Source organism: Sprattus sprattus, assembly GCF_963457725.1.
Source record: "Sprattus sprattus genome assembly, chromosome: 16".
NCBI classification, from domain to species: domain Eukaryota; kingdom Metazoa; phylum Chordata; class Actinopteri; order Clupeiformes; family Clupeidae; genus Sprattus; species Sprattus sprattus.
In genome coordinates, this window is record NC_137914.1 from 13,718,946 (window position 1) to 13,774,985 (window position 56,040).

At 47.7% G+C, this 56,040-nt stretch overlaps 1 protein-coding gene across 1 annotated transcript; it reads right to left on the reverse strand.

The window, feature by feature from the left end:
* Window positions 1–3,716: 3,716 nt before the first annotated feature.
* On the reverse strand, window positions 3,717–46,167 carry plxnb3 (plexin B3). The gene is made up of 36 exons (XM_080853493.1): window positions 46,044–46,167; window positions 35,152–36,394; window positions 29,852–30,031; window positions 27,435–27,563; window positions 26,849–26,949; window positions 25,998–26,130; window positions 24,850–25,009; window positions 24,124–24,232; window positions 23,358–23,466; window positions 21,957–22,082; window positions 21,359–21,472; window positions 20,850–20,940; window positions 20,465–20,631; window positions 19,531–19,682; window positions 18,613–18,715; window positions 17,659–17,795; window positions 16,768–16,944; window positions 16,462–16,621; window positions 16,007–16,231; window positions 14,392–14,550; window positions 13,762–13,910; window positions 12,742–12,842; window positions 12,041–12,258; window positions 10,381–10,559; window positions 10,130–10,196; window positions 9,774–9,920; window positions 9,004–9,163; window positions 8,637–8,740; window positions 8,263–8,350; window positions 7,830–7,996; window positions 7,376–7,536; window positions 6,367–6,514; window positions 5,761–5,825; window positions 5,397–5,472; window positions 4,873–4,947; window positions 3,717–4,226 (listed from the first exon to the last, which is right to left on the reverse strand). The coding sequence occupies exons 2-36, from the start codon at window positions 36,376–36,378 to the stop codon at window positions 4,122–4,124; spliced, it is 5,769 nt and encodes a 1,922-aa protein (XP_080709619.1). The 5' UTR covers window positions 36,379–36,394; window positions 46,044–46,167; the 3' UTR covers window positions 3,717–4,121.
* Between the last annotated feature and the right edge of the window lie 9,873 nt (window positions 46,168–56,040).

The window sequence follows — 56,040 nt, forward strand, 5'->3', positions numbered from 1 at the left end:
TTCGGACAGCACAGAGAGGAGGATGTCATGGTTCACTGGGTGTTTCTGAATTCTGAATCCTTCCAAGCCGGGTTCTTCAGAGGCTAGGCAAGACTCCTTCCTTCAGAATAATGGAACAGCGAGTGTACAGGTGTACATCACTGAAATGGCCCTGCCTTCAAATTCTGTGCTACTTAAAAAAAAAAAAAAAAAGACTCTGGTACATGCTCTTTGGAATGTGGGTGCTTTAATAACAGAGTATACTGCATCCTTGAAAATTCTCGGAACAGAGGACTCTGTTCATGGTAGAATTCAAAGGATCCTTGACATTGGAATCCTTCAGCAGGATTCGGCGATGTAGAGTCCTTGAAACATAGCCGTCAAGGATCACTCTTGACTTTGAGAAACACCCACTGTGTCAAAGGCTGCTGACAAGACTTGTCAAATTAGAACTGATGACTGAGCCGAGACTTAAACTACTAACAATGCTTCAGTGACAGATAAAAGAGCAGTTTCAGTAGAATGACCACTCTTAAAACCAGACTGCTTAGGTTCTTGCAAATTATTCTGACAACGGAAATCAGAAATTTGCTTGCAGACTACCTTTTGAAGAATCTTTGACAAAAAAAGAAGGAAGACAGGTCTATAATCAGATGGGTTCAGTGAAGTTTTATCAAGCAAAGGAGGAACCTGAGCCTGTTTGAATAATGCCGAAAAGTTTCCTGAACTGAGTAAAGCATTGACTACATGCATGACAGCAGGTAAGATTTTTGGCAAGAGAGACAGGAGAAGAGTGATTGGAATGGGGTCCAGAGGACATGCCGTAGGACAACTATGTCAAAGCAGCAATAGAATGCAACATTCAGTCAGTAAGGGAATTCTGTGAAGAACCAGTGAAGATTAAAGTGTCACTGTTGTTAGGACACAGGACGGATAAGTGGGCTACTTAATATGATTAGGACATGAACAATAAATGGGACAAATGAATGAACGAAACAACATTAATGAAGCAAATAAAGCACTGTTAAAATTATATCTTTATTTTCCCCATACAAATTTCCATTTCATTTGCTCATTTTGGCTCCCAAATGTCTCTTAAACTGAGAGTAAATCTATCTGAGAAGGAAAAAAAAAAGACAGTTTCTCTGGACAATATTTACAGGCACATATACATAATTGTTAGCAAACTATACACAATGAAAATACAAAAGAGTAAAACAAGACTATGGTCTCACTTTTCCTTTAGTTCCGCTTACTTTATGAAATCCCCTTTCAGACTTTTCCCTTGTCAAATATGGAGATTTGGCAAGAATATTTAGGTTACTTCATTTGTAAATGTTACAGAATAAAAACTTGGCCATTAGGGCAGATATAATGAATATTAAACTTCAAAGACTTGCGCAGGTTGCAGAAGAAAGATCAAGGAAACAAGATGCCTTAAAAGAAGGTATTCATTTCTGAGCACATAGTATTATTCAGACATATTTGTCAGTAAACAGGTTTGCCAAAAGCTTCACCATCATGCACTAGTTTTTTACATACATCACACACATACAAATGTGCACATCCACACACACACACACACACACTCAGCAAAACTTGCGAAACACAAGCATCATGCGCTCAGAAACAGCAGCTATTGAAGCCAATGAGTCAATCAAATCACAGGCATGCATTATCTATGCTACGTTACAGTAATTAAGACTACACCAGAGGAGCTAGACACCGATTGAAAATCAAACAGCCAGACAAACAGAAGGACACGTGAGCAAAGCGTTTCCCACAGGTCTGAGGCAGTTCCTAATGCAATAAACTGCACTGTAAAGTCAGGATACAACGCTCCTGAATTTAACAACGGTTGTGCCAAAATACAGAGGCGAACACAAGTTGGACAACGATACACACAAGGATTTGCGGAGCCCTCAGCAGTTTTCACTCTATGCCATCTGTTCCTGTGAATTCCTGTAAAAACGTGAGCCATGGCCGGCCTTATGTGTTCCTGCTGGCCTAATTACACAGAGTTTACACCAAAACAGGCCAGTTGGGCCTTCAGATCACTCAAGTCACATACACAATCAAGAAGTGGTATAGATATATGTATATATGTATATAATGGGGTAGGATTACCGAAAATGTAAACACAAAGTGCTTAAGGTAAAAAAACAACAAAAACTACACAAAGTTTTACAATCCAATGATGAATACTAAAATAATCTCTATACACTAGCATCATCACCACCACCTACAACAACAAGAACTGAGTCAATATGAACGTGATCCTGAAAAAGCATTTGGAGTCTCTGAGAGCTCCATTTTGTGAATACAGAACATTAGAGCAATACTGAGATGAGTAGGATAAGAGGCTGTGATCAAGAGACAGATGCCTTGACCAGATTCCTCATCAACACCTTCTGATCAAGATGTCGAGGGACCCTTGGCAAAGCAATGTGTCATATAGCTTGCGTCTTCCACTTCACAAATGCACAGTCAAAAAGTAAAAAAAAAAATGGCAGGCGCCTGTCTCATTTCTTTTTTTGTGTGTTTGTTTTCCCCTACTCATTTGGCAAATGTCCAGCTCTCATACTTTACTTGGTAGTCGTTAAAAATGTTAAAAAGAAGGCACATTTTGGTTATGTATAAATAAGAACTATTTACAAGAAAATAAGTTAGTTTGTGTTCAGTGTCTGTTCCGTTTCATGTCCAATCACATTGCTGGCTTTCATGAAAAAAAAAAAAAAAAAAAAAAAAGAACAAATCACCACTGTGACAAACATCAGTTGATGATATACATCACCACTGCTCCACTAGAATCCCACCGCCTGTGACACCTGGATATGACCACTTCAGTTAACACCCACAGCCCAAATATTGTCGCTTGGGCCTTCTTATTTATTCATTTTAACAATTATTGCTATTCCTCTGTGCTTTGCGATTTCAAATGTTTTTCTAAGGCCAATGTGCTCCGTTAGTCCTTTTGATTGAGATATAAAGAACACTACATTGGAGATTTAAGGGCAGATGTGTACAGTATTATTCTAGGCTCAGTCAGAGTAATAGCAAGGTCCTTCCTTCAGTAGTCTATGTTCTATGGCCCCACAAGTGCTGTCCCCTTTCGACAATGAAATGCTATAAATCAATGCATTCTCACGCATGCATGCTCACACCACATAAAACATATGCGCACGCACACGCACACACACACACACACACACACACACACACACACACAAACAATTCCTGTTTGTATTTTAAAAAGTGTGTGATCAATATGAGGAAACATGTTTTGCTTTGGCACTTGCACTCAGTAACCATGGCGATGGCTGGTTAACGGTTTTGATACTACCCCCCGCCCCCTCTAAGTCTGATTATCTCCTGATGTAAGTGAATTACACTTTCATTTTAAGTAAACTGGAAAACAGTGCTGGTTCCACTAAATTCAGTACAATTTCAAGGGATAGAGCTACCTCTCACACATCAGATGATATGAGAATAGTTGTTAAGAATTCAAAATTTAAAAGTAACATACTGGTTCTTTCAGTGGTATGTATACTTTACATATAGTGGTTACCACATTGGGACCTCACACAATATCAGTAGCAGTGGTACAGACTGACTGAGCTGGGCACATACAAGCATTTGAGCTTATGGAGAAGCACTCAACCACAAATAAATACACCTCCCTCCCACCCCTAATATTAATTTATCCAATATATTAATTTACGGAAGAATTAGCCAAGCTCACCTTACACATACACACTCTCCTGATAATAAAAAACACACTTCAAATGAACCAACACAAGGACAAGAAAGAGTAACACAGATCTCTGTGGCATTGTAAATGTCCTTCCAGTACAGTCCCCGTATCTTGTCCTTTTCATGTTGTTATTTCCAGTAACGCACGTCTTTCCCTTTTACTTCCCACTGTTCCAAACAGATGCCAGAGATGGGGTGTATCAAATGTCAGGGCAGGAAGTAAAGACAGCTTAGAGTTCTCATTTTGGTTCAACTGCTGGCTTTCACCCGTTGATTGAAGTTTTGCACGACAGGCAGTTCATTGGTCAGATTCATCCTCCTGGTCAACACTAACTCAGACACAGAGTGTAAGTTCAGGAGTCAAGGTTCATAGGTCATGGGGGGAGGGGTCACAGGTCAGTGACTTTGTTCTCCACGAGGGCGGCGACTTGTTGGAGTCGGTAGGCCAACTGCATCTTCTGTCCCGCCGCATCCTCCTCCAGCGACATGATGATCTGCAGAAACCACAGGGGAAGCGTTTTTAATTTGTGCTGATGTTTCAGTGACCATGGTGATTTTTCGTCAGCCAATGTTTTTTTTAAGTCAAGGCAGGTGTCTTCTTTTAAGTCAAGTCCGGTGTATTAGGAATTATGATTGTGCAGTACTTTTCAATGGCTTTTTTCTATTGTCTGTAGTTTCTCTTTGAAGACTTTGTATGGTATTTCAACATCAAAAGACAGATGTGGGGGGAAAAACAACACATTGCAGCGATGTAACCTACTGAAGAATTTGATATGCATCACATCCCGACAGAGATGAATTTCAGAACTGAGACAAGACCGCCAGTGGCTCTCTTATCCACCTTTTCTTACTTTCATTCTAACTGCCTTGGTCAGCACCTTGGTTAATTAAGGTTTTCTTTTCATAGCCACGCTAAACATAAAACATCAGTAGACAGCCCCTCCAGAACACATCCCGCTCCTGGGAGCTTTTTCATGGAATATTCATGAGGTGCTTCCCACATTGTGAAAGATGAGAACGGAGAGACCAACGCATAAATCTAAATATGGCTCCCTGTGCCTTCGCGAGAGTGTTGGCTGAAGAGCTGTGCGAGGGGTCCAGGAAGAGTTAGGGAGGAGCCACGGAAGGGCAGACACTTACCTGGTCGTAGTACTTGTTGATGTACTTGTAGAGTTCATGCAGGGCCACCACACTGTTCATCTCAGACGCAAAGCTCTGAGAACAAAGTGAACGGGGTGAGTAACAAAGCGGGTGAGTAACAAAGCTAAAAATACATTTCAAAACACACTCAACAGCATGTGACCCATTCGAGTGAATGCGGAAGTGTCCTGACAAAAGCTCAAACAGGCTCAGGAGTCCGGAAGATATTAATAAACTCCTTCTCATGATGATGCAGATCGCCTTTCAGGGGCAAACCCCAGTGTCAGAAAGCTGTTATAGTACAAGCAACAGTGCTCATTGGTGTATTCACTTGGGCTTAATATGGGAAGTCATTAAAGTATGTAAGATTTGCAATATAGCATGAAAAATATAATGAAACTTAACATTACTAAATGTCTGACTTAAATGTCTTTAAAATCAGGTTGACCAGCATTGCTTTGAAAGATTACAATCTCATATATTGTTAAATAAAGATGTATATAGGATATAGGATAATTACTTACTCCCGATAACTCAGTGAGTGTCGAGTTCATCTCCTGGTAGCAGCCTGAACCGGAGCTGTGAATGTCACTGTAATACCTGCAAAATGAACAGTAACATAACCACATTAACCTCCAGATGTACAGACAATCCTAAGGACCATTTTTTCATTTACAACTGCATTTGAACACTTAACCATTTTAATTTCAATTCATAGTTTTAATTTGAAGTTGTACTTCAAACAACACAGACTAACTAGAATGTACAAACACAGCTGGGTATGGTTAGACACAGACATGAGAGCAATGCAAACTATTCAGTATTATTTTTTTTGGTAAACAGTATCTAAACCTGTGGCTAAGCAGAAATCATGGCTCTTTCTCTCACCTCTCCACCAGCTGCTTGTACCTGGGAATCTCCCTGGCATACAGAAGCTTATTAACAGGAGAGTCCTGGAGGAGAAGAGGGAACAATGATCAAGCAGTCAACAGCTGTGCAAAATATCATGGTTGCACTGAATAAGATCAAAACGAAACTGGAGAAATCAGTGAACTAGCACTGGTTAGCGGAGAAGTAGTACCCATAACCTTTTGACAAGGGTCATAAAAGGGTCAAACATTTATGGTGCAGTTAGTCAGGCAAGACAAATGTATTCAATTTAGTGTTATATAAATGTTGCCATTGACATTGGCATTACAACTCAGTGTTCCATGTAAAGTATGGTTAATAACTCCTCAAGGCAGAGCTAACAGACTTTCTACACTTTAAAGAGAAGAGGCTAATTCCCAAGTGGTATTCGATGATTAAAAAAGTGCTTAGCAAGCACTTGTTTAGAAACTCCATCTCAAACTTGAACTCAGTATCATGCAGGCATACATTATAAATTACAGCAATGCTGGTGTTGCTTAAAAACTGAGCCCTTGAACTTGCTACATGTCAATTCCAATTCCTTCAGCGAAAAAGAATGTCGGAGTGGATTGGAGGTGCACCTACCCGCCCCACTTTGTGCTCCGAGGTGGTGCAGGAGTCGATGAAGGTCTGTGCGATGACTGAGAGCACGGCGTCCACGCTGTCCGTGACCTGCACGTCGAACACAAACTGCGGGTTCTTCAGGATGTTCACCCAGAACCTCAGGGGAAGGCTGCAGAGGCGGACACAGAAAGACATTTACATTTACACTTAGTCATTTAGCAGACGCTTTTGTCCAAAGCGACGTACAACGGAGAGAACAGTCAAGCTAAGAGCAATAAAACCTGGTGTAACAATAAATACTACTTTTTTTTTAAGGAATTAAAACGACATAGAAAGAAAACGAAGTGCGGGACTGTCACTGCTTAAGTGCAAGTTAAGCTAAGGTGCCATTTAGGAAGGGAGGTGCTCTCAGACAAGACAGACAAGAAAGAAACTCTACTACGGTCACTACATTAAAGGACCAGCACTCAGAGTCGTCCCCTCTGCACTTGTTAATGACTTTATGGATCCCTGATGGCACATTCAAAAACGGTTTACTTCAATGAACTCTAAATCTTTGCATTCATTACAGCTCGCTCAAACCACAGCCAATCTAGCAAGTGGCCACTTATTATGAGTATGTATGATAGCTGCAGAGTTTATGAGGGTGAAGGGAAAGGCACCACATACAGGAGAATGGAACGGACCAGGTTTGCTAGAACACTCGCTACACTGCTTGAGATGTAGTTACAAGAGATGTATTTTCCACCATGCAAGGCCAGACATTCCACACAATCTCAGGGGCTGGCCTACTGTGATGAATCACACCGGTAAATCATGTTTGAATACAACATAGTATCTTGTATGATTTACAACACTGCTGCAACTCAAAAATGTATCCTAGACAAGGACATTCAAGGGCGTGTTTTCCATCCTGTTTGGAGGGGGCATGTTTATGCTGCGCCCCACATTAGTGCTGCTGCTTAAACAGATAGGACACAGACAGCAACCAGCAGCAGTATATTTGGCTCCATTTGAAGCCTGAGGTCACCTGTTGGTTTTCCAGATATGAACCGTCTCTGGGTCATCAATGCCATGCTTCTCTGCCATGTCGTCCAGGAAGTCGAAGAAGTACCGGACGGCAATGGGCGGCGGCCGCTTGGTGCTGAGGATGGCCACAAACACGTCGTCCACGAACTTCTGCAGAGTGCCCTGAGGGGTGGAAGAATACATTTGTTGCACTGCAGTTATATCCAAGTTCAGAGTATCCACTAGGTGTCTAGTTTCTATGAACAGGGGTGCTTTGGCCCTCTTTATTTTTCATACTGTGTGTGTGTGTGTGTGTGTGTGTGTGTGTGTTTGTGTGTGTGTGTGTGTGTTTTCCTTCATTGTGAGTAGGTGGCCCTCTCTCTCTACCTAATGCTGTGTGTGCATGTGTGTGTGTGTGTGTGTGTGTGTGTGTGTGTTTATGTGTATGTGTGTGTGTGAATGTGTGTGTGTGCTACCTTCATGGAGAGCAGGCGTGTGAGGTAGATCTCAGGGATGGCCTTGGCCCTCTCTCTCTCCCTCATGCTGCTCTTGCGGTGTTTGGGGATCTCTGGGTCCTCGCTGGACTTGACCAGGTGCCACAGCCTCTGGCCCTCCTCCTCCTCCCCCTCCAGCATGGGGGTCTCTGAGGGGCACACAGGGAAAGGAACTCACATCAATGTCAGCTCTTACAGTGGGAGTTCAATATGTGTTTGTATATATATTTTTTATATATATTTAATATGTTTATGGTAATATAACGTCCAAAAAAATTATAGTACAAAATAAGAGTTGATACCATTAACATTAAGAGCTCTATGCAAAACTGAACTAGCTGTTTAACCTTGTGAGTTGCTTTGTGGGTTATAATTAGTTGTTATTTTCTTTTTGGGAAAACTTGTGAAGACTTACTCTCCCCAGTCTGGTAGACCTGATTGATGCCCATGACAACGGAGCTCTGAGAGCGAGGTATGAGTGCTACTGTGGCCAAATCTGGGACCTGGAGAAGACAGGAGAGAGGGGAGGACAGCGGAGGAGAGGAAAAGGAGGAGCACAGGGTGTGAGAGAGAAGAAGGAGATAAAAGAAGAGAGGACAGGAAGGGATGACAGAGGTAGCAAGAGTGAAGAGTAAAGGTAGAACAGACGAAGAAGAGAGGGAGAGCAGATGGTCAGACAGAGGAGAGAAAGGAGAGAGCACAGATGAAGAGGGCAACTTTTAAAGTGAATGTGGAAAAATAATAACATCAATATTACATTTGAACTCTGGGACTGAGAGCCACTGGTACCTTGTAGTGCTGCAGGCTGTTGATTTTCTTCCAGCGACCCTGGATAATGCCGGTCACATCATCATCTGATAGGGTCAGGTGGCCTGCCTGGCCTGCCCTCCATTCTGGGAAAGCAAGGGGACCAATAATCAATCAATCCCCCTTTAAATGGCCGTGCCTGTTCACCAGGGCTGCATTTTAGATGTGCTTACAGCTGTTTAACTCTCTGCCCTTTTTTGATTAGCTTTTTCATCGCAAGGTCATGCATGTCACTCTGAACATTAAACCATTTCATTGTTTGTTTGTGTGTGTGTGTGTGTGTGTGTGTGTGTGTGTGTGTGTGTGTGTGTGTGTGTGTGTGTGTGTGTGTGTATGCACTGTGCCATACCCAGATCCAGAGAGTCGGCTGAGGGTCTCTGTGAATAGGGCATCCCTTTGTAGAGCTGGTCCAGGATCTTGTCCTTCACCTGGGTGATGGTGTCAATGTCCAACACCTTCACCGGGCAGGCCTGCACCTCCACACCACTCTTCACCATCACCGTCAGGGTCTGTCAAAAAAAGACTAAACCAGTCATTCTCTCTCTTTTAATCACTGGCCGGTGCTCTGTGTCAAAGCTATGGATTGCATTTAAGAGGGACTGATTAGAGGATGAAGTAGATCCTAAAAGTGTTTGTAAATGTGACGCATAGTATACAGATGGTTATTAAAAATGTGTTTAGAATATGGACACTGGTCTCACAGCACAGTATGCTTCTGGTGTAATAGCTCTGGTTACGTGTGGTCAGAGCATAGGCATGTTGGGTTGGAGTTGTTAGATTCGGACAGCTGGTCTCGGCTGCCTGTCCACTGCTGTAATGCAGGGACTACTAAAGTGAGGAGAGCAGCAGAACGAATGGGGCCCTCTGGTGTGGCTGTGTGACGAATGGTGAGGGGAAATATTGGAGGATAAACAGATCATCCAGATACACACACAGATGGTGAACAAGAGAAAAAGAGAAAGAGAGCAAGAGAGAGAGAGAGAGAGAGAGAGAGAGAGGGAATGAGGAAGAGAATGTAGGGAGGGGTTGATGTGACAAAGAGACACAGAGAGAAAGAGACAAAATAAAAGAGAGAGGAAGGGAGATGGCACTAAACAGAGAGAGAGAGGAAACACATACCATGGATGTGTAATCGATGTCTTCCCTCAGGAGATGGCTGTCATTTAGCGTGCGTTTAGCCTTGCCTGTCACAGCGTCCACTGGCCCTTTGTCCACCTGGTACTTAATGGCCCTGTAGAGCATGTATAGAGGCTCGCCTGCCACCTCCTGTGGACAAACACACACACACACACACACACACACACACACACAAATGAATCAATGAACAGAAAAGAGCCATCCAATTTGACATACATCAGAACTCAATGCTTCCTGGACAATTTGTTTGGAGTGCATAATAAATTATCATATCAAACGTCCCCAGCCTGATCACAGATGACTCTCTTGAGCCAGAAGCATGAAGATGATTCACTGACCTTGAGGAAGGAGTAGAGACATATGGACATCCAGTTGGTCAGCATCTTCTCCACCACCGTCTCAGTCCTGATGTAGGAGACATGACACATTCAACCCTCGGAACCTGAGTTACACACTCAACCCTGAGTTACACATTTAACCCTGAGTTACACCTGACATTATGCTGGCCTAATCTATTAATTAGGCTATACATGTCATAAATAGATTATGAGAGACTGAGACCGCCGGCCCCCTTGTCAAGGTGACCCACCTGCGCAGCATGAGCTTGGGGTTCTTGTCCACGTACTGATGCACCAGGTCGCTCAGCAGCGTCTTCATGATGTCGGTGAAGTACTCCAGCTTGTCGTGAAGTGCCATGGTGAGCAGCGAGGCCACGTAGCCGCGGTCGCGCTGTGAGAAGCTCTGCTGGGCCTCCAACGTGTGGATGAACTACAGGAGGAGGCAGAGGAGGAGGAGGAGGAGGAGGAGGAAGAGGAAGAGGAGGAGGGGTAGGGGAGAGACAACACCATTAGCCTAGAGGCCAGAGCCACAGGGGAGGCTCGACATGACAGTTATTGTGCTTGTGAAGGGAGGCCGTGCCTAAACAACAACACAGGGGTGAGGAGAACAGAAACAACAACAGCAGCGGGATCTGTCTATAGGTCGGGAAACAGAGCCAGCAGGATGGAGTGACAAGGCAAAGGGCCATCATTACACACAGCAACAGATGAACAATATTGGATTGATGGCAAACATAGGACCATTACTGCTGTGGAAATGACACAGTGGTGTCATTTTGACTTTGAGTATATATATGGTAGCAGAATAAATGTCAATGGTGTGAAGAACAGAACAAGGATATCACCAGTCATAATCAGAAGAGCATTAGCAACTGAGACTGAGACAAAGACTTTATGTCTGAACACAGATCCACCTGGAAAACCTGACCCGTTCTGTGCTAGAATGTGTTGCTAAGGCAGTGCATTGCTGGGTTTCCATCACAGGGATGAACTTTGATCAGAAGTCAACTACACCCTCCCAGCCTGTGCAAGAGAGAAGGAGGATGCGTCGTGATTAGCAGTGAAGTATTCATATTTCATTATGACTCCTGGGTGAAATGAACGTAGCATCATATGCTCAGTAAGTGCTGCACATCATTTTGTTAAGGAACTATCTGGGTGTTGCTAAAGGTGTTGCAAAAATCCTTCAAAAGACCACGTCCGTCTGCTGTTAAAGAAGTGACAGTTGTGAAGCGCATGGGTGACATCAGTCTCCTCCAAACTGAGCGGAAGGCTGAGAAAACGGAGATGAAAAACTGTGGATGAATAATTAAGGGCGATGAAATATTAAAGCAGGCTTCTGTCTCTTTTTGTTTAGTCATCACAGGGCTCAAGAGTAGCACAGTATGCGTGCGCTTTACTGAATATACGTAACACAGCGCCTCTGCAGGATGCTCATCTATATTTCAGAGGAGGTGCATGGTTTTATAAACATGTGGTCCGCTCATAGCATCTTTGCATTTCAACAGCATCTTATCAAAGAGATGCTCTCCCATATATTCTTACTCACAGCATTTGCATGGGATGAGGGCATGTCGCACACACACACACACACACACACACACACACACTTCTCATTACGATCTTCTGCCCTGTCTGTGGGCGGGGAGGTAGGATATTTCCTGACTTGCTGTCCAAAGTGTCACCCAACACACCCACACACCCACCCACCAGCTGATCAGATGCCGTGTTAATGAGCCTCGTGAGGGGTGGAGGGTGAGGCCCTCCAGTCACATTCACAGCCACATCACAAGATTGAGCTCTGATGCCAGAGGCAAATGGTTCAAACACATTTCCTGTTCCTGATACACCTCCATAGAGCATTCAGATGCAGTGTCTGGCTGAACCTGGAGAGGGCAGCATTGAGCTCACCCGGATGAGGAAGAGCCTGTTGTTGAGCAGGTTGTTGAGCTGGCCCAGGCCCTGCTCCACCGTCTGCCGTCGCGAGTCGGGTAGGTCCAGGTTCTGGCTCAGTGGTGCCCCCTTCTGGCCAGGAAAGAAGATGCGCTCCGCGTACGTGCGGTAGTCCAGCAGGGGGATCCCCGGCCCCCCCACATCACTGCTCAGGTCCATCATCTCTGTCATCAGGTCTGGGGGAGGACGGAGAAGAGAGCAGAGGAGAGGAGAGGAAAATAGGGGAGAAGAGAAGAGAGGAGAGGAGAAGGAGGAAGAGAGCAGAGGAAAAGAGAGGAGGAGAGAAGTAGAGAGAAGATAGGATGAGAATTATGTCGCAGAGGAATGTAAAATGGAAAAGACAGGAATAAAACAGAGAGAGAAAGAGAGAGAGAGAAAAAGACAGAGTAACAGGGTCAGGAATAATGCCAGGCAAGCCATTATGCAAGATGTATTTGGATGCGATTTAGGCAGTCTAGTTACTGGATAATTATCCGTGTTTTTGGCTGCTGTTGCTACAGTTTCGTGCCTACTGGCAACAACATGCCTTGAAAAATGCAACATGTCGGAGAATTATTTTCCGCCACATTTTGGTCTACTACACAGACAGAAAAAGCCCGTGCAAGAGAGCGAGCACAAGCTGCTTGGTGGAGCCGCCGGCTCTCGGAGCTGGCTGGTACCTGTGAACTCTTTCCGGCACTGATCGCCAACATTGATCTCCAGCGTCTCCAACTGGACCAGAACCTTCTTGTAGTCTCGCAGGGCCTGCTTACTCTTCCTCCTGGAGATGCCAAAAACGATGTTATGTGCGAGAAGACAAGGGCAACTGTTGAACCCCCCCCCCCCCATTCATCTTCATGCTTTCTTCTGCCAAAACGTTTTTATTTTTTTCTCCCTTTCCTCTCTGTCTCTCGCTGATGAATGGTGAATATTCTCAGCATGTGGCTCTCTTTTGTTCCTTCCAGGCTATGGATTACTCTTCTGTAATAGGATCAAATTACCAGGCTTGACTGGAGCTTTCGCCCACAGTCATTTACAATTTCATACTACGGGGAAGAGCGACAGTTGGGTGCATTGAACGGAGCATGTGTGCCCACACCTGCCCGTATTATCCCACACGACACAGGCAACGAGCACTGGAGCCCCGACATGCCGTCTTCTCTAAGGCCTATTCACAGCCACTCATCCTGTGTGGAATGTGTCAGATTGGGAGAACGCATCTCATGTGGACGTGAGAGCGATGCATAGTAACAACGGTATCTGTGGCTTATCCATACCAGCATGGTGCCAAGGCCGATGCAGGGGTTTAAGCCTGTGAGTGAACTGTTGATTAGATACGTACGCAGAATGTATCATCAGGCAGCGCTTCAGAGTCGTGACTAAAAGAACACAGTGTCCCTCTACATGTGGATGTCTGATCTGTGGCCATATCAGCGAGGCAAGGCATGCTATATTTGTGGCAGTTATCAGATTTTGATTGACATTTGGTCAATCGATAGAGCTGTGTATCCAAACTGAATTATATGATCAGCTCATTTATCAAAGTCTCCCTGCGATCTCAGCAAACAACCTTAGTTCTCGTCCTTTACCATAGTACTGTGTGTGTGTGTGTGTGTGTGTGTGTGTGTGTGTGTGTATACGTCCACAGTGATGCTTGTATTCTTGTGTGTGTGTGTGGGGTGGGTGGGGTACTCTCTAACCTGTACATGAGGATGATGACCAGCACCACCAGCACCACCACTGCAGCGCTGGCCGCCAGCCCCACCTGAGCTGCCAGGGGTACGGGGGACGGGTCGTCTGTGTCATACTGCACTGGGCCCAGGTCAAACTCCAGCTTCCCCATCTTCACCTGACACAGGGAACACAGCCACAATCACGCTACGGTTAGCTAGCCCTGACACACATTCTCTATTACAAAGACGCACCAGTTAGAACTCTCACACACACTTACACCAGTCAGAACACAATCTCCCTCACAAACACACCCTGATTATGCGCATACACACACCACATGACACCTCATCCGATTCATTAGAACATATGTAATTGCCCAGCTATTGCAAGTTATAAACTGGTAATACCAGTCGAGTCATTTCAGACAGGTTTGGATCATATAAGAATGTTTGTGTGTGCCTGAACATATGTGCATGTGTGTGTGTGTGTGTAAAGGAATGCATGCATGTTTGTCTCTGTTGAAACAACACTGGACAAATTCACAGGCAGAACCCGGAAGATGTGCAGATGTGTGAATATTGGAATGTTGTGCTTTGTCAGAACATCCATGACGTTTATGAGTGAGGTGTGTGTGCGCGCGTGTGTGTGTCACTCACTTGCAGTCTGGGCAACTCTGACTCGTCTGTGCCAAGTGGCTGTTCCTCCGGAGGTTCGCAGTACAGGTGTGTGCTGTCCAGCGTCTTCACATCACACTTTTGGTTCCCCAGCTGAGCCACCACCTCCTCACGGGTCATGGCCAGCATCAAGCCTTCACCCTGAACAACCACACACACATCATCAACATCAGACCTTCACCCTGAACAACCACACACACACATCATCAACATCAGACCTTCACCCTGAACAACCACACACATCATCAACATCAGACCTTCACCCTGAACAACCAGACACACATCATCAACATCAGACCTTTACCTTTTACACTGAACAACTAGGACACACATCATCATCATCAGGCCTTTAGCCGAACGGCTAGACACACAGCATCATCATCATCAGGCCTTCACCATGAACACTTTTACCCTGAACATCCAGACAGACAACGTAACCATCATCAAGACTATCAAAACTTCAAACTTTCGCGAATCAAACTTTCGCGAATCAACTTTCGAGAATCAAGCAGGTAGACTCTAGCTGTGAGGTTGCAGTATCGAGCGTACTGAAAATAGGGCCAAGTGATAACGAGGTGTGACTTTTTCCACTACCATGTTTTTGGGATGCAAATATATCACTCTTTTGAACACATAATGTTTTGGGAAGGGAAACGTTTTATTTTGCTGGGTCTAGCAAACCTGCCGGACTACTTTCGGTTTGACCAAAACTGGACGAGAACTCTGCTCAAAGGACGCTGCGGTCGGTTAGTCAGCGTGATTGCATGACACTGGTGATGGGGGATGCCATATAGATTCATGTCAAAAATCCCGAACTATCCCTTTAAACAAAACCCACACTCAGGCTGATGACTCGCTGATGACTCATGGAAAACTCACTCCTCAAAAGTCATCACAAGTTAGAGACACTGGAGTCGTCACAAGCTAGAGACAGTAGTCCCACTGCTAAACGTCAAGTATCAATACCAAACAGCATCTGCATAACCAGCAGCTCATTCATATACAGCACCTCAATAGCACAACATTAAAACCTCATATACTCAACACCAAACCACCCATCCCAATTCATCACCAACTATGAAGCATAGATCCACCTTTAAGTGCATCTGTGTTCGGAACAGCAACAGTATATGGAAAATTACAAATGAGTTACTCCCCTTGAGTCACTGCAAGGTGCAACAGTCCCTTTGCGTTATTATTCCGCATCAAAGAGCATCAGCACTGTTATCAGTATCAACATAACCTTATCAACAGCGGAGCGTCCATAAAACATCAACGTCAGCATCACACCACCACAGACCACATTTCCCCTGCACACAATCAGCAGCATATCACCACTGACATCAGCATCAGCAGAAAAAGCAACCCAAACAAACCACAGTCTCCCCTTATTGAACTCCACCAGTCATACCAAATACCAACAGAGAACCAATGAAACCAAAACATCAATAGACTATACCTCACAACAGGGAAACAGAAGTTCACAGTCACAATTCCAATGATAATGTGTGCCTGTATATAACAATGGCTGTACTGAAATAGATTATTCAATTCAACACAGCAAAGACAGGAGGGGTCATTTAAAAAGGTCTCTGACCTCCACGGCGATCACCCCTCCTGGTTTGAAGCGGTAGGGGGTGTCTGCTAGGTCGGAAAGCGTTGGGTCAGGGTGGAATGTGAATTTCTTCCCCGTGATGCTTTCAAAGTCCAGCTTCAAGTCGTCCAGCTCGAACCACACGCTGACCACCTTCCAGTCTCGAGGAACCTCTGGGGTCAGGCAAGTCATCCGGTCTGACATCACGTCAACACAGCGCTCCTGTTTCTGCAGTAAAAACAATCCACAAGAAAGCATCAAGGCCTTGATCTACGCAGCCTTTAAAATAATCTCCTAGAAAAAAGTAGCGGTTCTGCATCAGCTACAAGCGAACAAATGCATTAGTATCTTAGTGCGAGAAATGTTAAGACCTCAGCACGGTAATGACTTGTTTTTACTTCACTGTAATCCAGCAGGATTAGGTACAGTAAATCTGCAGCTTCTGTAAAGTGGTGTACCTTTATCCAGCTACTGTTGAAGGCCACATGGGGACTTCTTAGAGACAAGTATCGTCTCCTTCGCACCAGGAAGTTGCCCACCGGCTCCATCAACATGGACATCATTGGCTGCTGGATAATGTCAAAGTTCTCCCCTCTCACTGTGATCCTCCGTCCGCCCCTAGAAAGCATCGACACAAGAACGTTTTTTTTTTTTTTTTTTTTTTGAAACGCCAGGCGTAATTGGAAAGCTCTCGCTCTCTCACAGTGTAATTAGACATCTTCCTCACTGGGGGGTAGGATACTTTTAAAACATGCGCGGCTCACCCATAGAAGCTCTCGGCAGGGGCGGCATCCGTAATTATGGGGTCCTTTAAATAGCGGAACACCGCGTTTCCCACAGTCCTCTCCGCCTTTCCGAAGAGGACCCGGACCGTGAGCTCAGTGGTGTGGTTAGCGCGGGTGGTGCGGCAGACCAGCTGGGTGTCGTTCATTTCCTCCATTCTGGAGCAAGAGGGGAGAAAAGAGAGGAACAAAATACAAGAGAAATTATTAGAGTACGTTTTTTAATAATGAGTCACTCGCTATAGATTTATAGGCCCTCTGTATTTTGCACTTCCTCTAGGGTATTTGCTGTTGTCTTTGTTAATGGGTGTGCTTGAGTGGGTGCGTATCTATGTAAACACTTCCCTGTTCTGCTTGTGGGTGTGTGTTTAGCCAGGTGATCTGTTTGTGTGAGCCATTGTGCTTTTGTGCGGTTCTGTGTGATTGTTTTGTGTGTTTGTGTGCGTTGTATGTTTGTGTGTGAGTATTATGCGATATTTATTAAGCCCTAGTCCCCTCTCCGAGATAAGGATCTGCAGTACGGCTCAGGAGGCAGCCTGCTGTCCTCGTCTCTGTTTGACCTGTAAACTGCAGCAGGCACATGACACACTCTGGAATTCAGTCAGCAGGAAAGAGCCCTGTGGGGTGGGGGGGGTGGTGGCAGGGAAGGGGGCTACATAACAAGCCTCAAGCAATCATTACATCAAGACCGGTCAGCTGACCTCCTGCTTGTGTACCTTCTCCGGCTCAGTTGATAGAGCATGGAATCATGGGAGTAGGGATGACACCAACTGACTAAAATGTCTTATATGTTTACAATGATGAATGTGACTGCACTGAGGGAGGACTCTGGTGTACATGTGTACTGTATGTACGGAGTAAATATATGCTTACATGTAGCAGGGCTGCTGTCCTACAAAGGCCTTGAGGTCGCTCTTCTGGCCGGTGAGCAGGTGGGAGCCCTTTACGGTTAGACGGGTTCCACCCGACACAGGGCCCTTATCGGGCTCAATGCCTAGCAGCTGCGGGTCCTGTGACACACACACACACACACACACACACACACACGCACCCAGACACACAGGCACAAACACACATGCACACACAGAAAGAAACACACAGACACAAACACACAGACATAGACATAGACACACACAAGCAAACACACGCACACACACAAGCAAACACAGAAAGGAGAACAAACACACAGCCATTTAGACACAGACACACAGAGGAGTTCAAACACACAGACACAACAAAGAGGTAATGATGTAAGGTTTCTCTGTAGGTAAGTCAGACTTCAGAAGCCTTCAGAACACACGCTCACAACGAAAAATACTCTCCTGACATTACATAAACAACTGTGTACGAATACTGAAGATTGAAAACAAACCCCCCAATGTAACAGAGTGAAAAGAAACATTCACGTGGAACCAGGAAGGCAAAACATTTTTTAGAAGTTTTAGGTATGAAATATTTACGTCTTAAAGCCTTTGATGTTTTTTTTTTGCTTGATTTTGTATTCCTTTAACCTTAGGGCATGTTTTTCAATCATATTTTGTGGTGTGTGGTGTGGTGAACAAGCTCCAACAGTTAAGGACTGAAAGGGAGGGTGAGAGCTGCATGCTGTGTGTGTGCGTCTGGTGGTGTGTGTAAACATACTGTATGTACTCACGGTGGTTTGGGTGTGTTTTTGCGTGAACGTCTTTTAAATAGAAATGAATGTTGGATGGATATGTAGCTGTGTGTGTATCTGTGTGTGTGTGTGTGTGTGTGTGTGTGTGTGTGTGTGTGTGTGTGTCGGAGGGGCATGCAGTGTGTTTTTCGTAAATAACGGGGCCCTCTTACTTGATAAGTGAATGACTGCTGTGACTGTCCTGGTGGAGAATCTCCCACAGTGATCATGACGGGCCCTTTAATCTGTCCGCTGGGTTGCAGCTCACACACAATCCTGTGGAACAAACACAAAAACACACACACACACACACACACACGTCAGTGCCAAGCCATAGACAATTACAGCTTATTTAAAGTGCGAGCGAGAGAGAAAGAGAGAGAGAGAGAGAAAAACACACAACTCTATCTCAGGATGCTGGGTTCACTCATCAGAAATAACTCGGTAAACAGGATGTGTGATTCAGAGGCTGTGCAGTGGCACATTGTCTGAGCTGATTTCCAGGGCAGCCTTTAAAACAAGCAACACAGGCAGCGCCACCATGGCCTGCGAATACCACGTGCAAAGAACCCAGCACCAAAATGGCCTACACAAACAACCGCTTCCAGTGCAGGAAATACCAGCCCAGTCATCCACTCTCCATTAATAGTTAGAAAATGCAGCTATACTGGGTGCATGAAACAAACTGTCCAAGTGAGTTTGCAGTCCGGCTAAGGGATTTACATAGAAATGAACCATTGTATCACTATGCACGGATCAGTGGGTTCATTTATATGATCTTGAACACCCATGAAATAATGCATGCCAGTTTTTTATTGAATGCAAATTAATTCAGGGGGCACGGTCTTTCAAGGCATTTTTGATTCACACCGGTAGGATTGACATGTAAAAAAGGACTAAATGCTTCCAATAGAGTAAATTATGGCGTACCACTATGTAACCTCTATACCCCTAGATAATTGTGCATTATGAAAGAGCCAACCACAGCGAGACCACAGCCAGGCCTGAGTGTGGTGTGTGTGTGTGTGTGTGTGTGTGTGTGTGTGTGTGTGTGTGTGTGTGTGTGTCTGTGGTGTGTGTTCTGCCCTCACCTGGTGGATATGAGGTAGCCCTCAGGCAAAGGCTCACACCTCACCCCGGCCACAGTCACCCCATGCTGGATGTCCTCGAAGCGCTGGCCCAAATTGGACCCCCATATGCTCACGTGGATGCCCCCCTCTAGAGGCCCTGTGGTGGGCTGGATCTGAAGATATGACAGCACATGACAGCACACAACACACACACACACACACACACACACACACACACATACATACACAAACACACACACTTGGGTTTAGGCCATTATCAGGCTGCTTTATCTCCCAGCCTTGACTGCCTTAATGAGTGCAGCATGAGGAGCAGATGCTGAGAGGCGTTCCCGTGGGGGTGCAGAGGCGGCAGAGGGAGGGAGGGAGGGAAAGAGAGAGAGAGAGGGGGAGCGCTGCATTAACACCCTTACATTTACATCTTAGTCATTTAGCCCAGGGTTCCATCAAGAGTAGCAGAAAGATGTAAAGCGCAGTGGAAAATATAAAAGACCGTCTTAGAAAACAAGACTTCCAAACCATGTAGCAATTAATGTAAAGTTGTGAGGGCGTGCAGATTATTTGAGGTAAACCTAACAGGCTACATGTCATTCCCTGAACACTCCACTGACTCCTGTCCTTCAGGTGACAGTTATAAGGTCATAAAGAATTGATTGGTTGATCGATTACAACTACAAGAGATTGTTGGAGACACATCCATATATGCAGTATAGCAACACAGGTTTTTCTTTCTATGCATTACACTTTCAGCGCATATTCTGTTAAGCCTTTCAGCAGGTCTATGGGGCCAGGCAAGACAAAGAGAAAACCGGTCACATTCCAGTAACCAACTTCATTACACACTGACAGCCTATCATTATATATTTTTTCTATTTCATGACAGAAGCATTTTTTGTGTGTGTGTGTGTGTGCGCAAGTGTGTGTGTGCGCGTGTTACCTTGGTGATGAGGGGCGGTGGGCAGCTGTCCTCGTGACTGGCAGTGCAGGCGTCACTGTACACACACCCCGGGCTCTCTCCTCCACACCACACACACCTGTATGCGGGGGCCACCGCCCGACACTGACTGCAGTCCGACTGGCCCACCGAACAGTTGTACAGTTGCACTGATGCGTGTAAAGCAGTCAATTACAAAAAGAAAAAACACACATGCATAAATGCACGCAGGCACACAAACACAAACCAAAAAATTATTATTAGTACAATTTAACAATAAAAACACAGTCTTTCCGGGCTGATGTGTGCCAGTGAAGGAACAGCTCCAATCAATCAGATGACCCACAATCTAATTAAATCCCACTAATTTGGTCTATGCCTCACTTACGCTGTATGTTGGGTGCCGAGTCAATGCGCCGAGTCCCTCTCAGCAAGTACACTGGAGCAGAATACTCCAACTGCTTCGCTGAGTATTGATACTAACAGACACATTCACACACACACACACACACACACACACACAAACACACACACACACAGGGAATGAATCATCACCCATCGCACAGCTTCAAAGCTTCATATTTTCACACATTTTGGCTCCTTTCCAAGAGTCTCCAACTTGGCCACTGTATTTTTGGTAAAGTACGTTTTTGCTAAAAGCCCTCTGGATACTAGTACTTATATGGTACAAAATATGTAATACTTGAAGAAACTCCATGTGTGAATGCTATGATTTTCTTTATAACATACATGTAAACGTTGATAGTTAATAGCAGCTGATAAGCCCTGGCTGGTGTGTATTAACATGTGCTGATATGTGTGTATTGTTGTGTGCTGTCGGGGGAGGATGCTACAGGTTGAGTGTGTTGCCGTGTGTCGTCGTGTCTTGCTGTTTACCTGTTGAGCTGAGCACTTAAAGGTGTGCGTCTGCCCTTCCCCTCGGATGAGCGTGGCGGGCAGCAACAGCGACCTGCCCTCGATCTCCACAACGCACACGTAATCCTCCTCGTCCTGTCGAGAGGAGAGCCAAGAGGAGAGCGTGCTCAGAGATCAGCTGGCTACCAGGGGCCAGCGGGGCCGTTTGTCACCCGAGGGGAACGGAGGCGTTTAGGCCAGAGGCCTGGCGAGGTGTTAATGGGCCTCTCTAAATGCACATCCATGAAATGGCTCGTTTTATGATGAGGTCGGACATGAGGGTGAGATTGGGCCTCTTGGAGCCGTGGAGGAAAAGGGATGGGCTAGATCAGTATCAGTATGGTGGAAATGAAAATAGGCTGTTTCTATTTGTGTGTGTGTGTGTGTGTGTGTGTGTGTGTGTGTGTGTGTGTGTGACATAGAGAGATGGGGAGAGAGCAGGAGAGCATGGGGGTCTGCGTGTGTTTGAGTGTGGATAGAGAGCTGTGGTTGTGTGTATTGTGATGTATAATGCTGTGTATTGCAGCACAGTGGCATGGCATCACAAAATATGGTGAGTTACACCAGTGAACTGTGTTACCTCAAACATGTCCAGGTTCTTCCCCAGCAGGTAGAGTTCCTTATCAAAGCCCACAGGCACCAGAGGAGAGCCTTGCAGAGCCCACACACGCGGACACGAGTCCACACCCCGCGGAGACGAATCCTCCTGCAGGCGCACACACACACACACACACACACACACACACACACACACACACACACACACACACACACATCAATGCAGTTGTGAAAAAATACAGATGAAAGGATATACACGCACAAAAACATCTAAGCAAACATTCACACAGGCAGATACACAATCATGACATATAATATTAAGAGATGTCAACATATTCATATATATATATTCATATAGACAAAATATATACACAGACAGACTAACCAAAACGCATATTTGAATAAAACCCCAATACATATTAACCCCTCTCCCCTCCTCCTCCTCAACACACACACACACACACACACACACACACACACACACGTGTGCATGCACATTCATTAAAACACTTCAACTGATCCCTAAGTACACAGGTCCCGTGAAATTAAAATAAGCGCTTTTGCATGTTCTAATCGTGGCGCTGCATGGGGTACTTTCACAGACATGGATTAAGCATTAACCTCTGGACTGGAGGGTCTCTCAGCAGAGACTCTTCCACCAAAAACACATTTTAGCCAAGAGGACCTTAATCCTGTCTGACAAATAACCCTGGAAATGACTGGAGCGAGTTTAAAAAATAAATAGAAGACATGCTTTCAATTCAGCTCCTACAAAGACATGGACTATGGCTCAAAAGACTCAGAGTAAAATGAAATGGATAAAAATAGACAAAAAATGCTCAGTTGACCAAATTGATTGGGAGAACGGTTGCCTGCCCGTTACGTGTGTGTGTGTGTGTGTGTGTGTGTGTGTGCTCTTGCATGTGCATGAATGTGTGTATGCGTGTACATGAGTGGATCAGCACATGTGTGTTTGCTTGTCTGAGGTTAGAGAGCTCTCGGTCACCCTCGACACCCTCTCTCACACACTCAAAACTGCACAATGTATAATGGGCTGGTGTGGGCAGCTCCTGTCCTGTGTGTGTGCATGTGTGTGTGTGCATGTGTGCATTTTGGTGTGTGTGTGTGTGTGTGTGTTTGCTACGAGCCCGGGATATGGCTCGGGATAGGCAGCTCCTTCTGTGTTTGTGTATTTGTATGTCTGTCTACCAGTCAGACCCCTAACCTAAAAGCTGACTACGATGAGTTTGTGTGGGCAGCTCCTGTTGAGTGTGTGCGTGGGCACATGCACGTGTGTGTGTGTGTGTGTGTGCGTGCATTTATGTGTGTTCCTTACCCCTGACTTGTACATGATGGGCTGTTGTGGGTAGCTCCTATTCAGCGTGTGTGTGTGTGTGTGTGTGTGTGTGTGCGCGTTCCTTACCCCCGAGTTATATATGATGGGTTGACGTGGGCAGCTCCTCTGGTGAGTGCACACTTCATCCAGGGCACACCAGTGACATGGCCACCTGCTCCCCACACATGCCATACACCTGCAGAACACACACCATATAAACTATGTTAACACACACACACGCACTGCAGAAGGGAACAATTATCACACGCATCAAATATACCTGCAGAGAACACTGCATAAAGAATTAGGATAATGATACCCCATACACATATACACACACCATGCACCTGCTACCCACCCACACACACAGTACACCTGCAAAATCAACAACACACTCAAACTCACATCCCAAATACTCAGTTGATTCGTATAACAGCATTCACGCATGTACACACAAACTTGCAGTAGAGCGATCACTTTAGTGATGCTAAAAGCCCGTTAAAACAGGAATCCAGGTCAGGACAGGTCATGAATAGCGTTGATATAGTAGCAAATATTGATGTGTGTTCCATTAACTAGAGATGAGGTCCTGAGGTGCATTTAAAGCTACAGATATTTGGCCTAATCCCCTCAATATGCAGTTTTGTGCAGAAGTTGGAGTGTTAAATTTGACTTGTAAATGTTGCGGATGGAAATGGTGTGTCAAGCATTTTAATTAGGTTTAACACTCCAATACACACACAGTCACACACACACACCACACTAGCACAGAGAGACACACACACACCACACAAACACACATAAACACAGAGATGCACACAAACAGACAGACACACACTCAGAGTTTGCTTACGGGGATGTTGCATTGAGGCGGCCAACAGCTCTACAGTCGTAGAAGGTGAGGTTTGTGTGTGAGATGGTCACATCGCCAAACATCAGTGACACTCTGAGAGCCATGTGATCTGCACACAGGAGAACGCAAACTCTGTTTTTATGTGCACACACACTAACCCCCCCTCACCAAACAGCTTGACTCACTCACAGGTTCGCTGACCTTTTAAACTGGATTTGAAAAACTTCCTCCAATAGGTAGCTTATGACCGGCTGACATTTTCAATCCAGTCAGTGTAATCCTGGACTGTTTAAAAGCCTATTGTCTATCAGATGCTGTACTGACAGCAGATACAATGGCATTATACCATTGTGCGCCCGCAGTAATAAGATTGTTATGAGATAAAGCTTTGGAAAAATTAATCTACCAATATTTGAAACGTAGGCAGAGTATAATCAAAATAAGGAAATGCAAGGCACAGAACAAGATCAACATTCAGCAACTAATCTGATCATCAAACCTGATGTATGAGAAACCTCAGAGTAGACAGAATGTTTGAAATGTTTACAAAGCATCTAGACCAGGGCTGCAGCAGCATACAGGAAAGAGTATCCTGTTGAAGTGAGTATGTGTGTGTGTGTGTTAATGGCTGCTTTCGGATGAATCTAAAATGTATCTGGTAACGCTGCCCTGCGTGGGAGGTGGATGAGGGGGAAGGGAGGAGAGGAGAGGGGGTTGGGGACCCACCACTGCCTGGAGGACTTGGGGGGAGGAGCTCCGGTTTGGGTGACTGACAGGTGATCCTGTTGTCTGTGACAACCGCGGGCTGGGATGGCAGGCCCCCAAAAGAGCAGGTGAGAGACTCATCTCCTGACAGCGTGGGGAGCTGTGCTACTGTGAAAGACACCTGATGGAGAGATAGAGAGAGGGGGGGACAATGAGAAAGTGTAAGCAATAAAAAGAAGGAAGAAAAAAAAGAAAGAAATAGAAAAGGGGGAGAGAGATATTTAAAGAGAGTGAGCGGGAGCAAAGGAGTGAAAACGTGCCAAAGACACAAAGTACAGACAGATAATTAGAGAGTTATATAAATAGACAGGGAGAGAAAGGGAGACCAGAACAAAATGAGGAGTAGAAACAGTGAGCCTGAACAAAAAAAAAAAAAACAGATGGAGAAACAATTATTTACAAATGCGAGCGCAGCCATTTATTCATGAGGGCACGGCCTGGCAGTGGAGAGACGGGTAATTTGGCCCAAATGAGTTTTGATGTTTACACCAAGCTGAGCAGCTTTCAGAGCCGCCTGAGCCCCCCATAACAAAGGACGCCGTCACCGGGATGATTTCCGGCTGAATTGATTTTTCCATTTGCATTTGATCGCGGGTCACTTCAGAAGGGAGCCCACGCACCGGGAACACATGCTGGGCCGTGGACTGGAAGGGGTTATGAGGAAGCAGCCGTACGCAATCCCCCCTCCCACCCCTACTAATCAGCTGGAAATTAGACTAAAGCCTCCTCATGGGAACAATCATTGATGTCTGATAGAGATTGGGGGGGTTGGGGGGGTAAGTAGCATGAGGTAGGGAACCCCCACAAGCCACCATGGCTGTGGGACGGGCAGTCCCACCTGAGCATGATTAACTCCAGCCATGTTCTGAAGACCATATACACTCGATTCCATGAAAGGAAAAAAGGCCACCCTCTTAGTTCAACCAGTTTGTGCAAGTCCAAATGGAAAGGGCTCTCAGCCAACAGCAGATGAAAGAGTTGTGTGGATGAACAAAGCCAGGGGGAAACACAACATGACGTAGATGACATTTTAACTGGGAAGTTAAGCCTAAAATTGGGAGTTCTACCTCCAAAAGGTCAGGTTTGAGGCCCAAGGGAACACTTCTTACCTGCGTCTGCTTCTCTCTGCTCTGGCTGGAAGGCACCAGACTCTGAACGGATACACACTGCTGGCCTTGGTGGTAGCTCCACAACCAATGGTTGGATTGGGTGTGGCGTTGGCACTCCATCTTACGGGAACACCTGATTGGTTGAAACACACAAACAAAGCTTACGGCTGCCGGTCTACATACACAAAAAAAGAACCCTTTGTTGACTTAAGACCTCTCTGGACCTCTGTAATAGGCTTTTACACACTTTAAGGTGTTTGCCTGGGAGGCTGTTTAACTACTGAAAGTGCTTCTTAACCCAACAGCCATTATGACTAAGCTCTAATTCATAAGCTTGGGGTTAAAACCACCTGGAGAGGAACTAAATGTACATAAATGCAGGGTTCTACAAAATCTTTGTCAGACGGTTGTGAGCAGAAGGTTAACTGGTACAGGTATGAACACTAGCCTTGAAGGGAAGATTTCTTTTAATCAAGAGTGAGATAAGATCTCCGTTCTAAAGTTTTCCACGAGGGCAAATGTAATTGGAGCAGCACATGCTCAAGCGAACAGTAAATAAAGCACAAATATAGAGTCCCTGCATTTAAGTGGAATCATTTCCAACTGAAAAAGAAGGAGTTGTAAACTGAGCAGTAGCACCTTTGGGCAAACATTCCAACGTGACATAACCGAGGTCCAACCAACCAGCCAACAACAGCCTTGGGCTTAAACAGGGGAGGAAGAGGGATTGCATGGCTCCAATTCACGGGAAGATAAGATGGCAAAGCAAGCGAAAGAGTGTGTGTGCGTGTCTTTATGTGTGTGTATGTGTGTGTGTGTGTGTGTGTGAGTGAGCGCAGTGGAGCCGTTACCTGCCCTCCAGCACACACCAGCCGCAGTAGGGATCTCTGACGGACAGACAGGATTCACAGTCTGTGTGGCGGGAGCACTGAGCCACCGGCAGCCTGGTGACCTGTGTGAAACACGAGACAGTCACACACACACACACACACACACATGATTGAGGGCATGAGGCTTTGCTCATTTTGGGAGAGCACAGTGGACAACAATGCGTGCTAGACCCCAAGGGTGAATGGAGACATTTAGTGTGGCAGTAGCTGGAACTGAACTGGGTTAGTCACACAGGGGGACAGCCAGAGCAACCATGAGATGAGATCATTCTGAAATGTTTTCGTCATGTTTATGATCATGAATCATATTTGTTTTGTTTATGAAGTAACTGCACGCAGGGGATTCAGGCTGGTGGTGAAGCTGATTGACATTACCTATGATGTTCAAAGATATATGCACACGGCATGAAAAAAGGGAATATGAACATTCTCTGAAATCCATCGGTTTTCATTTACTGCTAAGAGTCGGGTCAGAGTTGGAGAGTTTCTATATAACTGCTGAGATGTGTGGAGACCGGCTGAGGTTTTGTTTTGACAGGTGCCTTACTTTTTTCTCCGTCAGGGCATAGATGCTCTGTCCAGCGGAGTCCAGCAGGAGGTCAGCGTTGATGGCACTCCTCTCGTCCACAGTCACCGAGGCGTACAAACTACCTGTGCCGTTCGCCTGCAGGAACACCTGCCACACACAAACGCTTGAGTTAGCACATATGTTGGCACACATACACAAGAGCACATTTATACACACACACAGAGGTATCTACATACACATACACACAAACACAGACACAATTATACATTCACTTACAAACAAACAGAAAGGTCCTGACAGAACCACAGGCCAACACAACCAAATAAATGTATCTGCATATGCCCACCCACGCAGTCTTCAACTTAAGACACAAACACTTATATCCAAACTTACACAAACACAATCTAACACCCACCCACCCACCCACCCACCCACTCACACACACACACATTCACACAGAATGCCTGCCTGAGATCTCAGAGGATGGTTACATATGTCAAAGTCCTCAGGGCAGGGAAGCCACACCGGGTGGTGCAGTGTGATCTGATTGGCTGTGGGGAAGTGTGTGTTGGTGTAAACAAGGAGCCTGTGCTGTAAATATTTTATGGCACACCGGAGGGGCCAGCAACGAGAAGCCCCTTGCTGTGCCAAGCCAGATTACCCACAGTGCATTGCATGTGGTGGCCCCTGTGGGATCAATAATCCCACCAGCAATGGGGATTGGGAGTCAGGACATGTCCTTCTGTATTATCTGCACACACACACACACACACACACACACTGCATGGACTCATATGGATATACACTTACATGTGGACACACACACACACACACACACACAGCACCAGCCCCTCCAACACATGATCATGCCCGAGGGGCAAGATTAACCAAATTCAGGCCCCCCCTTCAAAAAAAGAAATTCCAGGCTGCTTGTGTGCAAAACACCAGACCACAGCAGAAACAGCCAGAGGCATGTATGCAAGTATGTGTGTGTGTGTGTGTGTGTGTGTGTGTGTGTATTTGGGTGTGAACACACAAAATAGCTCAACAACACCGTGTCCAAAAGAACACCTAACAACTTCAGCAACAACAGCAGCGGCGGCACAGTGGCCTCTCCATGCGTGAATATTTTCTCGCTAGCAGAGCTAATTTTCATTCGGCAGGCCTTTAGAAGTGAGGCGAGTCGCGAACTCGTGCTGAATTAGCCTTTCAGCCACACAGAGGGAGTCCCGCACCCACCGGGTGCAAAGAAGATGAGGGGCTTATCGTGTTTCTTTCTTTTTTTTACTGTTCCTTTTTTTTCTCCTCAGTATCGCCAACAGAATACTAAGAGGACTTTCAACTTTTACACACACACACACTCTCTCTCTCTCGCTTTCTCTCTCTCTTCATCCTTCCACTTTCTCCTGCTTTCTCCCTCTCTTCTGCTTCCTCGCTCTCCTGCTTTTTCTCTCTCTCTCTTTCTCTTCATATCTCTCTTTCTGTGTCCCTCCAAAGCTCAGCAGTCAGACATTTCAGATGATAAGCAGCTTAAGTTATGCATGCGCTCACTTGTCCACAGCGGCATTCTTTACATAGTACCCATAACGCCAGGTGAGTTTTTCCGAGAATGAGAGAGAGAGAGAAAGAATGAGAGACCGAGAGTGGGAGGTAACATGTAATAAATTACCAGTCTCAGTTTCCAGTGAATTTTGAGGTAACTTACGTGCCAACCAATGAGGCCTGCCAGGCGATTCACGCCCCAGCGAAAATAAAAACAGTTTTGAGCTAGTCTCTGTTAACCTTACAGAAGGGGTCAACTCCGATTTAATTATCTATTTTATTTATTTTATCCCCCTTCCCCCCTGTTTATTTATTTATTTGAATAGCAAATAGGCCTCTCTTGTGAATCTGCCACGGAGACACTCATTCACCAGTAACACAATGCTGTCAGAGGTTGGCATAGAGCAAGGTCATCCTCCAGCGCCCTCTGAGCCGTCTGAGGCAGAACAGAACAGAGCATCTTTATGGAAATGGAGGAGGCAGAGAGAATCAGCGCTGTTCTGAACAGGGGGCTGCCCTAGCATCCACAACAGGCTTCTCCACGGCTACTGTCCCCAAAGACACAGGGAGCGCGTGAGAGAGAGAGAGAGAGAGAGAGAGAGAGAGAGAGAGAGAGAGAGAGAGAGAGAGAGAAAGGATGGGGGGGTCATTACACTAGGCCTGTATTGGATGTGTGGTGAAAGCCCTGCTCTGTTACCATTCACACACAGACACACGCACACACACACACACACACACGCACACACACACACGCACACGCACACGCACGCACGCACGCACACGCACACACAGTTCGACACACTCATACACCCACACTGGCTTTGTTTATCTCTCTTTCTCTCACACACTCACGCGCACGCACTTTTCTCATGCAACAGAACCCAGGCACGTACCTTGTGCAGATGCCCTGCCTTGTCTCCGAGCAGAGCGATGGTGTGTCCGGCTTCGGTAGCCGTGGCGACGGCAGTGAGCAGGGTGGTGCGGGTGAGGGCAGGGTCAGTTTCCAGGGGCACGGCGCTGGCGATGGGGCTGGGGGTGTGTTCCCCCCCACAGGGGTACTCTGTCACCGAGGACTACAGAGAGGGACAGAGACAGAGAGAGAAAGAGACACAGAGACAGAGACACGCAGAAAGAGAGAGACAGAGACACAGACAGACAGACAGACAGACAGACAGACAGACAGACAGACAGACAGACAGACAGACAGACAGACAGACAGACAGACAGACAGACAGATAGATAGATAGATAGATAGATAGATAGATAGATAGATAGATAGATAGAGAGAGAGAGAGAGAGAGAGAGAGACACACACACACACAAACAGAGAGAGACAGACAGACAGAGAGAGGGAGCGGTGAGTAAACATACACACTCGCCACACAATTCTTTGAAGACAGCAGAGAGAAACTCATATGCATGCATGCACAAACACAGCCGTCCCACAGGAATTGTCACTCTACCGAATACACAAAACAAAAAGGTTATTTGAATACAGTTCAGTGAGGATCCAATCCAATCCAAAGAAGCTTATGTTTTACTATTACCTACCTTACAAATCATTACAAAACCTAGGACAATATCTAATAGTTGAATTTTCTATCAAAACCAAGCAATGTGACATGCAGGATAGCAGTGAAGTGAAACAGCACATTGTGAATCTCTCCTTTCAATAAAAGTTGGCCTGACTCTGCCCTAGACTTTCCACAGTACTTGATCTGGGGTGAAGTGACAAGTTATTACCAGCAGGGGGAGTTCAGAGGAAATGGGCACATCTGAGTACAGTCACCACCCAGTACTGAAATCTGGGTGATTTCCGTACTGTCACCACTGTGTTTGTGTACAGAGAGCTGCACCAGTAATCAGTGATGTTCTGTGTGAGGCAGAATGTTATGGGTGTAATCCCACTGTGGCTAGTCAGTGGGGAGCGGAGTTGGTGAATGAGTGCTGAGTGAATGAGAGGGATAATGGGGAGGGAGGAGGATGGTAAGGCAGGTGCTTGGAAATAAGGAGCTTTATGTTGTAAAAGCCCATATAAAACCACAGAGAGCTCAGAGGCACTGAGGAAGCAGTTGAGGAAAGCTTCCTCGGGACACACACAGTTATGATGAGACACTTTCAAAAGAAGCCTACAGTACATGTCCCTGAAGGCGAGGACGCAGACAATTTCGAGTCATATGAGTTCCATTAATCTGGGTTAAGTTAATTTATTCCAAGTGGTACAGAAGTAACACACACACACCAGAAACACACACACACACACACACACACGCACACACGCACACACGCACACACGCACACACGCACACACACACGATGAACGGACAATGCGATCTGCATCCTGAGAGCTGGACAGCACATAGAGACATTCCTTCCTGCCTGAAGGGGCTATTCTGGGCTGCACCTGTCACAGAGGGTGGATGGACACACGGCCACAGCCTGGGTGACAGCACACCAGCTCAGCAGAGCCCCAGTCCTCCAAACACACACTGACACACACACACACACAAACGCACACGCTCCCAGTTCAACTTAGCAGCTTAGCAACTCAAACCACACACAGAGAAATGCACAGCACAGCTTTGCAGCTTAATACACCATACACACAAACACACACACACACACACACACACACACACACACACACACACACACACACACACACACACACAGCAGCTATAACTGGAGTATGATGAAAGGGCATTTTGCAATAATGCCTAGGGGGAGTTTAAGGCGACCAACATAAAGGGTCGTGGACCTCCATTTATTTCTTTGTAAGGGGAAGTTGACACCGTGTCAATACTCATGGTCTATTTCGGGCGGTGGCCTTTTTCCCCCCCCTGGTCTCATAATTGAGCTGAGCCATAACTGAGAATACACAACGCCCAAAAAACACACCTAACCAAAGGGCTACACACCTCATCTCACATCACATCTCGTGAAACACTGGGGCTGCAGCACACAGCCACACCAAAAAGAGCATCGAATGATCCACACACGCATCGCTGAATGGCAGAGTGGAACTCACACACACGTTGTATTGATCACACACAGGCTGAGAGTGAGTGCACAGCACACTGCTCTGGGCTCAGGGCTGGGCAGGGAGTAGTGGTTGTGTAACTGTGTTTGGTGGCCGGGTAGGGGGAAGGGGAAGAGAATGGGTGGTGGGGGGGGGGGGGACTGGGGGTTGACACGAGGCTGGTGGTCAGTGGGACAGTATGTGTGTGTTTGGGGGGGGATGTTGTGGGTCAGTGGTGAGTGGAATAGTATGTGTGTGTGTATGGGGGGGGGGGGGGATGATGTGGGTCAGTGGTCAGTGGGACAGTATGTGTGTGTGTGTGTGTGAGGATGATGTGGGTCAGTGGTGCTCGGCTTGGGCCAGCTGCAGCGTAGAGGGGTGGGAGAGGCGAGGCGAGGCAGCAGCACTAAGCTGGATTTGCTAACCCTGCCCTGGTGGCTCCGTGCTGCAAGAGAAAGCAATCTGCGTGCAATCTCTCCATCTCTATCTCACTCCATATCCCTCTCTCCTCTCTCCCACTACTATCTTTATCAGCTCCCCCTTTCCCTCCTCCCTCTTCTTTCTTTCTGTGTCTCCCACATCTCTACCACCCCCTCCTTTTTCGCCACTCCATCTTTATCCACCCCCTTCTCTCTCTCTCTCGATCTCTTTAGTCATCTCTGTGACCCATTCTTACACATACACCCACCCCCACAGACACACGCACGCATACACACACACATGCAATACACTATAAGCGCTACTCTGTTTTTCACACCAGTCTCATTTCCATTTTGCAGTGTTAATGGGGGTCACGTTCAGTACTCCGTCTCCCTCCTTTCTCCTGGAGGTATCAGGGTCCTTCTAGCAGAGACGGGCCCCCGGTTGACAGAAGGGGCCCCTAGGAGCAGCAGATCGCAGGCTGGGTGCCCCTGTTCAGAGGCCGAGGGGACGTGCCCCTGCGACAGATTAAGAGTCACTGAGAGCAGCTGGAAGTTAATCTGTGTCAGCACCGAGGCAGCTGCCACTCACCGACTTACATGGCCGCGACACACGCACTACAGTACACAAAATATACACACACACACACACACACACACACGGCCGGCCACTCACTCACACACACACTTACACTCTCACACACACACGCACAGAAACTCACAAGTGCTTTCAGCAGCACAGGTCTCTGACCCCGATGTGGTGTGGTATTCCATCACTGCCCCGTGTGCGCCTCGCTAATGGCTCCACAGGGGGAGGGGGGGGGTGGGGGGGGGGGGGGGGGGTTGGGCCTCTAACACCCTCCCTCACCTCAGACACCACCAGTGTGGTTCAGGGGAAATAACATTAAATGGTCCCACACATGTACCACAGGAAAGTCTAAATCTCAAAAGTCAACATAAATGTGGCATACATACAGACCTCAAAAGTCAATACAGCGGAGGACTTCTGGGTAACCACAAATGGCTACGATAACTGGCAAACCGACATAGGCCTGCTTGTGGCCAAAAATCTCTGGTTGATTTTGGTGAAGCCCATCGCATTTGTACCGTTCCCCTCAACACTCCAGCCTGCAGACTTTTCATGACTCAGGATTTCATCACTCTGCCCATAATTAATGCCGTGCTCCAGCTAGACCGAACCGCACTGCTGCCTCTACAGATTCCTTAATAGCAGGGTTAACTGCAGATAATGGGGGCGTGTGTGTGGGGGAGGACAGATGTGAAGCCATTGTCAGGGAGCCCAGATTCTGCATGAAATGTTTACTTTATGTTCCGGGGGCTCTAGATAAAAGCCAGAACGCGAATGGCTGAATGAAGATGTGATCTAAACGGATGGTGTGTGGTGCGTTGGAAGCAGAGTTCTCTTGTTAGAAGCTGTTGGGGACTAGGTTAGGGTTAAAAAGATGGTGTGTGGTGCGTTGGAAGCGGAGTTCTCTTGTTTGAAGCTGTTGGGGACTGCGACGAACCAGGGGCTCTGATCCCTTCGCCAGCGTCTGCACAGCTGCTGGGGCTCCACTGGCACTGTTGACTTAGCTGACGAAAAGAGCAGCGCGCTCCGTGACAGAAGAAAAGAAACAGAAGAAAAGAAAGAAAGAAAGAGAGAGAGCACCATGAGGCGGATTTGCAGCTGGCAGTAAAGGGGTTTCTGCTGTGGGGGAACCCATTGATTAAGAGCAATGAGACTTAGAGAGAGACGGAGGGGGAGAGAGACGCAGACAGAGAAAGATGGAGAGAGAAAGAGTGGCAGTAAGAGAGAGAGGGAGAGTGGTAGAAGGGGTGGAGAGAGAGAAAGTGGCAGTCAGAGAGAGAGAGAGAGAGACAGTAGAGGGGGAGAGAAGGAGAGAGAGAGAGAGAGAGAGAGAGTGGCAGTAGGGGGGGAAAGAAGGAGAGTGGCAGTCGGAGAGGAGAGAGAAAGAGTGCCAGTCGGAGAGGGAGAGAGAGAGAAAGAGAGACAGAGAGAGAGAGAGAGAGAGAGAGAGAGAGTGGCAGTAGGGGGGAGAGAGTGGCAGCGTATCTGCGATGTCTCCCGCTGCTGTTGAGGAGTTAAAGAGTTAAGCAGCACCGGCCTCCCTCGGCTCTTTAGACTTCATTAGCCACTCAGCTGCCATCTGATGGGCTCATGAGTGTGTGAGAGAGAGAGAAAGAAAGAGGGAGGGAGAGGGGAAGGTAATGGTGTGTTAAGCCTAATTTTTACTTCAGACAAAGAGTGCTGTTGTGACATGCTGTGCGATGAAAATGACCTAATTTTGACACCACAGTGTACCTCTTTGCTCTGTGGTCCTGTTTCCAGGCTAAGTTACTGTAGGTCTCTCGCGAAAGGGAAACATTATGCTTAACATTCACTCAAAACACTGGAGTTCTCTGATCGGCCATAATGAAATCACCCAGACAGTATCTGTTTGTGTAAATGCATTTGAGGAAATGAATTCAATTTAAATTCAAGTCCCGATGAAGTGATTGAAATGAACTGCCGTCTTGAGGCCATTGGCAGGCCTGGCAGCCGAGACAAGCAGATTAGGTGACTGGGCCGTCACTGTCACGGTCACTGTCTGATGGACAAGTGAGTCATGCTTGAGTCCACTGGGCGCTGGCAAGCAGGCTAATAAGCTTAAGATGTGTCCACCTTGATCAGGCTTAATGTATTCATTCGCCAGGGTTATTAATTGAAAGTGACTGGCAGAGGGGCTGCTCTTACCTGGGCCAGGCGCAGGCACTTGGAGGACACGTCGTACTCGATGTAGGCCTCCTCCTGGTTGGTTGCCCCGCGGCCCTCCTGCGTGTAGCACAGCTCCTGCGTCCGCTTCAGGGCTTTGTTCAGGCGCTCCATGTCGTACACGCATAGCGCCGAGCGGGCCGTCGGGGTCGGGGTGGACGCCTGCCCGGCCGCCATGGCGACGAAGAGCGCGGGCCTGTCGTGGTGGCTGCCGAGGGCGGCGGCCTGCGCCAGGTTGTAGCCCCCGGTGCAGGCGAGCGGCAGCTCCACGTAGGAGTAGAAGCTGGGGTCGTCGATGCAAAGGCGCGACACGTACGTGCGGTACTCCTTGGAGCGCGAGACGTCGCGGCGCGACAGCAGGAAGTAGACGTGGCGCTCGTGCTGCAGCGCGGCCACGTAGTGGTTGTTGTACTCGGAGTAGGTGCCCACCACCAGCTTGCCCAGCTCCTCGTGCGAAAAGGCCGGGGCCGAGTGGTGCTTGCTGGGGAGCAGGCGGCGCGTGGTGATGGGGGGGATGCCCCCGGGGCCTTTGCTGGTGTAGCCGCGGCCCACCAGCATGAGGGGCGCCTGGCTGGGCTGCTGCTGGGGTTCTACCAGCACTCCCACGGTGGAGACGCGCGGGTCGTTGGCGGCCACGTACTGCGTGTCCACGGGGTTGGAGGTGTTGTAGAGCACGCGCGCCACGTCGGCCAGACTGCGCTTCTCGCAGATGCCCTGCAGCACCGTGCCGCACACGATCAGGCTGCGCCAGCGCGTCCGGCTCTCCGCGGCTTCCATGCCCTCATCTGTCAGGGGCTCGTCCTCGCCGTCCTGCAGCAGCAGGATCTGGTTGGTGTTGTCCGTCTGGCGGGCCTGGGTGCAGTCTTTGGGGTCGATGGGCGGCAGGCAGTCGGGGCTGTCCAGCCGTGGGCCCGTCTGGCCCTGGGAGAGCAGGCGCAGGTCCGGGGACAGGTGGTACAGGGCGTTCACCCCGCCCACGTACACCTGGCCCGAGCGCGGGTCCAGCAGGAGGTGGCTCAGGGGGGCGCCACCGTTTAGGCTGACGGCGCGAGGGAGGGAGGCCGCCCCGGAAGCGGAGGTTGCGGAGTCGGGCGCCGCCGCGGTGGTCAGGGTCGGTGGCAGCAGCAGCAGGAGGAAGAGCAGGAAAAGTGCGAGGGGCCTCCACCAGATGGCGAGGGGAAGAGGCAACGGGGGAGCAGGAGCTGGCATCGCACCCCCTTACCTGCTGAAGAGACGACAGGAGAGGGGGAGAGAGGAAGGAAGGAAGGAAGAAAGGAAACAGACAGAGCAAGACATGGAGACAGAACGGGAAAGAGTGAGTGTGTGTGTGTGTGTGTGTGTGTATGGATGTGTGGATGTGTGTGTCAGAAGATAGGTCAGAAGTGTGTCAGTCAGAAGATAGGTCAGATGAGTAAGAATGCAAGAGACGAAGTGAGAGTGACAGAAAAAAGAGAAAGTAAGGAATGTGGAGAGGGAGAGAATGAATGAATACATGAGGGAAGAGAAAGTGTGGGAGAGAAAGGGCAAGATAAAAGTCAAAGACAATGTATTTGAAGAGGGAGAGAGAGAGGAAGAAGAGAGGGAGAGAGCAGAGACAGGAAGACAAATGTTAGGATAACACAAATACATCACACAGCCAATGCCCACTGCTCCACTTCACAGGGCTCCACAAACAAATACACACACACACACACACACACACACACACACACACATTCATAGCCAGTGCTCACTGCTCCACTTCACAGGGCTCCACAAACAAACACACACACACACACACACACACACACACACACACACACATTCATAGCCAGTGCTCACTGCTCTGCTTCACAGTGCTTCCACAAACACAGTCTTGGTTTCAAACTTATGCCTCTGTCATCAAAGGCCTGCCAACGTCACCCTCTCCCAGACACACACACACACACACGCACACACACACACACAAACACACACACACACACACACACTCATAGCCAGTGCTCACTGCTCTGCTTCACAGTGCTTCCACAAACACAGTCTTGGTTTCAAACTTATGCCTCTGTCATCAAAGGCCTGCCAACGTCACCCTCTCCCTCCCAGACACACACACACACACACACACACACACACACACACACACTCTAGCTCAGACAGATCTCTGGACCAGTAGGGTGACTGACACCCAAGTCTGTGAGAAGGCAGAATAAAAAATACAAAAAATCTAGACTCTCTCTCCCCCCTGCTCTCGCACTACCCCCACCCCACGCTCTCCTTTTGGCTCACTCTTTGAGAGTTTCAGAGTGTCAGAAAAGCCAGAGCGTAACTTCCCTCCTGTCCCGCCCAGTATTGCCCATGTAAAACACATTCCTCTGCACACACTCTGTGCATCTATCAACAGACCCTTGGGTCAGTCATCTGCTTCCAACGGAAGCAAGCAGAGTCTGACTCATGGTCTGGTGACCTGTTTCTGTTTTTCTTTCTTTCTTTTTTTCATGGCCATGACGAGAGGCAATTCTCCCCTCCGAGCGAACACAGTAAGGCAACCATGCGGGGTGGGGGGTTGGGGGGGGGGAGAAGTGATCAACAGCAAGCACTTGCTGGGAAGCGTTACTGAACTGTACCGCTGATGAATTATGCAGGGTACCCACCAGCAATCACAGTTAGGCCCACACATCTTTAGAACATATGGGGAAGGATGAATAAGTGTGGTTGCGTGTGTGTGTGTGTGTGTGTGTGGAGACATCTTAAATGAGGCGTGTGAGCGCGGGGAGAACACCTGTTACGGTGTCGCGCATCCTTTGTGTGCAGGAAATCACACACAAACACACACACACTCATGAGGGTGTGTGCGTAGCCACGCGCATGCACCCACACACAAAAGCGAAACCATACGCCGATAAATGTAGGGCGCTCGATATGGTGCACGCTCTAATTTTTGGCCAATATGCTGAACATCATTTCATTTCACACAGACATGTGCATCAGAGGACGTGCTGTAGATGAGCACGAGGAGGGGAGTCAGAGAGAGAGAGGTGGAGGGAGAAGGAGGAGAGAGAGAGAGAGAGAGAGAGAGCGAGCAGGAGGGAGGGAGGGAGGGAGGAGAGGGAGAGGAGACAGAGGGAGGAGAGAGAGAGAGCAGCAAAAGGAAGAATGGAAATGTATGTAAAGGAAAGAAGTGTAAGACCATCTGAGTGAGCAAGAAATAGAGAGAGAAAATATGATGCAGCGTGATACCAAACACAGATAGCGACCCAGCGCACACAAGAGAGAGAAAGAGAGAAAGACAGACAGAGAGAGAAAGTGAAAGACAACAGAGAAGTGGGAGAGTGGGAGAGAGAGAAAGCAGTGTGATCGATTGAGAGAGACCCACAGAGAGTGAGAGAGAGAGGGCAAGTGAGCGAGCGCGAGATAGAGAGGGAAGAAGCGGGAGAGAGAGAAAAATTCATCTTTAATTTATGGCTCGCCGGCAGAGACGTCTTGGGGGGCTTCTGTATGTGAAAGATGAGTCGGGAGTGAAAAACGAATTGCTCCCTCACTCTGATCAGTATGCATAACATTTTTCACCTCAACTCCCGACTTTTTCTCTCTCTCTCTCTCTCTCACACTCACACTCACACTCACACAAAAAAAATGACAGGAGCCCAGCATCTTCACCTTCAAAGGCAGGCTGAGGCAGCGAGGCTGGGCTTGACACACTGGTTACCATCATCACTCTCTAACACCAACCTCCCCCCTCCCCACCCCACCCCAATTAAGCCTCACTGTCAGCACACTCAGACGTCCCCATCTTTACAAAGGCGAGAGGGCGTGTTGGAGCGTATAAGTGTATGTGTGGGTGAAAGAGAGTGTGTGTGTGTGTGTGTGTGTGTGTGTGTGTGTTCAGAGTTTGGGATATTGGGGTTGTTAGAAGTCTCCTTCAGTCGACACTTTCGCCCTACGAGCTCCACTGGCCATGTTGGCGCGCATATAATGAAGATGATCAAAAATGCAGTGTGAACTACAAAGGGCCCGCACGCTCACGCCTGTCCAACAGCATTAGCTCCTCTTTACTTTAGAGGCCGCAGCCCCACGGGGGGAGACGCAGCCTTGCAGTCTTCCTCCCGCCGCTGCAGCCTGCGCTGTGCTAGGCTTCTGACTGCTGCCTACAGGTTCCCCAAGAGAGCGGCTCAAGAGCCGCCGCCGTGTGAATACAAATCTGCGGGTGAGAACAAGAGGCGGTAATGTGACGTGAAGAAGAGGATGGAGGAGGATGAAGATGGTGGTGGTGATGATGACAATGATGAAGAGCACTGTAGGTTCACAAAGACTTCCTTCGCTCCAGACTTTCACTTCTGCGAACTTCACAGAGGACCTCAGGGGCACGTCAAAACCAGACAGTTACACTCTGTGAGGAGGGTTGAGGTTTGTTCTTTTTTTTAAAAATATATTTCATCATTTGTATTTTTTTTTGCCACCTCAGCATTCAGTACTTCTCTTAAATGGTAATCAGGAACCCAGGGCAATGTGGAGGAGCTTAGTGACTGACAGTAGAAGGGCTTGCGGCTGTCTTTGTTTATGCTGTGCGCTCGCAGACACACACAAACACACACACACAAACACACGAGAGGGAGATGGGGAACACACACTTCCCTCTGCAGACTGACGGCGATGTAAGACAGTATGAGCAGTGAGGGGAGAAAGCGGGCGCCAAGAGAGAGAGAGAGAGAGAGAGAGAGAGAGAGTGGAGAAAGAAAGAAAAAAAGAGGGAGAGAAATAGGGAGATGGGGACAGAGAGAAGGAGAGAGAGACAGTGAGTGAGCAAGTGATAGAGAGGGAGGGAGAGTGAAAGAGGGGGGGAATACACACCCAGCTCATCAGGCCAGGTCAGCTGTAATTTATGTGGGTTCAAGCAAGTAGCACACAAGAGAGAAAATAGTGAAGCTGGAAAATGGTCCACGTTGAGATGGCTGTTATAAAATGCAAAGAGGTCTTCTTCGTGAAGTACATGTGCCTGTAAAAACACTTCTCTCTTTGGTAGGTGCCTCTCTCCCTCTCTCTCCCTCCCTCCCTCTCTCTCTCTCTGCCTCTCTGGTTCCCTCTCTCCCTCACTTTACCTCCCCCTGGCCAAACAATCTTACAGTGAGAGGAGTGTGCATACTTGCCGGGTTGCTAAGCTCACTCCACAGTCAAGATTCCAGCCAGTTCCCAAAGAAACGGCCTTCGTGGCAATTACAGCATGTGCACACACCCTTAAGTCGCCAGGCTGCATGCCACACACAGAAACACACACACACACACACACACACACACACACACACACACACACACACACACACACATATATGAATCACTAACTGCCAGCTTCTGCCACGCTACACTGCAGACACACGCACAATCCTACACATATGTACTGTAGACACACACACACACACACACACACACACACACACTGGCCAAACTAGCGACCTACACATAACACACTCTTACACTAAATAAATCTGACCCCACACAAGCACATTGCTTTACACTCTTATCCATTACACCTGCTGACACGCACTCACTTACACACACATACACACACACACACACACACAGACACACACACAGACACACACACTGCCACACATATACGGACAAGCTCAAGTACAGACAACAGAAAAGCAGACACTAAGTTAGACAGACTGACACACACACACATACACACACACACACACACACACACACACACACACACACACACACACACACACACACAGCCTCTCATATACAGACAAGCTCAAGAACAGACAACAGAAAAGCAGACACTAAGCGAGACAGACTGACACACATATTCACACACATAAGCACACACATAGGCACACGCTCGCGCACAAGAAGCTGAAGGCCATCCTACAAAGCCTGCCTCACATAGACATTGAGAGGGTAATAAAGACAGTCTGTGAAGGTATCACACACGCTCTGCTATAAAAAAAAAAAAACACACACACAAACCACACCCATCTCGTTTGCTATGGCAGACAGGAAGCAGCAGTGATTACAGTCTGCATCTTTACGGGCCGATGTCTGTCAAAATACTTCAGACAGTCTGGCCTACGGACTTTCTTTTGTCTCCAAAAGTGCCTTTAAACACTGCATGCTCGCAAAAACAGCAGAACAAACCACAATCAGAACCAATATGGCCCCGGCGTGGTCATTTTTTCCAAATCATTTGCCTTTTGTTGGGCTCAGTGAGCGCGGGAGCATGAGATGAACTCATAATAATAGAGTGAACTGCTCACACATGCCCGTTTGACTTCAGCTCAGACAAGGGCTGGGCCCTCCAGAAGAAGGAGGGGGGCACAGTGCTCTGTCTGGTAGCTGACAAAGAGGCAGCAAGTGCTGGGCACAGCTTCCATGAGGCGTGGGTAGGGTGGAGGGTGGGTGTGCGTGGAGCCGGAGTGGCGGGGAGTTTAAAACACAGAGGTGAGGCTCCGTCATTCAGCCTTATTGGTGGTACAGAAGGGCTGGTTAAGACAAAGACAAAGCATTTGACTCGCATGCACGCACACACACACACACACACACACACACACTAGTGCTCGCTCATACTGTCTCCAGGCGACGAATACATTCTGACGACGCTAGAGATTATTACAGCGCTGGCTGGCTCTTTGAAAGCGGCGTGCACGCGAGAGTGGCTGGGATTTACAAGTCTCTTTGAAGCCGAGTGTGAGGGTGTCAGCATCCGTGAGCGCGGGCGCGTGTGTGTGAGAGAGAGAGAAAGAGAGAGAGAGTGAGAGTCAGTGTGCGGGATGTGCGTGAGTGCCAGTAAAAGAATGCATATTAGCGAACATGTGTCCGTGTCTATAAGCACGTGTGCTTGTGATAGTGTCTCGGTGCGTGTGTGTATGTGTGTCTGTGTATGTGAAAGAGTGTCGGCATGTGCGTGAGAGAAAGAGTGTGTGTTTGTGTGTGTGAAAGAAAGAGTGTGTGTGAAAGAGAGAGAGAGCGAGAGAGAGAGCGAGAAAGAGAGAGAGAGAGCGAGAGGGAGAGAGTGTGTGTGTGTGTGCATGAGGTTTGCAGTGGTTTAATCACCTCCTCTACGTGCCTGGGGTGGATGGGGGATTCATTTCCATACTCAACAGTGGGAGCGGGGGGAGCAGGTGGATGTGCCAGAGAAAGCAGAGGATGGGAGGAAAGTGAGAGGGAAAGCAAGAGAGATAGAGAGAAGGAAGGAGAGAGGGAGTGAGAGAGAGAGGGAGAGATAGAGGGAGAGATAGAGGGAGAGATAGAGGGAGAGAGAAAGAGTAGGGTAAGAAAGGTGGAGTGAGACTAAGGGAGAGAGAGACCGTGAGAGCGAGCGAGAGACAGGAAGAAAGGAGAGATGGGGTAAATTAGGGGGTGGGGGAGATAAAAAAAGGGAAAAGAAAACAAGGGTGTGTGAATGTTTGAAGAGCAGAGGCAGGGAAAGGAGGTAGGAATAGAAAATGCAACAATTAGCAATGTAAGCTCCTGAATTTATGATCAGCATACGTGTTGTACAGTGCCTATGCTCTAATAACTAGAGCCCTGAACCTTTAGGAGTCCATGATTTCTCCTTCATTTCTTACATTTTGCCCTCAGAGGAGCAACACTGTGTGTGTGTGTGTGTGTGTGTGTGTTTGCATAGACATACGTTTGATGGGGGCATCTTGATCCATTTCATCTTCTTCCCTATCCACACCCACACCCACCCACTCACACACACACACACACACACACACACACACACACACTCTTTATACCCTCCAACAGAGCTCATGAATATTTCTCACATATTTCACAGACGAGATATCTGATATCATCAAGGCGTTTGACGAGCCTGTCTAGCTGTAAGTAAGGGTTAGTTGAACCTTGCACACACACACCCACACATACACACACACTCAGTCCTGGAGGAATTTTTCCCGTTCAAATATTCATCTCAGCAAGAGTAACTTAGCTACACGGCCAATTACAGGCTCCTGCACTAATTATCACTCCTCTGCACAAACAAATATGATGACATCTTATTTTGATGCTAATGAACTCTAATGGCCACAGTGGGAGTTGAGCACATATTCAAATAAGGCCGTTTCACAGGAACAACAGCAAAACATACTAAACTAAGGAGAGAGAGAGAGAGAAAGAGAGAGAGAGATTCAGACAGAGAGAGAGACAGAGAGAGAGAGATTCAGACAGAGAGAGAGTGGGTAAGGGAGAGAGAAAGAGAGAGAGAGATTCAGACAGAGAGAGAGTGGGTAAGGGAGAGAGACAGAGAGAGAGAGATTCAGACAGAGAGAGAGTGGGTAAGGGAGAGAGAAAGAGAGAGAGAGATTCAGACAGAGAGAGAGTGGGTAAGGGAGAGAGAAAGAGAGAGAGAGATTCAGACAGAGAGAGAGTGGGTAAGGGAGAGAGACAGAGAGAGAGAGAGATTCAGACAGAGAGAGAGTGGGTAAGGGAGAGAGACAGAGAGAGAGAGATTCAGACAGAGAGAGAGTGGGTAAGGGAGAGAGACAGAGAGAGAGAGAGTGGGTAAGGGAGAGAGACAGAGAGAGAGAGGGGGGGGGGGGGTAAAGAAAGCGAGTCAGATAGAGATTGGCAAAGAGAAGGGCTTAAGTGCTTCAACTACATTACCAGTAACTATCGTTATTTATGGGGTGTGTGGTTGTTCATTTCTCTCTCTACCTCTTTTTCTCTCTCTACTGTGTTAATGTCGCCTTGGTTTGGTCCACATGTTTTATTGTCTGCTCTGAGCGTAGACCGCGTGCCCTCAGTCGCAACTCAGCATCCGCTCTCACCACCATAAAGCAGATCATTAGCATAACCAGATATCACACGCTGCACACTTTCACACCCGTCAGCCACTGATTCGCGCTCTGTCACACACACACACACACACACACACACACACACACACCTCATACACACAAACACACGCACACACACATGCATTTAATCAGCATCTTAGCAAGCAGCTGTGCATGCCATTGCCGAGATGATTATTTGATGGGAGAGAGATAAACAAATCTCTCCACTAAAAATAGCAACACGGACAAGATATATGTGTGTGTTTGCAGAGTCGCTTTACAAGGAACGCACAAAAACACACAGAGCGAGTGTACACGTTTACACGTTTTCCTTTTTCACGGGAAGTTACAGTGGTGAACACGCAGGCCTCAAACAGCTGGAACTCTGTCTGCGGCTTCTCAAGTTGTTAATGAGCGCCAACCAGGGCCCGCGCCGCAAAAAAACTCAACCTCCCAGCCCCCTCCCCTCCCCGCCTGTTTACCAGGCGCGCCTCTTCCAAGACAAGTGCTGCTTTGATGGAGGAGAGGAGAGGAGAGAGTTAGACAGAGAAGGGAGGAGTGGAGAGGAAAAAGAGAGAAAGAGAGAAGACGGAAAGAAGGAGCAGAGGAGAGGAATGCAAATTTGGAATTGAAACGTCCTCAAATTAAGTCGACAACAAAGAGCTAACTTGTTGTCGCGCCACGCGTGCTCAGTCTAATAAAGGCTGAACGCCCACACAGATGGTGAATATCACACATCCACGAGCGGGCCACAAGGTGAACATAAGCAAGACTCCTGGGAGAGAACAGGGAAGAGAAGAGGGGGGGGGGGGATTGAAAAGACAATGGAGCAGGAACGGAGAGGAGGGAGCAAGTGGGGGAAAACAAACGGAGAGGAAGAGAGGATGTTCAGATTCCACTCCAGCAGTTTAGAGCCTGCTCCAGCTCAGAGAGGAAGGGAGAGACAGCTAGAGAGAGGGGGAGGGAGGGGAAAAGAGAGAGCGAAGTCTCGCTCTGGCTGGCTGTCACACAGCAAGAGTGGTGGAGACAGCCAGGGACAATAAGCAGCAGAAAAAGCATGGAGATGATCTAATGAATGAAAAACTGTCCAATCTTGCACTTTCAAAACAACTGTATACATTATGTGTGTCAGTCTGAAACGCCTGCAACAGTGTGGTCCTTCAAAACACTCTCTCACGCGCCAAACATGTAGAGAGTAACGCATCTTGTTTAATTTCAGCTGAAAACATCCCTGCTGACTGAAAAGCACTATCAGAAATCTGCGTGGAAAGTCAATAGCAATCAACACGTATTCATACGGTGCTGCTGAACCATGCTCTCGCTTCACTAGTCAAAGCCAATTTTGTCACATGGAAATATGCAAATATCCCACAGGGTTTGATGCAGCCATTCAGAGGACAAAAACAAATGTTTTTGGGGGGCCGTGATGTTTGCCACTCTGAAGTGGCGGTGGATGACACTTGAATCTGGTCGAGATGCCATTTCCCTTTTAATGCTTTCTTTCATGTTGTGTGGAGCAGGGCTGCTAAAGCCCCTCTTGTATTGGACTCAGAGAGCAGAGCTCTAGGAAGGAGTGGGAAGGAGTGGGAAGGAGGGGGGTGAATCAATGCATTCTCTAAGGCCCCTTCTCCAGGCTTCAATGAACCAGCTTCAGGGAATATATGAAAGCATAAGGAAAGGCTATGAACCACCAGACCCTGACAGCAGTTAGCAACTGTCACAGTGCATATATAAAATACACCAGCAAGAGTGCCAAAAATCACCAGTAGCCTGATGGACAAAACATAGCCATGCATAAGTTGAGACTAATTAAAATCGTTATGCCATATAAGGGGTGATAACCATGACTACCTTTCACTAAATAAATAGCGACACATTCAATCTTGGAAATTTATTTTATTGTCTGGCTGAAAATACTTTGTAATATAAAACGACAGAAAATATAAGTATGGTAAGACTTTGTTACAACTTATTGCTACTTCGTCTTGGAAGTGCCTCTGCATTTGTCAAAATCCAAATCCAGCAACACTGAGAGCAAGCGCACAGAAAATTATTGCGAGAGAAACGCCTATCAAAGTTCACTTGCATGAAACATAACACACTTACTTTATTCAGAGACGCCGCGGCTCATTCCCCGGAGTCCCATCCGATCCCGTGTTAACGCACAATCCAAAAACAACAGCACCGAAAAGCGGAGAAATTAAGAAACCGACACCCGACTCTAGCCAACACAGTCTATAAATCCCATTATGTGTGCGCTACATTGTTCGCAAGCGGCGGAGATTAGAGGTAGCAGTGAGAGCAGACTGGTGGGAATAGGCGGAGCGTTTTTACGCACCCCCCAAAACAGAGTTTTCAATGAAGCTGCTTTCTAACAGGCGGGGTCGTGATACTTAATATTTAATTTTCTCGCGTATGGGCGAGAACTTAACCGCACTGATGAATACAATATCTCCGCCCAGTTTAGGGTCTTTACGTCCGCGTACCCTACGACCAGGCACCATAACCCCGCCTTCGGCACCGCAGCTGGAGTGACAGATGGATATTGGCAACCGCCTGCCACCGCTAAACCGGTGTTTGACATAGATACTTTGGGTTTTAACAATGACAAATAAAACGAGTAGCGAGCACCAAAAGTGCCAGAATCCCCCACACTCCCCCCAAAAGATTCCTCAATGTTTTAGCACCGTGTTTAGGACATTTAATCCGTCACATTAAAACAGCAGTGCAATATGAGATGTGAGGTTTCCAGTGACTTGGGAGACTCTCATTTAAAGGCTTAAAAAAAAAGAATACAAAAGACTTCGCATCTCACCACAACATTTTAATAGTCTAATGGTGGCCTGAAAGGGACACTGACAAAGGCGTTAAACTGAAATTCAAAATCCCAGCACCATACAAAAGCTATGGAGGGAGAGGCTTCTTGACTTGACATGGCAGGAAAAATGATGACAGCCTATTGTGCTTTAGTTAGGGAGGGCGTGGAGTGAGGGCGGTAGAGAGTGGGGGAGAGCGAGGCTCCCAGGCGGGTTTTGTGATGAACAGGCATGCTGGGAGCGCTGGGAGCTCAGCTGGGACTGTTTGCCCAAAGCCGTGAACACCCCTCATCAAGGCCCTCATAAAATATTAATCCTGCACACAAAAGCACCAACAGCCACGGACCACCACACACGGATCAGCACACATGGAGGGGAGGCCGAGAGGGTCCACTGACCAGGCGGGATACATACAGGGAGGGGTAGAGAGGTACAGGGACAGACAGAGAGGGGCAGTTACTATGGAAGATTAGACAGAGAGAGAGAGAGAGAGAGAGAGAGAGAGAGAGAGAGAGAGAGAGAGAGAGAGAGAGAGAGAGAGAGAGAGAGAGAGAAAAAAAGACAGAGAGATAGACAGACAATGTTCTAGGAGCAGTCGGGAGAAAGAGACTTATCATGGCAGCCAATGACAGAAATGGAGAGAGCTAGAGTTACAGTGGTAGAAAAGAGAGAGAGAGAGAAGTTACAGTGGTAGAAAAGAGAGAGAGAGAGAGTTACTGTGGCAGGCAGGCAGCGAGGGGAGCGTAATGAATGGAGAGAGAGGGGGAGGGGAAAGGGTGAAGGGTGACACGCAGTAATTGGGGGAAATGTGTGTGACGGTGGGAGGAAGCTATTATTGGCAGGTGAAGAAAAAAAATCAGAGGCATCCCCTGAAATAATGAAATGTCCAAGGTTAAGGGGGGGTGGGGGGGGGGAGCACATACACATGAACCCTTTGGAAAAGAAGTGAATTGAGGCATATGGATGTCTTTGGAGAGAGTTGTCGGAAACGCAAGCCAAATATCTTAAAAAAGAGGAACATGTTTTGGCTGAGGCGACTTTTCACACCAGCGGGCCCATATTAATGCAAACAGCACAGCATTCCCAGTCTCTGAGACAGCTTTGGGCGCTCAGGCCCAGTCCGCCCCTAAGAGCCTTGGCAGAGCGGCGGCCCAAACAGTTGTCTAGCATTCAGTGCTTTAGGCAGGGGAAGCCAAGGCCTGGGTACTCCAGCACACAATGAGGAGGCTGTGTAAGGATGCAAGCCCTGGCCCTCCCCTCCTCTGAATGCGCAGGGCTTCACCAAGGACACACACTCAATTAGGTGTCTGCAAACACACACACACACACGGATACAGACAAAAACACTTGCACACACAGAAACCCGCACACACTAGCAGATTCAACAAAACAAATAAGACTAGGCTTCTTTTCACAGTCTTGTCACCAGAGAGGGATGCATGGTCCATAGCAACACTGCACACAAACACATTCACAAACACATTCACATAAAGCCACACTGACACAACGCTGAACAATAGCACTGATTACATGCACACCAAATCAATTCAAATGTTGCATATTTTTGGCAGTCAGCTATATTGTCAGTCCGGAAGATGGAGAAAAGGCTACTGCACTCTCTTTTTGTAAAAAAACCAATCCCACTTCCTCTTTGGTCTACTGACCAAGATTGAAACGGACGGATGGGGGGATTTCTGTAAAAGGCAAATATATGTAAAACATGAAGCGAGGAAAGCGCAGTCTCCTCATAAAATCACGTTGGTCTCTGTGCAGGTGTGGTTACATACCACAAGCAGACACTATGCACGAGCGCAATGACATATCTACAGCCATTTTAATCAAACACAGAGCTTGAGTTCTGCTGTGCATTTAGACTTTAGGATGGTTTTGGGGCATTCCAGCACCTTTTACAATATCTAAAAAGGAAGTGAAAGGACAGTGTCCCTTTTTTCAACTTTGTGATATGCAAGCGCGTGCGTCTGCTCACGTCATGGCCGGCGAGCTCTTTTGGCTTGTGCGTATGCTCTTCTGTGGGGTCCTCCACTGACTGAAAGATTGATTGTGCCTTGTGTTCCTCCGAGCTCCGGCGGCGACCCAAGAGAGCCGCTGTCATGATCGACAGAGCCTGGAAAACAGTCACTGGACATTCTTCATCTCTCCAGTCCATCACTCTGTTTGGGTCTTTCAGTCCCTCATCCACCCTATAACCGACACCCCCGCACAACCCTCTCCCCTTCCCTCCACTCCCCACAGTACAGTCCAGTCCAGTCATGGAGCGTGGCTCAAAAAATGCACAGACAAGCGTGACTATTAAAATATCAAAGTGGGGTATGATAAAGATGGCCAGTGTGTGTGTTGGCGGAAGCGGCCTGACCTCCCCCGTGTTTCGGACAGCTCCCGTCAGGACGCTGAATGGTGCTACTGTAGCAGGGGGTGACCTTTGACCTCGAGCGCTGCAGCGCAGTTTCCTCCTCTAGCGTGGCGAGCCAAATATGTGTCCGAAGGGAATAATGAGCTGGCCGGGCCAATTACGGTGGCCTGGTCTGACTACCATCTTGGTTTTCCAGCCACACACACACACACACACACAAACACACACACACACACACACGCACACGCACACGCACACACACACACGCACACACACACTCGCACACAGGCTCTAACAGTGGAGGCAGGGATGGAGGCAGGGTGCTGGAGGACAGGACAGCTGGAGCCAGTCAGATGGGGACATCCACACAGTCAAGGAATCGCTCTCCTTGGAGCCACAGTACAGTGTAAGACAGCATCAACAGCAAGCACCTTCATTGTGGAATTAGAGATTACATTACACCACCAAGTTCGAGTCAGCAGTTGAATTTTGCTATAAAGCTTCTACCATTCGATAAAATGGCTTCATGGCAGCCATGGACTTTCATGGACATCAACATGCTAGCTCTGTAAGCTCACTGCATAACAGTGTAAGGTCTAGTAAAAAAATATTCTTACTGGTTTTAAACGTCGGGTTATACCAGTGAGCAGCAACCATTACTGTAAGCACACCCAAAAACGGCCCTGAAAGAGATCCTACAAGGGCAGTGGAAAACCGCCGACAGGTGCCGGCCCCCGCAAATTCCTGACGTGGAAAAGCGCTTTAAGACACAGTCAGGAACCTGCATCCAAACATGGGATGAAGCCCCAAGCAAATCAGCATGTAGAGCCACGCCCCTGGAGCACCACCTCATGGCTGCACCCACTCCCACAACCCGGCGCAGCTCAACAAACTTCTCCACTTACTCTGGCTGAGGAGTTTGATAAACTGAACTCGGTGGGTCTCTCTCTGGGACAGACACAATAACACGTCCTTTGCTGAGACACATTAGCACCGTTCCCCTGGGTGCCAGTCTCAGCAAAACAATCACCGGCAAAGGCAAACAGCCTTGTTTGTTTTGAAGATAATAACGGTGTCGTGGCAGCATAGAAGTACCGCTCCAATGGGGGTGGTGGTGGTGGCTGGATTAGCTTTCACTTTCAGTGAGATTTTTATCAAATATCACACGCTTACTCCTGAAATAGTAGCGGTTTCTGGGCTTAAGTCTTCAAGGGAATGAGATCCTCTCAAAGTTTCATAATGTGATACTGCTTTTCTGACAAAAGAGATAGAGAGAGTGAGAGATTTTCCACGACCATCAAGGTTTCATAACATGATATTCGAATTGCACTTTTCTCAGAACAGAGAACAGTGCAGGAGAGAAAAAGGAGCGTAGGGGCGTGAAGGCATCTCAGGAGAAACACCGGACCCCAGGGTGCCTTCCAGGCTCAGCACGGACACGCCCTATGAGCTGGAGGAGGCTGGTTATGGGTGGGTGGGGGACTGTAGGGGATCTGCTGACAGGTCTCTGGTAACCATGTTGCACAACAGGTTAGACGACAACCACAAGGGCAGCAGCAGCAGCAGCAACAACAGCATCGGCAGCAGCAGAGAAGTAAAGCTGGGAGGAAACCAGAGAGCCTAGGAAAAACAGATATTACTGCTCCTAAACAGCAAAGCCCATAAAAGCAGAAAAACAAACACTAAAATATTTAAAAAAAATAATACACCCCCTACTAGCCTAACTCTCTTATTTCTTTATTATCATGGCTGCCAGAGACTCCATTCATCCAAGAAACATCAACCGAGTCCTTCATCAATCAGCCAAAATCAAATTTTTGTGCAAATTTTTTCCTGTGTTTGCGCGGGAGACGCAATAACAGCCTGGAAGTGAGATGATAAACAAGTGGGTGTTAACAGCAGGGTTTAGCCCAAAGCAGCTCTGCAAAGTGTGCATTACTTCACCGACATTAACTGGCCAGATGCGGACAGTCAGCACTTAGCCTTCTCCGGTATCTTTAGCATGCACTAATCTATACTTTAACCTTTAATCGGCTAAACATCTGTGTTCATACATGTATGCAACATGACCACAATAACACCCCCCGACCCGCATCCCCCATTAAAACTCACCCACACACATGCACACACACACACACACACACACACACACACACATCTACCCCCTGCCTGGTTGCAAGTACTCTACCACTCTTATCAGCTTGCATTGCGACACACATCGGAGATGGATCCGCTTTTCTTTGTCATTACCCTCCTTTATGAAGACAGAGAGGGAAAGAATAGCAGATGACACAATTGATGTTTCTGCCAAACAAAGGGACTAAAGAGGATCGCGCAGGGTTTAGCCGTGAGGGTGGCGGGGGGGTCACGAGGGGGGGTGTTGGCGAGCGGGGGCGTAAAGCTGGCGGAGCGTGGCCACGTTAGACGGTGCTGAGAGAGACGATGCGGAGAGGGAGAGACGGGAGAGCGCACTGAGTGCACAGCGAGCGGCGAAACAGATGCTGGCGCTTCTAGACAGCTGCGGGAGCAAAGGCACCAATTAGACTGCCACCCCTGCCTCTGACACACATTATTACACACTCTATAATCTGTGCTGGAAATCTGTGGCCTACACGCCGCACCGCTCCAAGGAAGGAAGGAAGGGAGCAGTGACACTGGCAGACAGAGAGGTACGGGAGCTGAAAGAGAAAGCGGAGAGAGGGAGCGAGGGAGGGAGAAATATACCAAACGAAAAAAGACTAAACTTTGCAACAAGAAAGAAGACACTCACTAGTGTAAATACTAAACAGCCTAGACTACTGCTTGCTATAGAAAGATAGAGAGGGTGTGAGAAACAGACAAAGAGAGAGAGTGAGAGAGAAATCATGTGGCGAGAGAATCAAATCTTGGCCTCTCTGCACATCCTTCCCTCCACTTCCCTGTGATTACACTGGTCTCACACTGGGGCGCTGGGCGGGCGGGCGGGCGGTTGCGCGGGCGGGCGAAAAGCTGGGGACGTGCTGGGGAGAGTGTGGGCCTTCCTGTCCTCCCTGAAGTGGTCATCTCCTGCCAGGCACAGCCGTTAACCACAGAGACCTGCGCTCGCTCCCGCTGAGACCACACAGATAAAGCCCCTATAAAACACCCTCTCCACCCATCCACCAGATCACCCAGTTATTAGCCAGCGGAATACATGAAGGGCCAGAGCCAGGCCCCTATTAATGGGGGTTGCTGGGGCGGTGGTGAGGGTGTGGGGGGGTAGCAAAATAACCAGAGAGAGTGGTTGTCAGAGGGGAACTGGTTAATTGAGATGCTGGGGGTGACAGAGGCCATTTTGTCAAACAGAATAGGATTGAGACCTTGGTCATCCTCCTTGGTAGCCCATAAAAAGCTCATTGTTGACAGGGTAACTTTGTAAAGGCTCGTAAACGTGCGCGAGAGGGATGGCAAGCACACAAAACAGGGACCCAAAACACACAAAAGGGCCATATTAGCCAGCGCTGGAACCTAGGGTTGCCTGACCTCCATCTTAATAGGATAAAAAGCTAAATTTCATTAACTGCTCTCGTGTGGGATTGGGGGGAGGAAGGGGGGAAGAGGTGGGGGAGACAATTGTCGGAGAAAGGAGTGCCTAGGAAAGGAAGAGACGGAAATAAAACAAAAGGGAAGGGGAGAGCACAGAGAGAGAGGGACAGAGAGAGAGAGAGAAAAAGAGACAAAGAGAGAGAAAAAATGAGACAGAGAGAGAGAGAGAGAGAGAAAAAGAGACAGAGAGAGAGAGAGAGAGAGAAAAAGAGACAGAGAGAGAGGGCTGGAACAACTTTTTTTTGTGTCTGATGCTCAAGAATAGAACAGAATGAGTTTACCAGCGTGCTGCACCCTTCACATAGTAATAAGACTGTTAGAAAACCCATGTTTAAAAAAACATTAGATACACAAACATGTTAACAGCCCATAGTTATATGCTCCACTTCAAACGCTATACTAAAGTGTACCGTGCATTTCCCAATGGTGGCCCCATTAGCCAGGGCAGTAAAAGTATACTGGCTGTGCAGAGAGCAGAGCGATGCAGAAGCAGTGTTTAAAGTGGTGCCGGGACTAAAGAGCCGCGCTGTTCTGGGAGACTGAGCATTGTTAAACAGCCAGAGCGTCAGATAGCAAAGCCCGGCCATCAGATAACAATGCCTGGCCCGCTTAAGGGAGGACCGCTGGAACATCAGGAAAAGAAAAACACCCATCAGGATTTTCCAGCCGCCTTCGCCATCAGTTTACCCACAACGCTTGGCTCGCTTCGAGTGGTTTTTCCTTTTTTTTTTATCCTTCCTTTTTTCAGGCACAGAAATAAAGCTATTTCCTGAGGTTTTGTTTAAAATAGAATAAAAAAAATACACCCACTTGAGAAGATATTGCTTCTTTGGTAAGAGGGTTGGTGTGGATGGGGGTTGTTGATTCGTCCTTTGTAAGGAGATAATTGTCTTAAGCTCTGTGGTAATTGTGCTCTAATGGGGCTATGCGGGCTACACCTCGCTAAATTGAGTTAACCCACAGACAATATTGAGAAAAATGAACTGCCAAGGCATGCTGCCTCGGCCTCTGTTATGTCTATTATCAGCGGCGATGATAAAAGCTTTCATATCCTGGCCTGTCATCGTGCTGTCCTGCTTCTGTTGGGAGAGTGACGGCTGCTCTGTGTGTGTGTGTGGGGGGCAACACTGGTGGCAACTGCCACCCTGCATGGTAAAGGGTAAAGCGAACAGAGGGAATGGGGGGTGAGGGTGGTGTTGGAGGGGGCATGAACAACTCCCAAAGCCGCCACCACCACTGCTAGGGAGACCTCCACTAACCGAACCACACAACCCACTCACCCATCCTCCTCCTTTAAATCACAGTGAAGCATGGGTGCTTTCATTCATGCCATTTCGTTTCATTTGTTTGGCAAATTGGGCGAAGGGAAGCAAGTGAGTGTTGCTGTGTGTTGTGCAACGGAGCGCACCAGGGGGCTGAGTACCTCGTTCTCACCCCCCCCAAAAAAGCGTCCTAGATTATTGCAGAGCAAATCCTCAGACTGTGTGGTATCTCGAATCCCCAGATGGAAGAAGGATTGGAGGGAGGGCGGTGGCCATTTGTCACTGAGGAATAGGAATTCAATGCCTACCGTGTCAGGATGGAGGACTAAAGGGGGAGAAAAAAATGCAATTTTTGTATTTCTTTAAAGAGAGCGTCTGTAAAATTTCCCCCCCAAAAACTAGATGGCCATTTGTAGCCTTATTTTCAAGGAACTGATCCTGATTTTGTAGAAAGAAATTAATTACGCCTCATAGGGAGGTTGGGGTGGGTGTTTGAAGAGGATGAAGGAGCACCCAGCAAAACTCCGCTGGGAGAACGCATGATATATATAAAAAAAAAAAATGGTGCATGCATTTTTAATGGCACCTTGAGCGCATCCAAGTCTGAAGTTCCTCTTTGTGCGCTGGGCACAATCTGACAAGCGACAGGGAGGGGAAGCACAGCGGTTGGCACGATCAAGGGCTCTTCACACAACACACACACATACACATACACATACACATAACGCAAACCCACAAGCGCGCCACACCCACACACACACACACACACACACACACAAACACACACACACACACACTCTTCGCAGCTCAGTCACCACACTTGACAGGATCGGTGTCTGAGCCGGGAGCCTCTAATCTGTCTGTGCATGGTCAGGAGCCCCCATACCCCTACCCTAATCTCATGGGATCCGACCTGGGGAGGGCTGGCAGGATGGTGAGGCCCACTGCCCCCCTCTCCTCCTCTCTCCTCTCCTCTCCTCTTCCTCCAGGACCTCCCTTCTGGAGAGGCACCGGGCTGTACCAGCCACACCTTCACGCCTTAATCACACTCACGAGCATCCACACACACACACACACCCACACCCACACTGACTGACTGACAAAGGCACAGGGGAGTGACAGGCTGCTTTTTGATCAGTGAAGAACACACTTCATTTGATCCGTCAACAAGAGCTCATTATGGCGATCAAAAACACAAACAGACAATGCCCCACCGGCTCTAACCTAATATTTTGTGCTTTGGGAGGTGGAAGGTTGGTTTTCCGTGATTTTTTGCGAGACATTTGTCTATGACAGGATGTAAGACAATTCCAGACAAAAGGTAGTCTACGTTCCACTAGTCAACTCATATTTTTCTTTGTGGTGCTCAGAAGGCCTTAAAAAGGTTTAACGTATTCTTCCTTTAATCGAACCATGCAAGAAGTCTGGAAATTCCATCTGAATGATGAAAAATTAAGCAGATGGCTGGACAGATTGTGTTGTGCAAGCAACGTGTTTAATCGGCCACTGTGCCTGATGAAATGGCCACTGGCATTTCCGAAAGTCCTTTAAATGCTTAACATGTAGCCTAGTTTTTTGTTGTTTTGGTTTAGAGAAAGTGGCACAAATGCCTTGCTGGTGTCCTGAGAGTTTTAGAAACATGAGGCAAGTGTTAAAGTGATAGTCAGCAGTGTATCAAACCGCAAAAGCCCCCCCCCCCCCCACGCACACACACACACACACACACACGTTGAAACACAAAACAAAACGGCACGCACGCTTAAATTCACAGCGGGACCAAGTGCAAAACTGTGAACCCCCCTCGAGTTAATCTTGTTTCAGAGCAGGTGTAGGCACACAAGCATTTCAAATCCTACCACCCCTCCACCCCTCCTCCTCTCTTCCACCTTCCCTCTCTGCCTCAGTCAGAAAGAGCGAGAGAGCGAGAGAGAGAGAGAGAGAGACCCACCCCTGCCTTCTCCACTCATGACTGTCCCCTCCCCCTCTGCTTGCCGTATCTGTGCCTCTCGCTCCCTCTCAATCTGTCTCTCCCGCTCTCCCATTCTGTCTTTTACTTTGTTTTCCTCTCTTCCTCTGTTTCACTCTCTCAC

Excerpts from the sequence above, each read along its gene's own strand:
- plxnb3 (XM_080853493.1), bottom strand. The coding sequence starts at position 36,378 with ATGCCAGCTCCTGCTCCCCCGTTGCCTCTTCCCCTCGCCATCTGGTGG. Across the intron at positions 20,941-21,358 it reads TTAAGTGCTCAGCTCAACAG|TATCAATACTCAGCGAAGCA; the intron begins GTAAACAGCAAG and ends TGTGTCTGTTAG. Across the intron at positions 4,227-4,872 it reads TCAACAAGTACTACGACCAG|ATCATCATGTCGCTGGAGGA; the intron begins GTAAGTGTCTGC and ends TGGTTTCTGCAG.